The sequence below is a fragment of the Manihot esculenta genome, chromosome 13 (assembly GCF_001659605.2).
Source record: "Manihot esculenta cultivar AM560-2 chromosome 13, M.esculenta_v8, whole genome shotgun sequence".
Classification (NCBI taxonomy): Eukaryota; Viridiplantae; Streptophyta; class Magnoliopsida; order Malpighiales; family Euphorbiaceae; genus Manihot; species Manihot esculenta.
In genome coordinates this window covers 7,621,541-7,683,668 of record NC_035173.2, presented here as the reverse complement: position 1 = coordinate 7,683,668, position 62,128 = coordinate 7,621,541, and the positions used below count along the sequence as shown (strand labels likewise).

Sequence of the window (62,128 nt, the reverse complement as noted above, 5' to 3'; positions counted from 1 at the left end):
CTTCACTTTCGGCGGCCGAACCTGGCAAATGCTTCCTTGGTCTTTTCTTTTCAAAACTCAATTCTTTTTCATTTAAAACCATGAAATCAGTAAAAACCTTTTAGAAAACACATTTTACCCCTCTAGAAGCCTCTGGCATCTTCAGAATTCTAGATTCCAACGGAGATTTCGCCGGAAGGTAGGGATTCCGATGCCGGAATCTAGCCGGGGATTACAGGTATAGGGTAACAGGGCATTGGCGCTGTAATACCCGACTAGACCCCGGTATCGGAATTCCTACGTTCCGGCGGATTTTCCGTTGGAAGTCGGGATTCGAGGATGTCGGAGCTTGCCCTAAGGGTATAAGAAAGGTTTTTAAGATGTTGTTTTTTTAAGTGTTTTTATCATGTTTGCATGTTTTGAGTTAAGAAAATTGAGTTTTGAAATGAAAAGGCCAAGGGGACAAAAGCCAGGTTCGGCCGCCGAAGGTGAAGTTCGGCCGCCGAAAGTTGCATGGTTTCGCATGCACGTTAGGCCGCCGAAGGAAGAGTCGGTTGGCCACTACAAAAGCCCCTTTGCCCGAGACTTGAGTGTTAAACACTCTGTTTTTGGGTCAAAGGTAGGTTCAAGCTCTCCTTGGTGTGATTTCTCATGTTTTCCTCAAATCTTGCATGTTTTAACTTGATTTGAGCTTTGTTTTAGAGATTTGAGCAAAAGGAAGCAAAGTTGAGCACTTGGAGAGTTTGATTGAGTTTTCTCCTATCTCCAAGCTTGGATCATCAATCCTCTAGTTCTTCAAGAGGTAAGCATGGATCCTCACCTCCCCTTATGTTTAAAGCAAGTTTGAGAAGTTTTGGAGAGGTTTATGGCATGTTTTGGGGTATAAGCATGAGTTTGAGCATATGTTGCTCATATGCGTTTTGTTGTTGTTTTTGGGGCTTGAACTAGTTTTTAGGCCTCTATATGCATGAGTTATGTTATATGTTAGTTGAGAAGTGTTGGTATGCATGTTCTGGGTGTTTGATAGGAGTTTGGAGGCTGAGAGCATGAGTTGTGCTCGGATTCTGCCTTTCTGGAGAATCCAGGTTCGGCCGCCGAAGCAAGGTTCGGCCGCCGAACCCCTTGTGGAGGCAGTTTCGGCTGCCAAACCTTGCCCCCGAAAGCTAGGCTTTTGGGTGAGAAAGGGGCTTTCGGCCACCGAAAGAGGGAGTTCGGCCGCCGAAAGTGCATGAGTTTCGTCTCTGGATGAGACTTTCGGCCGCCGAAGGTGCCGCCGAACATGCATGAGTTTCGTCTCTGGAGGGAGGTTTCGGCCGCCGAACCAGCCGCCGAAAGTGCCCAGTCCAGCCTTCTTTTGCCCATTTTTCCATGCATGCCTATGATGTTTTAGAGGGGTTTTGGGGAGATAGTAGGAGTTATGTTTAAGTAAGTTTGGTCCTCATTTGAGTCCACCTGTGTAGGTACGGACCCGAGAGACCAAGGAGGCCCACAGAGTTAGAGTTACAGAGACTGCTCAGCAGTTGACAGGTTGACAGAGGTGAGTGGAACAAAACTTTATTTTAAAAGTTAAGAACTGTTTTAGCATGATTCATGCATCATTAATGCCATGTTTATGTAGGATGCTTTGCATTAGTATTCACCAAGTTGATGCATTGCATTATTCCTTGTATATGTGGATTGGACCGAGGCGATCTCAATAGCCCATAAGTCTGTCATTATTATATGTCCTGTGTGAGCTCCTTTGGGGTCGGGCATTTACCTTGGATGAGTCCTGTGAGAGCCCTTATAGGGTCGGGCACCATGAGTAGTTAGTGAAAGACCTGTGTGAGCTCCTTTGGGGGCCGGGCACTGACAGAGGGAGTTTTGGGATCATGTCCAATCCGAGATGTGAAATGTTTGTGCAGTGATGCATCATATGATAGCATGTTTTAAATGTGATTTTTATAGATTCCGCTCACTGGGCTTTAGCAGCTCATCCCTCTCCCTAACCCCATTTTTTCAGGGCCTCAGAGAAGAGAAAGAGAAAGAGATAGCAAGGGTAAAAGGCATATGTAATAGTATAGAATAGTGGACATGATAATGATGTACAGTACAAAATGATGTAATAGTAAGTTATATAGTGAGTTATAGAATTGTGCTTGGCCCTAGTGCTTGTTATCCCTTTGCATATGATCCTTTTATGTTATATATGATTGAGATAATGTTGTGATGATGATGAGCTAAGCTTGGTGCATGGTAGTCTTTCTATCTCTGTGATTTTTATAGATTCCGCTCACTGGGCTTTAGCAGCTCATCCCTCTCCCTAACCCCATTTTTTCAGGGCCTCAGAGAAGAGAAAGAGAAAGAGATAGCAAGGGTAAAAGGCATATGTAATAGTATAGAATAGTGGACATGATAATGATGTACAGTACAAAATGATGTAATAGTAAGTTATATAGTGAGTTATAGAATTGTGCTTGGCCCTAGTGCTTGTTATCCCTTTGCACATGATCCTTTTATGTTATATATGATTGAGATAATGTTGTGATGATGATGAGCTAAGCTTGGTGCATGGTAGTCTTTCTATCTCTGTAGTCACTGTATGGTACCATAGCAGGTATCACTCTTCGAGTGCATACAGACAGAGCATGCATAGTCCAGGCTTAGTGGAAGTTATACAGAAAGAAAAGATAGTCAAGCAAAGAAAGAAAAAAAAAAGAGTAAGTAACAGTTTTAAGCTTAAGTATGATCATGTATGGGATTTATCAGGGACACAGAGTTGACAGTAGGCTTACTACGGGTCCCGGCGGCCTTAAGCCGATCTGGATCCTAGTGCCGGTGATGGTCCGGTAAGCGGGCTGTTACAGGCGCGCAGCTTTCTCCTTTCAGTGTCGCGCCGACCTCACTTGTTGGAGCTCGACCAGACCAGCGACTTCCTCATCAGGTCGGCGCGTCTCTGGCAGCTCGAGCTCTTTCCACTCTTGCTCTTCTCTTTTTATTTATTTATTTATTTATTTTTTCTTTTTACAGGAAAGATTAAAATTTATACTCATAGATAAGTACTCTGATCTGAAATTTTGCTTCACCAGGTTTCAAAGAAAAAAATCAGTCGTAATAAAATCTAATAAATATTGAAATAAATTATTTGAAATACCATCAAAATATTCTTTAGCACAGTGAACTTTTCTTTTCAGCTGGGTTATCTGCTCAAACTTTCGTACGTTATGTGGATCTCAATGGGTGGATCTGAAAACTTTTGAGATAGTAAAATCTCTTTCGTTTCCCACAGACGGCGCCATTTGATAACTCTCAATCTCCCTAGGCTCCATATCCGATAGGTCTGGTTCTCCCTCGTCCCCTATTATATGGATCTGATTCCTTTTTGGGCTCTCTGATGGGTCTGTCAAATGGGTCTCTCCATGTTTTCTTTGAGGAAAGGACCTGCAAAACAAGGGAAAAGGGGGTCAGGGGTCCACCGGGGATGCCCCGGCAGAGACCCTCCGACGTTCAAGTCAGGTTTCCTGAATAAGAGTCGTGTCCTTAGACAAGAGTTGCAGAGAAAATAAAAATGGAGTCCAGGCAGGAGAAGAAAAAGAAGAAGATACCCCCTTGCAAGAGAAGACCCCCCAGTATATAGTACTTCCTGTCCTTGTCACTCAAGCCCGTACGTACGGGCGTGTCAGGCACCTGCTCCATGCGTAACGGCCATTTAATGCTCTCTAGAGCGCATGCGGGTAGGGCTGGTGAGTGATTTGGCCTACTTCCTTATGGGGCTTGTGCTCATATCTGATCCGGATCACCCTGGGTTGCCGGCCCAGGCTCGTGAAGTCGAGCCGCCTCTCGAGCGTATGATCTGATGGGCTTTGGATCTGTGGCCTTCTTTTGGACACAGCCTTATTCCTGAGCTAGGAAAGATCTGGAGGTTATCATATTTAAATTCAAAGTACGAATTTTTTCGGTAAAAAAAAAAAATTCCAAATTTCAAATCAAATATTTGAAATAATTGAAATCTAAGTTCTAAAACAAAATTACTTATTAGGTGAAAAACTCCATATATTTTCACGAATTCACGCATGATTTTAGCTCAATCTTTGATCTTGCATAATTAAGTCAAAATATTTTGAAATTGTAGCCTAAAAACTAAATTAAATGTAAAAAGATTAAAATAAACTATAGTAAGATTTATAATATAGTCCTTATATTTAAATAATTTAATTAGTTAGTTTTTATTATATAAATTGGTCTTCGATCTAAATTTTTATTTGAATAACCATTAATTTTAAATTTATATTTATTATATAAAAATAGTTTAATATTATCATTACATATATCATCTAATATTTTTTAATAAATTAGCAGTAGAGCATGTTCTAAAATATATTAATTTAACGGAGATGATTAGGTATCAAATTATATAGATTTAAGGAATTTATTAGTTCAAATTCTATTATTTATTGAGTGCATATAATTAATTTTTTTTATAATATTAGTATCTCATAATATATGTTTAAAAACTTGTTTTTATATAATTTTATATGTAATTGAAAATTTATTTTGAAAATTATTTTATTACTTTATGATTGAGATGTTAAATTTAACTTTTAGTATTTTTCAATAAATATATTATACTACATATTTATTATATATATAGGGATGGGTTGCCACTTCGGCTCACATATTCTATTCACGGGAGATTTCTCTGAATGAGTCAGCAGGCTCTAGCTAGTGTATCAAGTCCTTTGTAAATGAGGAAATTTGGTTGGCTCTGTATAATATGCAGCCATGGAAAGCATCTGGAAAGGATGGGTTCCATGTAGGATTCTATCAGTCTCAATGGTATGTGGTAGGCCTGGATATATATCAGAAGATTAGCCGTATTAAGTCCTGGATTCTAAGATGAACAGTACATTGCTTTGTCTTATTCCCAAAGTAAATCATCTGATAACCATTACTCAATTTCGTCCTAAAACCTTATGTAATGTTTGGTATAAGCTTATCAAAAAGACAATTGTGAATAGACTGCAAATCTTGTTTCTCATTCCAGAAAGAATTATCTCTGATAATATTGTTATTACATAGGAGGTCATTCACTCTATAAAGATTTAGAAAGGGATAAAAAAGTCTTGTGGCTATAAAGGTTGATATAGAAAAAGCTTATGATGGTATTAGTTGGAACTTGGGTTGCGTGATATGGACTTAAATCGAGCTTATTTTATGAAGATTGGCTGGGGGTTGATTACTAAACCACACTCTTTATGGGTTTATAAGGTAATTCGATTTAAGTACAATGTACCTAAGTCTATTTTTCCTACAGCCCACATGGCTCAAGCCTCCTTCACTTTTGGAAGAATATATACCACATATGGGAGGATATTCGTGCCAACAATATCTGGGCTTTGAGAAATGGAAAAACTATTTTATTTTGAAAAGATAAATAGATTCTTAGTCTTCCCACTCTCAGTGAAGTTGCTCCAGTGCCACCAAGAGGCTGATGTGACTGTAAGTGGAGACTAGAATTAGCATATTACCAAGCAAAGACCTAGTAAAGTTCATGAGTATTTGATTACTTTGCTGCCTCCAAGAGCTTATCAACAAGACGACTCTATCTTCTAGAATGCTTCTAGATTTGATTCATTTACCTTAAAGAGTGCTTATGCGGATATTCACTTAGGCTTACTTGTTAGTACCCAATCGAGTTGAGATAATATTTAGCATTACACTAGCCCTCAAAAGCATATGTATATTCCTTTGGCTTTTCATAGATGGTAAAATCCTTATTGGTGGGGAACGACATCATAGACATTTGAGCAACATTTCTACGTGAACTATTTACATGCAGGTTGAAGAAATCTGCTATCCATGTGCTTCGAGATTGTTATATTGCAAACTAGCTTTAGCGTAGCTTTGGCCTCCTATGGATAAGGGTAAATTTAAGGATGATAATATATTTATTTTTGTTTGGTCAAAGGTTAACATTCAATCTCAAGAATCTACTCTTTGTGGGTTGCCTTGGATGTTGGTCTTTGATGTAGCATATTAGATATTATAAAAGCGTCAAAATGATCACATTTTCAATAAGGGGAACATGAGAGTTAAGCAGCTCTTAAACTCCATGAACTCCTTTGTACTTAGTGTGTATGAAGTTGATTTGAACATGAGTTCTTCAGATGTTTTATGAGGCAAAGAGGCTATAGCTGTTATGTGGCAACTTCCGCCCACTAATTGGTGCAAGGTTAATACTTGGAGCCTTTAACTTGGCAATAGAGTATACTTACTGTGGCGGTTTACTTCGCCATCATAATGGTATTTGGTTGAGAGGGTTTGTGTAGAGAATAGTATACACGTGAATTAGCTATTTCTGTTTGTTTAGAAAGTTGTTAGTCGCTAGGTTAGGTGGCAACAGTGTATTGGTCCTTATGCTGTATATAAACATATTATCACCCTCAATAAAGTACAACTCATTTTTCTCTCATTTTCTGTTTTTTCTCTCTTCTTCTGTAAACTTTCAAACTAATATGAGAAGATACTCGATATTTTTAGTTGAATTGTGGGCTGTTTAATTTGATATAAAGCTTACTCAGGGTTGCTCACATGTCATTTTTTAGTGTGATAATAAGACTCTGGTTGAGGTACTACGGAGTTTCAAGGTCGAGGTTGGTTATAGGGCTCTTGTTTCTCTAATTTTTGGATCCTATATATCTTCAGAGAAGCAAATTATTCCGTTGATTGGCTTGCTAATTATGTGAAGAATTGCAGCTGGGGCTTTCATCTTGGCGGCTGAGTGATAGGGTTGACACTAGCTTCCTACGCTAGTTTTTCGTTTCTTTCTCATCTTTCGTAACAAATATATATATATATATAGTAAAGGATATTTTAATGCTTTTATTAAAATTAACCGTAATTTTGAAAGAAAATTATATAGAAGAACCAATTTGGCTACGTAAAGAATCATAAGATTTTAAAAATATGATGACTAAATTATAGATTTCATCAAAGTTTAAGGTGTATATTATAATATATTCTGAAGTTTTTAAATTGAATTAAATCATTGGCCTAAAATTATAACAAATTAAAAATACTGTGCTAGATTTAAAGAATTAACTAAAATGCACACAATATTTAGAGTTATTCTACCATAAAATTCATAAACCAAATGTAGCATGAAATTTTGTATAATTCAAAAATTACATAAATTTAGAATTCATCATATACCAATGAGGGTTTAACTCTTCAGGGCAATAATTATATACATATATCTTTTAAATTGAGGCACCAAAATTAAAATTTTCAGTTCAATTTGATTCCAAATACTTTTATTTTATTTTTTGCTTTAAAAGAATTAAAGCCAATCCCTATCTACAGCTGGGAGTATAACTTAGCTTTGGTTGTGCTATTTGTTTCAAGGTTTTTGTTTTAAATATACATGTAAAGGGATTGCGTTATTGCCACAACACAAACGGCAAAGCTTCCAAATGATTCATTATAACAGGTCCACCAAATTCATTATGTTGCATACATAATAGCCCTGCAAATAAAAGGCCTAGTCAGTTAAAAAGGGAAAGCCATTATTACTTAACCCTTTCCCTTCTGCCAAATAACCTCCCTAACTTGCCTTTGCACACTTGAAAGTGATGTCTACAGCCATTGAATATTAGGGAAAGTAATATATATATGTAATGTGGTTTCTATCAGTTTTTAATATTAAAAAAATGTGGTTGAATTTTGTTAATAAATAATGATAATTTTTAAATATTATTAAAAAAATAATATAATAAATAAACGATAATATTTTAATATAAATTGAATTATAAAATTTAAAATAAAAATAGTAAAACTTTAAGAGTATTTTTTATATTTTTTCTTTTAAAAATATTAAAAAATATTAATTATATTTTACTTGACGTTAAAAAATTATTACTACAAAATATGTGAAATCACAATATATTTTTTATTTTTTTTCTTAAATATATATGAAAAATTAATGAAGAGAAAACAAATATTACAAAAATATCTCCCTTAAAGATTAGAAAAAATTTAAGCAAATAAAAAAAGTGCATTTAAATATTCTAATATGTATTTCTCCCCACTTACTGTGGAATTAAAAATATAATTCTTCTTCTTTCTTTCCCTTCTTCCATAAGAAAAGGCAAGAAATCAATTTTCTTTTTCTTTTCTCTCATCTTATTCGGCTCAATCCAAACGTCGCCCGAGCTGATTAACGTAGCAATTCACGAGGGCTATTTTATGGAAAAGAAAAGAAGATTCTTGAGAAAAAAATAGTGAAAATTAATTACACATATTTCTTATGAAACATATTTACAGCACAATACAATTAGCAAAACAAGCCAACCCCTCTAAAACAACACTACTACCACTACTATTTATTTACATCACAATAAGGAGAAGAGTTGTGGATAGTAGTTTCAGGTTTAAACATCAATCACAAACCTGAACTATAGGAGCCATTGGTTCACCTGACATGTAATGCATCTGGGTCCTCCGTCTCGTCTTCATTGTTGACTTCAGAAAAGAAGGGATCCTTGAGAAGATCAGAGGCTGAAGGTCTTGCCCTTGGCTCAGCTATGCACTTCTCAATAAAAGCCTTCACTTCTGGATTTGTTACCTTGCTCAAGGATCGGGGCTTTACTCCTGTTGTCACCTTCTTGTATATCTTGGCAATACTGTCACATTCACTGTATGGCATCTCTATTGTAACCATCTCTAGCAAGCACAGTCCAAAAGAGTATATGTCCACCAACTCAGTGTAATCCTCTTCATACAACTCTGGTGCCATAAACTCTGGTGTACCTATGATTGAATGTGCTGCATGGCTCTTCCCCACTATTGTTGCAAAGCCAAGGTCACCAATTTTCACCTATATGGAGAATTTGCAGTGCTTCAACACTATAAGTCATAGAAAGTCGCAATGGAATTATCAAAATTAACTGTAAAATTATGGTACTAATTCTACTGAAAATAATTTATACACAATTTCCTTTTTTGCAGTTGCTCCTTTTATTTTTTTCTCATTTGTACACTCAGAAATTCTCTGTATGATTTTAATTGCCAATCTAGAGATTGCAACATTTGGTTTAAAGTTCAACAACCTGGATCCTAGAGTTTGAATTGAAGGACAACTCTACAGCCGGTGTGAAGCAGGGAGTAGAAATTTCATAGCAATGACAATCTCGTTAAGTAAATTGCAAGTGAACCTACAATCACATCTGATGTGATCATCTTACTAGAAGTTGGCTAGAGGGACATGCAAAATGAATATCATAATGTGATATTCTTTTCTTTCAAGGAAAAGCGGCAGTTTCAATACTCCTAAAATCAGCCTACATCCACAAACAGTGTGGTTAGTGGTCACATTACTTAAACCAGCGCTTTTTCAAATCAAAAGAAACAAACACCACATCCTTGCCACGCCTAACTATTATGTCTTTTTCTTGCTAGAAAAAGAGATATCAATCTGGATGGATCAATTTAACTAATATAAGTAAACTATCTCAACACAGTTTCAATTACCTCAATGAAATTCAAAAACATAAATTTATATGGAAGGAACAGAAAAGAAATTTAGGTATGAAAAAATCATTCATAGTCAGTAAAATAAATGTCACTTTCTAATTACCTGGCCTATGTTTCCATTGACAAAGATGTTACTGCAATTCAGATCTCTGTGAATAATGCATGGATCGTGTGTATGGAGATACTCTAACCCCTCAAGCACCTGCTTTGACCACTTCTTCAAGGCTTTCAAGGAGACATGACGATGCTTCTTCCTGTAGTTTCTTAAATTTCCAGATGTGCACACCTCAGTAATAAAATTCAGTGTAGTATTCTCCTCATCCAACCAAGCACTGTAGCACACAATGATATACTTGTTCTTTAATGATCTCAACAACTTAACCTCTGAGTGGAGCCTGTTGATGAGTACTGGATCTTCAATAAAGTTCCTCAACCGCACTTGATTCCATGCCACCTCTATACCTTCCTCTTGATCAAATCCCCGATAAACCTTCTTCACAGCACCAGCACCAAGCAGATCATCATATCGCCCAAACCTTCCAGTAGGATCAACTTCTACAAATGGTTCACCATCTCTATCCGATGTATTGGGCCTTGCAGCTGGCATCTTCAAATATCCAGATGAAGAGAAACTCTGTATGACAAGGATTGATATAATCACAGAATCTTTAGTTAAAAAAAAAAAAAAAGAGCAATCAAAATCCCGAGACAGAGTACTGACTACCAGTGCAAAAATTTTCAAATGGTTCAAATGTATTGGAAATATATATATCATAAATAAATTTCTCCTGCTATGGTCAAATATTTCATCTTATTCTGAAAAAACAAATGCAGAAACCAACAGAAAAAAAAAATTCAATTGGAAAGATTTTCACTAACATGATAACAACATAAATCAGGGGCATTGGGAAAATGATCCACAGTCGTGGCCCAAATTGGATATTTGCAATCCACGGGGTAGAAAGTGTTAATTATTTAACTTTCCACCTGATTCAAAAACTAAGTTCATTGACGGAAAGGGAAGCAACTCAAGCAAGCTAATTATGATTATGACAATAATAATCAACCGAAATCCAATATGCAATAAACAGGGTGAGACATTCAAAACTTCAAATTGATTTATATTTCCAACTCAAAACGGCACATTTCATTCTCGAATATGAAAAAGCTTAAAGTGAGCAAAACAATTGAAGCTCACTTGTAAGGTTCAGAAATCAACAAGCCTAATCTGTTCATTCTAGTTGCAAAACTAAAATATACAGTTTCAATTCAAACATAACACACAAAAAAAAAATACAGAGGAAATCTCAATTCAGGCCCTAAAAATACTTCAGCAGAAGCAAAGTTAAATAACTAGAAATTATTAAAAGAGAAGTTATAAAGAATAAGAAATAAATAAACGTCCGAAAGCAAAAAGGAAAAAAAAGGTTTCTTATTCTTTTATAAGAAGTAAAACTAATTTCTCATATTGTTGCCTTTATCTAACAGTTTCTTTCCTGTAGGAATGGAAATTCATTCATTATAAACGTTCTTTTTGCAGAAAATCAAAACTTACAAGACGTACTTCTCAAGAAACAAAAGGCAGAAGTTAAAATGAGGAAGAAGAAACAACAATCAGAATCGGTAAGATGGCTAAACAGATTTGTAAAATCAAATCCCTAATTGAAAAGCCTAACTCATCTCAAAATCGTAACAGGAGTTTCAATTATGATGATTATCTTTCTAACAGGAGAAATATAAAAACGTAAAACGCAAGGAAACACAATTATGATGATAAAATCAGAGAAATCGGATCCCTTAGTGATAATTAGGGTTACCAAGTTGAAATCTTCACGCAAGTCTGCATAAAAAGTTCATGCAGATCCTCACATCACACAACACAACACAACACAGCTCGTAGAGGCATTAGTTACCTTGAGAATTCAGGTGATCAAGTTGAGAATTTCAGAAGCACTGATTAGAGGAGGGAGAGAGAGAGAGAGAGAGAGAGAGGGAGAGGGAGGAAGGAGGGAACTGTGAAGTTGCGAGAACGAGGGAAACAAAGGATCACGGAAACGTACGAGACAGATTGTATAAGAGTTTGTGGAGAAAACGGCGCGTATTTATACCCACTTTGGTTCGCTGCGGTAAATTAGGCGGGGATTCAGTTTTTGAAAACGACGTCGATCCGCCTTGTGTTTGCTTCCTTTTTTTTCTGAGTCAGATTGCAATTGGGAGATTGATGACGCTTTCTTCGCGTTAAATTCTGTATGATAAGTAGGGCAGTTTAAAATTATTAAATAAATTTTTTTTTATCGAATTTATAATATATATAACACAAAGAAAGGAAGAAGAATATTGGAATTATTAATAATACCCTTGATAGTTTAATTTTATTATAATAAAAAATATAATTCTATAAAAGAATAAATTTGAAAATTATAAATAATTTTTTAAAAAATTATTATTTTCTTTTCTTAAAAAAATTAATCAAAGTTCATAATAAAAAAATATTACAAACGAAAAAAACAAATGTTAAAGATGATATTTGCTCTTTACGATGGAGTTTTTGCTTTTTAATGACTGCATTTTTATGAACTGTTTGCAATTTGTTCAAATTCTTCCGTTTACACATTTAGACATTTCTGAATTGGGTTTAATTTTAAATAATTATAAATTTTTGTTAGACTCTATATATTTTTGTTAGATAAATTCGTCATCGTACTACTTTAATTGCTTATATTTTGGCTAAAAAATCTATTAAGCATAATTATTTTTCTATTTGAAATAATATTTCTCTTTATTTAATGAAATTTTATTAATCTAAATAGTAATTTTGCTTTTAAAAAGAAAGAAGCATTGATAAATTTTTATCAGAAATTTAACTAAAAATAGAGACATTTATAGTTGTTTATTATGGATATTAATAAATAAAATAATATTATTTTGTTTGATATTTATAAAATTAATAAATTAACAACAAATTTACATTTTAATTAATTTAATTAATAATAATAACCTATTAATTGATTTCTAATACTATATATAATTCATATAAGTATCTATAGTTATAATTAATATATAATATGTAATATCTATAAAAGTGGAAAACAAGAGGAGAAACAATAAAATTACAAAAAAAATAGTAAAATATTTAAAAAAGTGGATAACATTATAAAAATATATTGAAATTCATATATTTTTAATTATATCTTTTAATCTTTATTTTGATTTTTTTATGGTCTACAATTTATATCTCAGAGTAATAAAAGGCCTATTTAAAATATAATTATATTTTTATATTATTAAAATAAGACTTAATTTAATTAATTGATTTTAAATATTTACTGTTTATATTATTTATAAAACGTGTATAAATTTAAAATGCACAATCTTTTCTTTTATTTAAGTTTTTATTTTAATATAACTCAATTAAAATAAAAAAAGTTCGTTAGCCTTATAAAACTGAAAATCTAAAATAATAATTTTAATATGTTGTGTAACAATTAAATATATTTTAAAAAATAAACTCCTTTTAAATTGATTTGTATTAAAATTGATTTAAAAAAGAAAAAATTATGAAAAGTTCTTTTCACCTTATAAAACAGAAAAATTAAAATAATAATTTTAACGTGTGATGTAACATTACATACTTAGAAAAATAAAAAAGCTTTTTTTTTTCTTTTAAATTGCTTTTTATAGGTATGTAATATTTAATTATTTATTAAAAATTTAGGGAAATAATTTTTTGAAAAATCTAACAATAATCAATAATTTTTTTTGTCAAAACATAATTAATAATTCAAAAGTTAGTAGTCATGTAAGTATGCATGTTTTAAGTCTCACAAAAAATGGCTTTGCTTAGGAACCGTAATTTGAAAGATTAAGTGGATAAGAATAGCTTGAAATGAGGAATTTCGTGCACTAAAGAGTTATTTACACTAAAGTTGTAATCTTTTTTTTATAGTACACAGTGAACCGACAGAGTAAATGAAAAGCATCATATTTGGTGAAATTGGCCTCAAACTTCCCAGACAGCTAGCTATACTATCACATTAACTCACCTGCACTGCCAATTCATCAAAGCTAAACTGCTCCCCTCAGTTGGGAATTTTGTTGCCAAAGCAACCCCCGTTTTATAAAATTGGTTTTTACGGTTTCTGAATCGACTATTATTTTATTGGTATTTTGATATTAAATTATTTAATTATTTCTATTATTTTGCTAGAAATTTGAGTCAACTAACCATGAATTACCAAATTAAAAACTAAAATTAAAACTGAAAAACTAGCTCTAAACTGAACTAAAATTACGTAGAACTGAATAGGAAAGTTCAATCACAGTTCCGGTTCAAAAACAAACCGGAACCGCGTCCACTATTAAAACCTAGTCAACGTAAATAAAGTTCTGCTAATGATTTGCATAATCTGGATTCTGGAGAGCATCCAGACATGATTTCCGTGTTTCAGTTGTGATACGCCTAGCTGTATTGTGAAAAAGCTGAGCAATAAGAAGCATGGAACCATGTCACATAAGTCTCTTCCAGTATAAAGAGTTCACAGCTATGCATTGGAGTCCTGATTGAACCTGTCAATCGTGTACAGAGAGTTCACAGGCCACACAAGTCACTTTCGTTAAAAAGATTTCACCTGTTACTCGTGCCAGCATCAAAACGTTGGATCTCAGTAACACTTTAAAAAGTTGTCCAGCTAAAGAGATGCTGTATGCAGCTTCTATGAATTGCCTGCATTAGGACTCCATCATGGAGTTCCCTTTCTCATCAGGACAAATTAAATGTGATGTTTGCTTAAATCACAACCACAAGGACCTAAAATATGGGGATCAATAAATGAATAATGACTCCTCCTTTCTCCCTATGACAAGGTACATGCCTACAGCTCACATTAGAAAAAGCACATGAAACCGAAACAAGAACGGAAACAATTAAGCACACACCCTCTTGACCATGCACAAGGATTTTCAGAGATTAGATCAAGTGAAGAAGCTGACTTGATCAGACTGAAACCTGTCCAATAAGAAAGTGTCATGTACTATATATGTAGATTAATGCAAAATCTGTTACTTTTGGCTAAGCTCGATAAGAACAGTAAACGAACCACAGTAACCCTCCACATAGAGAAAATAAAGGAATACTCTCAAAGCAATTGATACAGCAAAAAGAAAAGCACTTAGGTGTTTCTAAATATGAGATGCTGTAATGTACTGAAATACGACTGTATTTTTCAGTGCTAAATGGATCCCAAACCATACAAGCAAGAATCTAACCAATGCATACAAAGCTTAAAGTCCGACAATTGCACATTCAGTCTGCTTTCACTGGGTTAATGGCCTGAAAATCACCAGGAGGAATCTAAAAAGTTTATGCGTAAGATTTTTTTTCAACATTAGTTGGACTCTGATAGCAGAACATGAAATATCAGCATTATGTTTTTCACAAATTTCGACAAGAATTCAGCTGTTCACAAAAAACATCACTATTTTTTTTCCCAACTAAAGGCAGTAATTTTGTTACCCTAATTTTTGAAACCTTCAAAGATATTCAAAGCACAGGATGAGAAATTGATTAGTTAATCAAGTATATCATAAAGAATTTTGAACTTCACCCACAGAAAGAGATCATTCATCATAGTACTAGTCATCATGAAACGCACTAGAACAACTTGACATGTACAGAAGCCTCAAAGTGTTCAGACCACAGATAAAGTAAAATGAGACTTACTGATACAATATTCACTCTAGGATATTCACAAAATTGACTACCATATTATGCACAGTAGCCACCAAACTCAGAGTAGAAGGCATGCATTGGTAATCATCCAGCTTGCTTACGAAATGCAAATTTCAAAAGAACAGTTATAATCTCTTGAATCCCTCCATACATTCTGCCCGGTAAAAACTCAAAATTCAGAGTGAAGACATCAGACTAATGATACCAACACAGCCAATCTGAAATTGTAAAACTTCATCCCACAACGTCAGACTAATAATACCAACACAGCAAATCTGAAATTGTAAAAATTCATCCCACAATATATATATATATATATATATATATATATAGAGAGAGAGAGAGAGAGTTATAAACATTACATGGTTACTCATTTGAAACATTAACAATGTAAATTGTGGAAAAGGATCACAACTAAATTACACATGAATCCTTGAGACAAAAAAAGAAAAAAGCTTAGTTGATTGCTAATTATAACATAACAGGACACTACTTGCCAATATATATCCATGAAACACACAATTTCACCAAGGAGGATTAGAATCCTCTCTTACAGATGGTGACCTGGAACTCAAGCTACCGTCTCTTCCAAATCTTGAGACACTCCTACTCTTTGGAGTACCAACCCCAGGGCTTGCTCCTCTGTAACTAGCACGAAGGGATTCATCAACAGAAGATGAAGACTTAGAAATTGCATTCCTCATAAACTTCTGTGCAGCAGGAGAAAGTGTGCGCACACTTGGACTTGCACTTCCCCCTCTTGCTGGAGAAGGTAATGGTGGTTTTTGAAACATCTTTGATCTCTCCCTCAACTTTCGTGCAGCCTCCCTTGACAATGAATGAGCCTTCACATCTCTTGCAGGTGGATTTGGAATCTTAAAATGTGACCCATCACCACTACCACCAATATCAATTGGAGTGTCTTCAGGTTCCAACCTCAATGGTGTTCCCTCTATCTCTCCCCATGTGATAAACGGTGATTCATCAACTCCTGGAGCTGGTGAAGGTGTCCTAACAAAACTATATCCATTTTCTGCCTTCTTCCCTGATTCCTCGTAAAACCCGCTTGGTGTCTTCCTCAAGTCCTCCAAATCATACTTCTTTGCTTTATCAACATCTCTGTCTGACACAGGAAGAGGGGTAGCCCCCACAACTGGTGTATAAAGCACTTCAACAGTTCCATCATCTTTTGGTCTAGAATCCAACATTTTACCATGAAACCGCGTGTTAGGCCTATTGATTTCTTTTGTTAAACCCTTCAATCTAACAGAACGTTCCTCTTCAGTCAAAGGAGCCTCACCCCTGTCTGAGGGGTTATACATCAACAAATTCTTGGCGGTGTAATTCCACCCCTCCAATGTGCTCGGAGGTTGATCAGATGTTCCGTAACCATCAGTAATCCTATCCCTCTTTGCATCTTCTATCAATTTAACATCCTGTATTTCACCTTCTAACAAGTGCCCATATCTCTCCTTCCTCTTCCTATTCACTTTCTCCAGTATTTTTGAAAAACTATCATTATCCTCACTTGTGTATCTCCTAAAGAAATCGTCTAAACTCAGTGAATCATCAACGGAACTTTCATGTTCACTAGACTCTCCATTAGCAGGCAATTCTCTATTTGCAGCACTAGGAGTTTTGTTATCAAATTCATCAAAGGGAGTGAAATTATGCATAAAAGTAGAACCTGGGGTTTGCGAGCGATTTCTAGTCTGAGTACTACCATCAGGGTTGGAATTCTTTGCTCTTTTGCCACGGCGCTCGATGATCTTCAACTGGGCATCTCGTATTTGAATAGGATCGCCAGTTTTTACCGCTTCAAGCCAATCGAGCCGGTCACGGAGTTTCGAGATGTCGGGGAAGAAATCGCGTTCGATGATTTTTTCGATCGCGGCAACGTAGGTATCCTCGTCCAGAACTGTAGGTCGCTTCCTAGGGTTTACTGGTGTACGGATTGAAGATGTGTTAGAGATTTGCAGAGCATGTTGCGGACTCGTAGATGCAGATGGAGATGGGGACGAGAGATGGCGTGGTGAGTGACCTGGAGATGAAAGCATGGTGAATCGGAACTGCGATTTGGGTTTTGGATTGACGACGAGATAGAAGGAGATTTGAGAGCTGGAGTTTCTTTGGGCTAGGGTTTTGCTGCCTCCGGTGCGGCGGCGATGTGGTGGTGGTAGTTAGCGAGAGGTGCTGGTGTGTCCTCAATTTCGTTTTTTTTTTTTAGGGGTTGGTTTACGCTTTAAAGCATTTTTAAAAGTCCTTGAGGAAAGGGGAATCCGGGACCGAGACGGAGAACTGGATGCCTTGGCCACTAAGCTATAGTGCCTAGGCCTGGCGCGTTCGTTTCAAGACGGTTCGGCTAGGCTTTATGATTACTTAAATTTACTAATATTTATCTTCTTTTATATTTTTAGTCATTTTATCTTATTTTTCACAAATATTTTAGTAATTTTATTTATTTATTTAAAATAATTATTAGTGTAATAGTATTTACTTTATTAAAAAATTTTATATTTAGAAGAATTTACTTATAAAATATCAATTTTTACTATTTTTATAGTTATATTCTATTTTTTTAATAAAATAAGTATTTACAACAATGCAATATTTAATTATACATATAAAAGGTTTTATAAATTATTATTATTTATTGTTTTTTTTTTAATTGCAAGCTTAATTTTATTAAAGTTCAAAAGGGTAAAGGCACAATTTTGAAGCCTAACCCTGGCTAAAAGATTTTCAAGACTCAACAAAGTGAAATTACAAGTCCAAGGAAAATCCATCCATAAGAAGCGCAAGAAGCCTAATCATCCCTAGAGTTACAGCCACCAGCCCCCTGACTCTGCGATGACTGAAGCTGCAAAAACTCCTTGCATATCTGAGAAAACACGCTCCGACTTAAGTGGTGCATATTCTATTATAACCAAATAAATGAAATTTAATAAATGTAAATGCAATTCAGTTAACGATTAATTATTTTTAAAATTTCAGTTTTTAATTATTGATTCGATTATTTTGATCGAATAATATGTTTAATTATTATTTTATTAAAAACATAATTTATAGTGGTTATTTTATAATTTAATACTATTATTAATTCTATAATCATTATTTTATTAAAATAATTTATTTTTTATTATTTTTATGAATAAAAATTTATCATTATATATTTTTTATTTATATATTTAATTAATTAATAATTTACAATATTTTTTACTATTAAATTTAATCATTTAATTTGTTAAACTAAAATTATAACTTATTAAATACTCAAATATATAAAAATTATAATAATTAAATATAAATTAACTACCTCTTTATAATTAAATATAAATTTCATTATCCTTTTATATTTAAAGAAAATCAACCTAAATTTCTTATATAGTTTACATAATATTTTAATTTAAAAATAAAATCTTATTATTCAAATACAATAATATTTGGAGCCAATATTATCATTCTAATATTTTTAAATTATACAAATTACAATTTAATTTTTAAAATTTAATAAAACTTATGATTTTAATTCGTATATTTTTAAGTAATTATAATATTTAGAAATTAATTTATAAAAATTTAAAATTTATTCATAAATAAATAATATATTTAGGGATCAATTATAAAAATATAGGTAGTTATCAGTAAATAATTAAAATATTTATAAATCAATGTATAATAATTTTAAAATTATTTGTAAAAGTTATAATATTTAAATTAAGAGATTAAATTATAAACTTTACTAAATTTTAGCCATTAAATTAGTTTAAATTGAAAAATATAATTATAGATATTTTAACAATTCTTTTTATAGAATTAAGAGAAATTTAATTGTGAGTAACGACATGCACTAATTTAAAAGCGCACGCTAAAAAGACTGTAGCTAATTCGTACAAAATTTTAAATGTGGTGTTTTCTCAACTCTTATTAGCACGTGACTGGAGTAAATATTACATCTTATTTGCTAAATATTAAATAATTCAACGAGTTATGACTGTTTATAATAAATGAGCTAATTGAATTAGATTTTATGAACTACAACTACATGACTTATAAAATCTTTGTCAATCATATTTTATACGAATAAATTAATGCGGATAAAATAAATTATAATATTTAGAATAAACGAAATGATTTGAAAATGATTATTAAATGATTAAAAATATTTTGATCATAATTTTTATTATAAATGTGAGAATCACTATTAAAATTCTAATTCAAAAAATTCGTTCAAAAATCTATGCTTTTTAATTGCTTTTGACTATGTAACGATCCGTCATGAGATTTAAAAATATTGTTTAGAGTTTTAAAATAAATTTAAAAATTTTTTTATTAATATTTTTTATATTATTCTGTATGTCTATTTAAAATAAATATTATATTTTTATTAAATGGTTTAATCTTAATTAATAATTATATATTATTCTTTAAACCTATTTAAAATTTATTTATTGAACAATTTTACATCGCATCATAAGAGAATATAAAAGTATTTAATTGTTGCGTCATAAAAGAATATAAAAGCACTCAATCAAGTCAGAATATTTACTCTTCTTATTGAATATTCTTCATTTTTATATAATTATACTCGACCTGTTTGCACATACTATGTGTGTTGATCTCATATCTTGGTAGATCATTCTTATCAAAACTATCATATGAAATGAACTTCCTTGCTAGTGTATGGGTTGCTTAATTAGAATGGTGCTTAAAGAAGGAAAGAACAACTTCTAGCATTTGAGAAGCTATATGGATATCAAAGATTTGGTCTTCAAGAGTATAGGAGCTTATTTTTCTATGCATATTTGAATAACATGAAACTAGTTAAAGTCAATTATTTTGAAATAAAATTAAAATCGAGTGATTTTATTAAAATAAATTAATCTTTTAATTTTGTCGATGTTTTTCACTTAGAGGGACGGTTGTTGCTGTTGACAATGACAGTTTGGAAATCGAGCTACATCCGGTGATCACTCTCGCTTCCATTGGCTGTTGTTACTCTAAATATTATTATAGTTTAGAAAAATACATGATTAACAATATATTTAAAAGTAAAAAAATTAAAAAAATATAATTAACAATATAATTGCAATTGCACTAAATATTAATTTAATAACCAAATAAATTTTATTTTTATAATATGTTTTTTTAAATTTTTTTATAAAATATTTTTAATCATATTTTTAATTATTTACTTTTTAACTAAAATAATAATTAGGATAGATTTTTAAAAAAATAATTTAGAAGGTTGGATTAATTCAAAATTGAATTAATATAAGTTGATATATGTAAATTTTTAATAAACTAAAATAAGTATAATAATAATATTAAATAAGTAAATGAATTTTAATTTTAAATAAGATGAATTTTACAACTATATCCCTGACCTTTTAGATTTTTATTAATTATATTCTAAAATTTGTTAATATGGCAAATAACCTGATACTAATACTGAAAATAACGAAAAAATATATTTATATATAAAGCTCAGAATTTAATTAATAATTAAAAATAATGGTGAAATATATTTATACAAGAAGTTTAGAATTTAATTAATAATTAAATTAATATAAAATGTAATTATAAAAATTTAAAAAGATAGAATTTTCGGTAACTAAATCTAAAATATTATTATTTTCATAACAAAATATTTTTTGTAATATTAAAAATTATTTACTATTCTTAAGTTAAATAATAAAAAATATTTACTATTTTTTACTCTTAAAATTTTTATTTTAGTATTTAAAAATTAAAAATATATCTTACTAATAAAAATTTTTATTAAATAAGGATTTATGTAAACGTAAAGTTAAAGCTGATGATTTTATTTAATTAAAAAAATTAAATTAAACATATTTAAGCTCAAAAATTTAGAGGCCTAATTACATTTTTCCGCTATTCATGAATCATGATATTTGATCCGACGGGTCATATGCGAGAGTAAAATCGAGAAAAATAGATAATACGCAAACATCAGAGATAGGCAATCAGAACCTCAGATCTCCAATCAGAAACATCATAGATTCTTAACTGTTCCCTCACCACATTCAATCATTTCCCTGCTCTTCTTCCCCTCCCCTCCCCGCTCTCGCTTTCTCTCTCTATACAGTTGTTGTGTCCTTTATTTTATTCTTTTTTTTCTTGTAGCCTTGAAAGTTTCAACTTCCCTAAACGCACTAACCATCCACTCGCCGGCTAGGATCCCGAGACCGGCGTGATCTGCGGCCCTGATTCTGAGGAAAATCCAACCGGTTTCAGGTGGAAGTTTGAGCACCTGATTAATCCTCTGCTGTAAGTTTTTCTACTCGAGCTCTGAATTGAAGGCTTGGTTCCTTTTGGTGTTACTATGGATGTTGATGGTCACTTCCTTCTTTGTGGCCTACTTGATTTTAATTCTCTCTATTAAGTATGGAATTGGAGCTCTCTCAGTTAGTACATGGTGTTTGGTTGCTCAGAAAACTTGTAAGAAATGGACCAGAAATTGAATTTTTGAGCCTAGTACTAGCTTTGTTCTTACCAGAGTTGAATTACTTGATTTTATTTTTACTTTTTTTTTTTTAAAAAAAAAAAAAAGAAAGGTTGTTCGAAGAATCATGGTCCAAAAGTAATTTGATTTTCAATTATCCTTTTTCTCTTGTTCAATTTTCTTTGAACTATGCACTGTCTCCGCAGACACTTTTCTGATAGTATTTGGGAAATTTTGATGGAATTTACTTATGGAGGTTCTTGAAAAATTTCCTGAATTTTTTTAAACGGAAGAGATTTGATAGAATTTACTGCGTTGGAAGAGAAATTTGCTTGTTATAACCTTAACAATATTTCATAAACGTAAAATTTTTGGACTTTTTATTTTTAATGTTTTATCCAAAAATATTATGCATAAGAAAATTCTGAATTTGCATTATTCTGTAGGATTCTTTGTAATGTGCTTCTGTTTGTTTGGTTGGTTGGTTGGTTGGTTTTTGAGTACATCGGAAAGAATTTGTTTGGTTTGTTAAGGGTAAAGTTGGAGCAGTCATGCATTGGCTGTGCTGGATGGAATGTTCTTTTGTTAGGATGAATTGAATCATTCCTTTGGACTGAATTTCAGGATGTCAGTCTGTTTGTTGGAACTTCTATATTTAGTCATCACTGTGGAATCATCAGCATTTTAATTAGTGAATTGGCAAAAAAACTCAACAAAATCCACTAGAATTTCTTTTTCTTACATTTGAATTAAGATTGCAGTTGAATATCACCCTTTTTCTGAATGCACTGAATTGAAGTGCGCTTAAATCGTCTAACGTTCTCAAAGTATAAAACATGTGTAATTATTGTTATTATTATTATTTTCCGAATGCACTGAAGTGCGTTTAAGTCGCCTAACGCTCTCCTAAGCATAAAACATGTGTAAGTAGCAGCCCATGTTGAAAACAGGGTTAGTGATTCACTGTAATTCAAACATTCCAGTGATGATTACCAAATTGAACCGAAAATAAAAGCTTTGATTGTGAAATTGGAACAACTTGACTGACTTGAAAGACAGTAACAATTGATGCAAGTTACCGTATTTTGTCATGTTGGTATTTTTTCATTTATGCGACCATATGGTCTGATTCATTTGCTTGAAAATCCGAAGGGCTGTCATTTGCTTGGTTCAATGCGTATGATGCAGAGATTGCATCTCAATAAACGGTTGTTGCCCTCTAGAAAATTATATTTGACTATCTTTTAAAAACCTTGCAAAATTAATGAAGATTTATTTTAATTTTCCACTAGTTGAAGTTCGATAATCTATTAAACATTCTTACCTCATACGTGGTTGAATATGCCATCAATAACCCCATACTTCGTTAAAGAGTATGCCATCAATACCCCAGATTGCATGCTCAGTTGCTCTTATATTAGTTTGTTATAGCACGCTCAAGAATTTGGAATACATAATGAGCACAAACACAATATATAGAGAGGGTAAAAAAAGAGAAAGATAGAGAGAGAAAGGAAGATAAAATTATTTATGTAGCTTCGTTATAAAGTTTAGATCCATGGACAAGACAGTAAAACAATTTTTTTTTTTTTTTTTTAATACGATGAAACAAGAACAAGTTAAAATCGCTTATATCTCAAACCCTAATTTTAAAATATATACTCAAGACTTTCACAATCTGTTGAAATAGGCAAATTTATTATATTTATAATGGTTCTCAATGGAGAGTGAGGGGGCAACGCCTGAGGCATATATTAGTATAAATATGGAAAAAATTGGATGGCAAGTCTGAATTATCTTCTTCTTCTTCTTCCTTTTTCTTTTTTATTTTTTTGCGCATGACTTCTTTCATACTTTCACAGGTATAAACAACCAGCACCACGTAGCATTTATTCAGGCTTGTGGTGAATAATAGCTTCCATAAGTCCCATGGTTTCTTCAAGGGAAGGTACAGATGAATTTGCTTCTGATAAATTGCAGAAAACACAGAGCTCAGATAGTGGGAGTCACACGACACAACAGATTGATGATAATGTAATTCATACAGCGCAAGATGAAGAAGTCACAACTGTCACCCCTGACAAAACTCTGCAGGATGGTAATGCTGGAATCCATATATCGCAGTTAGAAAAAGAAGGAAGTATCTCCTCTACAATGCCAGGTAAAGTCTCACAGATCCCTGGTACTGGCTCCAGTTCCCTGCAATCTGGTCAGGCAAGTAAAACTCCGATTGTTCGCGAAAAAGTGTCAGAAGATGGATATCATTGGCGAAAATATGGGCAGAAACTTGTTAAAGGAAATGAATTCATTCGGAGCTATTACAAATGTACACATCCGAACTGTTCTGTGAAAAAGCAATTGGAACATTCACAGGACGGCCAGATTGCAGATATTATTTACTTTGGTCAACATGATCATCCAAAGTCTGAGCAAAATCTTCCACTAGCCGTTGGGTTCGTGCTGTCTGTTAAAGAGATGGCTGATGAGCCTTCATCAACTGGCACAGAAGGTAAGAGGGAAAAATAATTGATCTCTATCTCTTAATTATTGACTTATTTTAATACTTGTAACCAAAATTAAATAATAAATTGCAGAAGATCATGCGTCTCATCTACTCAAGTCAACAAGTACCTCCCAGATTTCAGCTGTTACAAAAAGTGAGAACAAAAAAGGTGAACTATCAGAATCAAATAAGATAAAAGATGAGGTTGAAAACGATGATGACCCACGCTCAAAACGACAGTATGTTAAAAAAAAATAGTTCATTTATTTATTTATTACTTTACTGATTATTTGTGAAATAACCCTTGTTTTTATCTGCCAATAAATTAAACAGGAAGAAAGGCAACCGTATTGTTGAACCTGTGGCTGTAGATAAGCCAACAAGTGAACCCCGTCTTGTTATTCAAACTTTAAGTGAGGTAGATATTGTGAATGATGGGTACCGTTGGCGCAAATATGGGCAGAAATTAGTTAAAGGCAATCCAAACCCAAGGTAATTATTAATTAATTAAGTTTAATTATCACATTCAGGGTCATTCAAGATAAATTACATGAGAAGTCCTAACAGTATTTTTCTATTAATTCCAGATGCTTTATTTATATATATTATTTTTACATAAGCGGCAAGAAGTTTGTTATCCAGTTCATTTTGATCCATATGGTTGTATATTTTCCCATTAGTCTCCTACTCAGCAGAAATAATAGCAATAGTTCTCAAGTGAAAACGCTGATGAGCATTAGGACTTCAAATATAGTTAATTTGCACTGCATTACAGCTCATCTCAGTCAAAAGAAGTTATCCTTACTTATGATCTACACTTGAATTATGTAGGAGCTACTACAGGTGCTCAAATCCTGGATGCCCCGCTAAGAAACATGTAGAGAGAGCATCTCATGACACAAAAATGGTTATAACCAGTTACGAGGGACAACATTATCACGACATGCCTCCTTCAAGGACAATAACTCATAATGCAACTAGTTTAAGCGCCTGTACTTCTAACATCAACATTGGTGAGTCGAGCATTAAATCAGGACCGAGTGATGGGGTTGCTCAAAATAGTTCAGACCCAAGTGGAAACTCGAAGGAGCAAGTGAATAGCAAGTCAAGAAGTAAATATAAAGGAAGTGAGTTAAAGGGCTCTGATATGGTCATCCATTCACGTTCAGGTGGTGATAGTAAATCAAGTGAGCTGTGGAATGAGAAGCCAAGTGTTACAGAAGGAAGTGGTGCTGTAGTTGTCAATTCCAGCTCAATTTCTGAATGTCGATCCATTGAGCAACGTGATGGTGAGTCCACAACTGAATCTAAAGTGAATTGTGCTATTTATAGTGCTCCTGCTATTGCTTCAGGTTCAGAAACTCATCCAAATGAGCAACACATACCGAATGCAGAGCCTGTTCAAAGCTAATCGAAACATATTGATATTTAGGAAATGGTCAAATGGGGAAGTGCATCCAGCTTTGTAAATTAGTTTACTACAATAAAACAAATAATCCTTCAGATGTATGGAGTCCCATTAACGTCTGGTAATATAACAAACTTCAGTATTTTAGGCAAGCTCAGTTTGTTATGCACATTATTTAAAAAATGTTTTTCACATTTTTTTAACATTTAATGCATTCAAAAACAATGAAAATATTTTTATAATTAAAGAAAAAATTAAAATATGTTTAAGACGAACGACTCTGAAAATTAAAAAATGTTTAAGAAGAACACTTTTCGAAAGTGTGAAAAATCTTATTAATGCCACTTAATTTTCTAAAATATGAATTTAATGTGTTAAATATTATAATTAATGAAGAAAAATAAGTCAATTTTTTTTAAATAATATTTTTTATCTATTATTTATTTTCCAATAAATTTGATTTTTTTAAATAAATTTCACTTTAATCTTTAAATTTTAGTGTAATTAACAATTAGTTTTTATATTTTTATAATCGAATATTTAATTTCTTATATTTTGTAACTATTTAAAGGTTTTTTCATTCATTAATTTATTTGTTCAGTGATTTAAAACTTGATCAAAAGATAAATAATGAATTTTATTCCTAAAATACTCTTATTATTTTCCTCCACCTTTAACCTCTCCTTCACCTTCTCACTCTTTCCAATTTTTCACCAGAATACTCTTTCATTAGTAGCAGAGAGATGGCTTGGTTAGGAATTAAAGTTTAATTAAAATATTTTCTGTTCTTAAAGTATTAACTTAAAAAGGGATAAAAAAGTCATTTTATATGCTACTAACAATATTTATTATCGAAGAGATTTCTAATTTAAATGAATGCAAAATATAAAAATTTAGCCATTCGATTTAAAAAATGTATAGACGGATACTCTAAAATTTAAGTTTACCTATTTTTTCTTCTGATTGGGGTTCAAAATATCTAATTGGAGGGGATTCCAAACTCTCTAGTTTGGTATCCTATCTCATCAGCTAACTCATTATGGAAGATTTGGGAATCTTTGAACCGGTTGGAAAAGGAAATTGCTCATTTGCAGGTAGGAAGGGGCAATCGGCTACTTGAATTTGGCTCCTAGATGCTTGACTGGATAGTCAAGCTGGCCAGTTTCTTTAGAAAAAGTGCAACTAGTATTATCAAGTTAGGTGTTTTTACCCTCAAGTTTGACATTAAAGCTTATCAGATTGGACCCATTTTCTAATAATAATAAAATTCTTTTATAAATGGTTTAACGCGCTCAAAATTTTTCTAGTCACCATACTGACTTGACCCAAGTCCACGGAACTCAAATTTAATCCTCGAAAAAAAAAACATTGTTGAGAGGACAACTGCAACCTCCAAAAGAATCTCTTTTATGGAACTACAAATATATATATATATATATATAAATATTTTTTTTGAAAAATTAATTTTGTGTTTTTAAAATATATCAAAATTAACACATTTATTTTTCTATTTTTAAAATTATTTAATTTCTATATTTTGAATATATCAAATTAAAGGTACCTTCATTAAAATAATATTTTTTTCAGTTTTATAAAACTAATATATGGAGAAGGTATAAGAATTAATTTTGAAAGTATTATGATCATTTCAAATATAATTAAAATAAATAAATTTGAAGAGACTTCTAATTTGACAAAGAAAAAATACAAAATTAAAACGGTTAAATTTAAAAAATAAATAAATATATGCATTAATTTTGATATAAATTGAGTAGGTAAAAGCAATTTATCTATATCTCATGAATCCAAGAGGCTTAATTTGTTAAATCTGATATTCCTATATTTTTTGGGGAAAAGCCAATCCCAGGTTTGAAAGACAATGTTAAGAGGATAAACTCCCAAATCTCAAATACATTTGTCAAGTAACCAAGTCAACGGTTGATTATTTTCAGACCAATAGAAACAGAAAATTTTCCTGCATTTCATAGGAATATGCCCACAGGATAACACTCAGGAATCCAACACCTAAGTCCCTAAGAACGTGCATATATTCTGATCATGCCAAACCACCAAACCTGGTTCTTCCAAGGCCAAGCAAAAAAAACCAAAAAGAAAATATCAAAGAAAATAGCCAACTTTCCACTTTTAAAAGAGAATTACACAGCTGAGGCCACCATCTTCCTCCTCAAATCCATCCAAAAAAAAGGGAAAAAACAATGGAAATACTAGAGGTTCTACCTCAGCTGGCCGCCCAAGTTTCAAAAAGAGAGCGGATTGGTATGCAGCAATTTTCATTTCCACGCACAAGATGCCACCAAATCTCTGTTCATCCAACCAAGATAAAGAGCCCCATCTCTCTCTTCAAGTCTATATCTATCACAATAGTTCTCTAGCAGAGTTTTGATGGTGGCATTTACCAAGGAGCTTAAAGGGTATGGCGTAAACCCTGCCATTTTGAACCTTGATCTCCACTTTCCGAGCAGCTCGTGTCGTTCCACCCTCTCAATTCCCTCGCATGCTATTATGTTAACAACATCCCTTGCCAGGCAATGCTGCTCAACATTGATCCGTTCCTTATGATCTCTTGGGAGAGTAACATCAATTGATTCAAACATTGCTGTATAATAGTTTAGTGTCTCGAGGAACCGAGGGAAGAATGGAGCAGTATTTGTGTTGGATTCTTGCTCAACAAGGGTCACAACCTTTGGAGACAGGCTCTTAACCAGCCTCAGAAGCCGGTCTCGATGATTCTGTGTGCTGACACTTTCATCAGGCATGTGATGAAGCACAAATGCGAAATTCACAGTTAGAGCCTCCCCGGGACGAACATCAAGGTTCTCTACCTGAACCTTGCAACCAGACATGGCAGTAGCATGAAATTCGAATGGCACCTTAACCATCTCAGCAAGCCTAGATAGCCTCTTCCCCACTATATCAAGTCCTCCTCCACGGGCATATGCCGATGTGGAATCATCAATACCTGTAATACGGATGTGGGGAGGCCCACCAGGTCTAGCAGCAAAGGCCTGGATTAAAGTAATCCACTGACTCCCTTGACCAATTTGGAAATCAATGATGTGAACCCTGTTTTCATCCTTCATGGCTTCTGCAATAGCACCATTTGCTGACATGTATCCAAACTTGAAATAGGGACACACCTCATAAAGAATGTGCATATAAGAGAGCAGCTCAGCGCTGGCTGGTTCGTTGCATCTCAAAGCTTTGTAGATGGAACTTCCTGAGGAGGCTAGCCGAGCAACAAGCCCCTCCAACATGTATGCACTCAATCTTTGAATTGGTTCACCAGAAACAGACACCATTTGTCTCAGTTCATCCATTAACCATTGAGCCTTTAACATATCCTTATCGGATACTGCTTGTGCACAGACAACAAGGACATGTTTTAGGTCCCTTCTAGAAATTGCCTCCATTACTTGTCTCAAGCTATCCATTTCTGGTGACTCCATGCTTGTCCCATTCCCAAAGGTGCTTTCAATGCTGTCAATAATATCAGAATCAGGACCAAACATTGCATTTTCTAATTCTTTCAACTTGTTCTGGAAGTTGTGGACATCATCAGTTATGCAGGAACTACTTATCGGAGAGCCATAATTATTGTCAGGAGAATGGTGCGTACCGGGTGGATATGACTGAGACTCTTGCTGTGACACAGGACTTCCATTGGGTGAGAAACTAATGGTTGATGGAGAGTTGTGAATTGTATAACTGCCATTTGCTGAAGATGACTCCAGGGTGCAGTATAGTTCATGTGAATTCAGAATGGATAAACTGGTTCCTTGGCTGCTGCCATTGGAACATAGCTGGTGATCCAAATTCTGGAACTGAGGCATGCAGTATGCCTCAACTTCCTGAATTGGCTGATAGTACAATCTGCTAGACATGCCTCTACTTCTGACTCTTTTTGATGCTTGCATTGAACACTCAATCAGTTTACCTGATGCCACTTTAGCGACAGGGACAACCCAGCTGATGGTCTTAGCAGGAATGCTTTTGGAAGTTAGTTAACTGATTACCAAACCACAGAATGCAGCATCTAATTAGTGTGCTTTAGTTATCCTCGCACGGACATCTACACCCTATGCTTAAAAGAAGCTTGTACAGTTTGGAATAGGTTCTTGCTGAAAAATCAGCTAAATGAGCCTCACAGCAATAATAGAACTTAATGACACTGCATCGAGCAGCTCCAAGATCATTTATCTATATTTCCGTATGAGATCCATTTGGCAGAGTGAGATAAGCCAGCATAATAATCTGCAAAAACAAGAATCAAAATAGCATGAGAGGTATATATGTATATATTTTTTGCAGCTTAAAAAAATATTGTTGCCCAAACAACAATTATCTATCACAGAAAATAGGAATGATGCATTAAGCGAATAATAAAAGACAACATATTTGATCAGGCAAAAGTTCATATGAGACCTAGAAATAGATATTTTTTTCCCCTTAACAAGGCAAGTGCAAAAATAACACATTTTAGACTCAACGAATTTGTTCCTAACCATCCTACTCATTCATCTGTTAATTTAATATGCCACAAACATTAAAAAAGAGGGATTGAGCACATAACAGTTCATTTGGATTTTTCATCAAAATAGGTTGGTTCAAAAACTACTTATCAGTTTATCCAAAAGGCTTCTAGAACAAAATCACAAACATAAAACTGAATCATTTTCTTTTTCTGTTCTCTCCAATTCCTTTTCAATATACCATGCAGCTTCATATCCTTTTTCCCTGCTATTTTACTGCTAAATTGATCAACTCCATCTACATCATCTGTCACATTCTCTTCAACCCCAGAAAAGAGGAAAAAAAAAAAAAAAAAAAAAAAAAAAAGAAGAAGAAAAAAGAAACTGGCATGCGTGCCAAGGCAAGAAACTTCAGAAGCAACCATCAAAACCCAAAAATCCAACTCCGGCCTAATCACAAAATATAATCCCCACCCACCTCCAAGATCAAGTTTCTATGCATAACATGCACACACATATATATATATATAGGAAAGGCATGTATTACCAGAAAAAGCAAAAATAGATTTTCAGTGCATCAAAACACCAACTCATCCCAAGGGAACAATTACTCGACAAAAATTGAAACCCATGGTTTTTAGAAAAACAGATTGATAGACTTTCACTTGTTCAATTAAAAACAACCACGAGACCTTTTCAGTCACAAAATGAGAGCAGATTTCAAGGCGAAACAAGACCGAACCTTGAAATTCAAATATGAACAGCAATTATTACTGACACAGAGACCCAAAAAAGAAAAAAGAAAAAAGAAAGAAAAACAAAACATTGAGAAACAATGATAAAAGAAAATCCTACCATTAACAGATCCACCACAAACCCATTCTCGCATTACTGTTAATCCATAGGAACTGATTTTCGCAAGAAAAACTTTCTCGGAAAAATCATGAACACTTGAATTCCATCCAAAACAGAGAATTTCAAGGCCAGAAACAACAAGAAAAGAATAATTTTCCTCTTTTTCCTTTTCTAAAGAATAATTTCACTATCAACATGTTGATGTTGGCATCCCACCTTGATTTGAGGAATCGTCAATTTTGTGGTATTTCACTGTCACCAGCAGAGGCTGAGAGAGAGAGAACAGAGACCGAGAAGAGAAGCAGAGGAAGAAGAATATTAGTATTATTTTCAAGGAAACAAAAATAATAATAAATTTAGAAATAGTACTTTTTGGTAAAACGACATTTCACCTCTTATTGTCTACAAATCAAGCTGTCTAATGGAATCTTTGAGCCCCAATCCAATTGACATAATTGCCCTTCTATTTAATTGTTTTATTAAACTCAATTTATTAGTAAAAAATAATTAAATAATTTAATTATTTCTATGTAATAATTTAGAAATAACGGGTAACTAATTAAATGTTTTTATTTTTGAATAATTTTAATTTTTATTCAATTTAATTAACATTCTTAAAATCAATAAGATTTTTTTTAAATAAAAATTAAAAATTAAAAAATTAAAATTAAAAATTTATTAAATTTATTCGAATAAAACTATCATTCCATTAAATCCAAAATATCAATTTCGTTATGAAGAGAACAGCAGCAAACATCAATATTTTCAAAGCATAATTGTGACAAGAAATTGAAAAAAAACACAAAAAATGTTTGGACTTCTGTTGATTTGAATTTCTAGGCCATGTTTGGCATCCATTATAATCTAAGTTTTTATTGTTCAGCTGTTAAAATAAATTGCTTATTTTATTATTTCAATAAATTTCTAAAATTAACCAAAAATAAATTAAAAGGGAAAATAAAATTGATACCCAACAGACTATAATTATTTATTATTATTGACTTATTTTTAAATTTTTGTTTTGTATTGATTTTCTGATGCCAAAATGGGATCCGCCGCTATATCACAAATTTCAATCTATAACACAATTAAATTATAAATCATATATTATTGTATATGAAAAAAAGTAAAATTTTTTAATATTTATTATTGTATATAAAAATATATATAAAAATAGTAAAGTTTGGTTGATAGCTATTAATATTATCTGGTCGTTCTTTGATAACCGTAGACCAATAGTATATTTTTTTTCTAAAATTTATTGTACTACAAAGTAATATATCAAACTATAAATTCACAAAAACATTGAGGTCCAATCCATAAAAACAATCCAACTAATCAGATTAAACTAACTCAATCCACTCGCCCCATCACACAACATCGCTCAATATTAATCTAGGCCATCAACTGTCATACACCACATTGCTAAAGCTCGGCAGACCAGGAAGATAATGAATAAAGCTATCACCACTAGATTTGGTCTTCCTAAAGTTATAAACAATAAACCTAAATTATGCAACTAAGAAATACTCTAAAAAAGAAACATACAAGAGACTTTGTCTAGTTATCAATCGATAAGTCATCAAAAGTAAATAAGAGAACTCTGCGTACCACAATTGAAATTGTCAAAATAGAGGGTTGGCACATGGCATTTTCAATCTAGGATAACCATATAGCTAATCTGGAGACTTCAACATCAATTATCACGGATCCAATCACCCTTGACGACCACCATCACAGAGTGAGCTCAAAATCCTCATACAAAACAAAACCCTTACAAATTCATACCAAAATACTCTCAACAAACATCACCTAAAAATGAAAACAAAACAAAACAGACACCTTTCACCTGAATGTAGCAAGTGCCAACATCATACCCTTGATCACGTTGCTCATTTCGCTCTCTTTCTGATAGTGTTTATGCTGATCAAAGTGATCCATGAATTAATGGGTTTGAGGTCTTATTTTCAGTTGCCTTATTCTAATTTCCTTTATAAAACATTCTTTTATTTTATCGAGCATACTTATCACCGCAATAAATTATCGAATTACGAATAGATTTTACCAATAAATTTTAATCCGTTAATAATTTTAATGATTTATTAACAGAGTTGAAAAATCTGTTGATAATTCTTAATATAAAATATTTTGTGTAAAAGTTCACTGATGAATTTGAAATTTATTAATGAATCGTTGGTATTATTATCGAATTTCAAAATGATTTAGTAATTATTATCAGATTTTAAAATTTTTTAGTAATTTATAAATATATAAAATAATTGGTGTTAAAATTTATGAACAGATTTAAAATTCATTAGTAAATCTGTTGATAATTTATTAATAAATTTCAATCTGTTAATAAATTTTAAAAAATATTTAAATTACTAACCAACTCTTGATAATTTATGAAAAATTTACTAATAAATTTAGAAATTTACTTTTAAACTTTATCATTAAATTAATAAGTACAAAAATATTGAATTTATCAAGAGATACCATCTGTTAATAAATTCATAGATAAAATTAAAATAAAATTTCACATAAAATTTATACATTCTTTTTTTAAAAATTCACATTTTTCAGTTATCTAACGAATTTTATGATAATTTTTAGAGAGAAAATTCGCTCTCTTTTTTTTCAATTTAATAATGGATTGTAAAATTATTATTAAATCCGTTAATAATTCACATCTATAAATATAATACCATCTCATCTCCCTTTATCATTCATTCATTCTATCATTTTATTTTCTTCCGTTTTCATTCTCTTTCTCACATTTCCTTTCTTTTTTTCATTACTCTATTTCATTTCACATTTTTATCTCATATTTTTTCCTCTCTGTTTTTTTAATTAATTTACGTTCATTTCTTATCCTTTCTTATCTCGCTCTTCCATCTTCTTTTATTTTCTTCATATTTTTTCCATAATTTTCCTTTCACTTTCTTAATTTTCTTCCCATTTCTCTTTTTTTTTTTCATTTTCTCAATAATTTTTATTCATATTTATTCTCTTTTTATCATTTCTCTTATCATTTTTGACTTTACTCTCATCCTTTCTTCCTTTTTATAATTTTTATTTTTCTATTATTTCTTTTTTTTCTCCTTTTTCTTTTCTCTTTTTTCTTTTTTTTATCAACTTATTTTATATTATTTACTTTTCTCTTATTTTTACTTTTTAAGTATTTCTAATAAATATTAAACATAAATTAAATTTAATAATAATAATAATATAATTTCAGATTTTATTAAACTAATAAAAAATAATATTAACAATAAAATTTATTATTTAATAAAAAATAATTATATTTTAAATTATTTAAATTTCTAATAAATTTACTAACAAAATACAATCTGTTAATAATTTATTAATCGATTTACTAACAGATTTTACATCTATTAATAAATTATTTTTCTCACTTTATTAATAGAATTTATCAGTAATAATAATGAAAATTTCATTGATATATTTGTTAATATTATTAACAAATTTAAAAACTGTTTGATAAAAATTATCAATGAATTTTTTAATAATAAATTATAATTTATTTATAAATGAATTTCTCAACCAATTTTTAAAATGTTCAAATATAAAAGTTTGAGCTTGTTATTATAAAGTGATCATTTAAGCAACTTGTTATTTTGAGCGTGCGAATTACAACTCTTTAGTTTCGATTTTGGTGTGGTTTTAATTAAAAATTAAAATTGAAATTAAATTTTTTATTTTTAATTTTTAGAAATTATATTTAAAATTAAATTTTCATATAATTAAAGATCTTATTTTAGCTGTACTTTTACTTTAATTTTAATTAAATCTTAATTATTACACATAAAATTATAATATTTTTATAATTATTTTAAATTAATATATAATTAATATTAAAATAATAATACTAACATTTAACTACTAAAAATAATATTAATATATACTATATTCAATTCTCATAAATATATTATATTATTTTATATATAATATTAATTTTATATTTTTGATTAAAAGATCTGAGTAATCAATATATAAAGGTATATCATGTTGCTCATTATATAACTAAAAACTATAAAACAATTATTATTTAATTTATCAATATTGAGAGGTATGTTTAAGGTATATGAATAATTTAATTTATGAAAATAATTAGATAATATTAAATATAAAAAGAAAAAATTACTGCAATCCAAAATTTAGCCTGGTGAAAAGTGCATTCTGTAGCCTTGAAAGGTCTAAGATTCGACTCCCCCAACCCCCTATTTAAAAAAAAAAAGAAAAAAAAAAAATTACTACATAACTTCTATAATATTGAAAAACTTATTAGTTAGTATATAAATTTTAAAAAATATATTAAAGCAGAGAATGATTTAAAAAGTCTACTAATTTATTTTTTTAATAATTTTATTATTAATTATTTTATTATTTAATTTTTATAATTTTAAAAAATTTAGTAATTAATTTTTTAAATTTTTAAAAAATTTACTAATTAATTTCTCTAAATAATTTTATCATTAATTATTTTACTATTTAATCTTTATAATTTTAAAAAATTTAGTAATTAATTTTTCAAATTTTTAAAAAATTTACTAATTAATTTCTCTATATATTTAACGGTTAAAATTAATAAAATGAGTAACTATTAAATTTTTTAAAATAATTTTAAAAAATTAATAAATAAATTTCTGAATTAATATATTTTTTCAAAATTAAAAAATTAATAAATAAATTTCTCTGTACTGTAAGAATTAATATACTTTTTAAAATTAAAAAATTAACAAATAAATTTCTCGATACTATAAGGATTAACATATTTTTGAAAAAAAAAACTAACAAATAAATTTTTTATACCATAAAAATTAAATAATTCATATACAGATAATCATTTCTCTGCACTATAAGAACTAAATAGTTCATATAAAGATAATTAAAGAGTATATATATATATATATATATATATATATATATATATATATATATATATATATATATATATATATATATAAATTAAATTCTTATTAAGATAAATTTCAAATATTTTATAAATAATTCATTTTATTTACTCTTATATATTTATAATTTTCTATTTAATATTATTTATTATTTTTTAAAATTTAAATTTATACTTTTTAAATGGAATCATATAATTTTGATAATATAATTTATAAAATTATATTAAAACTATATAAAATATAAGAGATGTTATTGTAAATATATAATAATATTATAATACCACTAAAATTATTAAAAATATATATAATTAATTTTCAATATGCTTTCGATTTTATAAATGGTAAATAAGTTTAATTCCTATGATATTATGATACAAATGGATATAATATTTTAATTCAATTTGATTCAAAATCTTAAAAAAAATATATATGCTATCAGGTTGTAAATAATTTTAAATATTAAAAAATTTTAATCTTTGTAATTTAAATATGTACATTAAATTAACCTTTAAAAATAATAAAATAATAATGATTTTAACTATATTTTTATAGTATAAAATAATATGATTTTTTTAAAAATTATGAAAATTAAATAATTATTTAAAAAATATTAAAGTTAATAACAATAAATTACAGGAATTAAAACGGAATTTATCCGATTTGTTAAGGAGAAAACAATAGTTTTTGTCAGTATTATAGTTGGCGATGGTCGTGCTGGAGGCCAATATGGTAAATTTGTGCCAAATAGTAAGAAAATAGTAAAGAAATGAAAAAGAAAGTAGGGACCCACAAAGAGAGATGAGGAGCTTACGTTAAAGGAAAGAGATGACGTGGAAAATATTCCTTCCACGTCAGCTAAAATTAGCGAATCCCTTTACTTTTTTTTTTTTATCTTTTTTATCTTCTTAAATTATAATATTTATTTATTATTTTATTATGGTTATTATTTCAATACTCCTCAAGCTTAAATACATATAATAATTAAAAAAAAATCTTATTTTAAAACTTATTTTTTAAATTATATTCCTTTTTGTTATTTTTTATTATATGAACTAAATAAATGACATATGATACATTTAAATTTTATAAATTTATGTATTACAATATATAAAATATTAGTATCGTAGTTTTAAAATATTTAGAACTATGACTGAAGTAGAATGTGAATCAAACCAAATCAGTTTTAAATCAGAAATTAATTATAATTGTGAAGCTGGTCCAACCGATGGTTCCGAGCAGTGACCAAGAGTAGATTTGCATATATGTCTCCCTGGACCTGAACTCTACGTATCCTCGTTAACTAAGAATTTACAATCAAATATTTTTTAAAAATTTTTTTAAATAGTTCAATTTTCGTATTTTACTTTATCAAATTATATATATATAACTTTAACATAATCCGATAATTAAAAAAATTAATTCGTTTTAAATAATATATATTAAAAAAGATAGAAATAAATATTTATAAGTTATCCATAATCCAGCCTTGAAGGCGAAGTTATGAGGCCAGCGTTTCATTGGGTGCCATATGGCCATTAGCCAATAAATACCTTATGCCGACCATTATCTAATCATCATCGTTGATTTTCTTCCTATCTAAAATATTTTTTTTTATTTAAAGTAAATAATTAAACCTACGTTATTAAAATTAATTAAGTAATATATTAAAATCACCGAAAATTGAGTTATTCTCAAAAACACTGTTGGATAAAAAAATTCAAAAGTAGTGTTTAGGTTTTTATTATTAAATAAATAAATTATAAAAAATTATTTTTATCTGGTTCTAATTTAGATATTTAAGAAAGATGAATATGGCTAATATGATGCGATCTGAATTGTTTGGTAATCATTAATTGATAATTAAGTAAAGTAGTGTTAGAAAGTAATAAATTAAAAATATACAAAAAAAAAAAGTTTATGTATATACCAATAATTACCTTAAATATAAAGTTAGCATGAAAAGAATGATGATTACAAGTTCACAGTGAATTTCTCCTTTCGGTTATTACTGATTATAAGTAACTTTGTTCTGCCGCATTTGCAATTTGGCTTGCATGCAGCATGCCACAACTTAATTAAGAGAAAAAATCATCGACAAGAAACAATGTAAAGCATTTATCGATGCAGCCATCTACCTAACGTCCTGAAAAAATAATGTAAAAATTTTACATATTTATATTTTAACAGAAATTTTTTTAAAAAATAAAATTAGAATTATTTGTTATTAAATTAAATTTATGAATGCACGGTGGATATTATTTATTAATTAACTATTAATTTTTATCCTTTATAAACACTCCCCACTAATAGAATTTCTAACAAAAAGACAAAGGCGCAGGTCAAGGTCAGGGTCAGGGTCAGGTGGTGTATTCCCTTTCCAAAACCCTAAAAAGACAGAACTTCCTCCGATAAATTGGGGTCCATGTGCGCATGGCAAACGCAATGAGCCTGTCAAGCCACACACTATTTTCAAAAAGGGACCCAATCTATTTACGCAGTTCCACGGAGAAACCAACCATTATGAGACCCTTTGACTTTGGCATGCAGAAACGGGGAAACATCGCTGTCGTTTTGCCTACCCTTCTGTATCAGCTTTTGGGAGATCCATGTCCATTGATTTTCGTATATGATGCAGGTTCATTTTGCACAATGTGTCCCCACAACCCCATCCTTTGTTTTCCATTTTGGGTCTCATGTGGGTCCTACTTTTTACACTTGTTTGTCTCTCTTTGGACCTCCCTTTTTGGAATCCCTTATGCTTCAATTTTTGGGCCTTTGTTTCATTCTCCCACTCATCACCGGCGTGTCTTTCGCAATTAGTGTTCCTTCTAAGTTTTGTTTCCTATTTTTAATTGAATTTTTAAAATTTATAAATCAATTAAAATTAAATTTTATATAAATATTAAAACCGTTACAAAAATTATAATCAAATAAATAAACTAAATTTAATATTCCATTTCCAAAAAAATAAAAAATTTAATATTAAAATTATTAATCAAGAAATTATAATTGATTTAGTATTATTCATTGAGTTACTATTCAATCCAGTTAAATGAGTAACTGAAATTGAATTCATAGAAAATAATTTATTTAAATAAAATAAAATTATATGAAAATGAATTTTATAATTTAATTAAATATTATATTAAAAATTATAAAAATTCATTAAAATATATACAATAAATCCAAATTACTATTTCCCTCTTTTTTTTTTGAAATTAATGGGATGATAGGATTGTTCCTATGAATGAGATAGGGATTCATTTTTGGTCCAATGAGAGGTAAAAAAACATATTAAGTGATTAGAAAAAGGAAAAGCAGAATTGGGAGAAAGAGACAACAAAGGATTTATCCTCCATACAAAGGATGGTGGTGTAGTGATTAGACATCAATAAAATCTATGTAATGTGGATTTTTTTTTTTATAAGTTGTTTGTCATTTTCACCATCTCAATTGTCACTACAAAGACTTAGCAATTATTTTAATTTAGACATCCTTTATTTTGTAAGATTCATTGTTGGGAAAATATTTTCATTCTTACTTTGATTATTATATTCAATTAGCATGCTTCATTTTTTTTCACATATTTTTTTAAGTATATTATTTCTAATGGCTAATTAATTTTAATAGTTAATTGTTATAATTAAAATTTTTAGCTGATGTCTAACTTTTTTCTTCTATTGAAAAAATAAAAAAGTTTAATTTTAAAAGAAGACATTTCCTACGCAGTTTAGGTGAAAGGCGAAAAAGACCCCTTCTGGACAGTCTAAGCAATCTGTGAGATACCACCACTCTGGAAGAGGTAGAATTCTAATCTTGTGTCAGAACCTACGGGCCAAGGGACAATCTCAGGTAGACAGTTTCTGTGGGGCGTAGGCCTCCTAAAAGGTAACGGAGGCGTGCAAAGGTTTCTTCGAGGAGGACGGAGATTGGCCCTCTAATGCAAAGGCAGAAAGGAGTTTGACTGCAAGAACCACCTGTCGAGCAAGGATGAAAGTCGGCCTTAGTGATCCGACGGTGCCGAGTGGAAGGGCCGTCGCTCAACGGATAAAAGTTATTCTAGAGATAACATGCTGATCTTCCCCAAGAGCTCACATCGATGGGAAGGTTTGGCACTTCGATGTCTGCTCTTCGCCACCTGGGGCTGTAGTATGTTCCAAGAGTTGGATTGTTCACCCATTAAAGCGGTACGTGAGTTGGGTTGTTCACCCATTAAAGCGGTACGTGAGTTGGGTTCTTCACCCATTAAAGCGGCACGTGAGTTGGGTTCAGACAGTTCGGTCCATATTCGGTATGGGCGTTAGAGCATTGAGAGGACCTTTCCCTAGTATGAGAGGATCGGGAAGGACGCACCTCTGGTGTACCAGTTATCGTGCTCACTATAAACGCTGGATAGTCAAGTGCGGAGCGGATAACTGCTGAAAGCATACAGGGACGGGTTCTCAGTCCCTGCGGGGATGGAGTGACAAAAGTTTTGAGAATTCAAAAGAAGGTTAGGTGAGATGAGCCGTTTATCATTACGATAGGTGTCAAGTGAAAGTGCAGTGATGTATGCAGCTGAGGCATCCTAACATATTGATAGACTTGAACCTTATTTCTATATGACCAGATCAATTCGATTAGGTACTTACCATCTATTTTTATTGCTCAATTCTTTGACAACATGAAAAAACCAAAAGTTCTGCCCTCCTTCTCTATCGATCCAAGGGATGGAAGGGCAATTAACAGCCCTGAGCTACTGAGGAACACTGAGCTACTGAGGAACAACGGGAGATAAGATCTTATAGAGTTCAATTTTCATTCTCAACTCATGACCAATATGAGCTCGAAGTTCCCTTTGTAACTCCTAGAACTTCTTCGTAGTGTTTTCATTCCATGCCTCATTTCATTGAGAACCTCAAAGTGGCTCTATTTCATTATATTCCAACCATATCTCAATTCTATTCATTTAATATCCCTTTTTTGGTGTCATTGACATAAGAGGTGTCATTTCTAGTCTATCTCTTTATATATGAAAAGATTGAAAAATCATCATACAATAATCCAGAAATTGCAATAGAAAAGAAAAAGGGAGGTTTGTGATGATTTTTCAATCTTTTATACCAAATAATTTAGTATCCTTATGAAGGAAGATAATCAATTTGGTAATTGTGATCGGACTCTATTATGGATTTCTGACCACATTCTTTATGGGCCTTCTTTATCTCTTCCTCGTCCGAGCTCGAGTTATAAAAAATTGGAGAAGAAGGATTGAGAGAGAAAGTAGACCTTTGTGATGTTAATTAAATAATTTTTTAATTAATTGATATTTTAAATTATTTTAATTTAATGCAATAAATACTATTTTATTTTATTTTGTACATTTATGTTAATATTTATTAATAATAATAATCACTACTATAAATTTATCATAAATATGTACCTTCCTTTTAGAATAAATTATTTTACAATAATTTAATTTAATTTTTTCATATCAATTTCTTTATTTTTAATAAAATAATTTGATTATTTTTAATTTATAAAATCATTTTAAAATAAATTAAACTTATATATGATTTTATAAAGGAAAGATTACTTTTTAGTCCCTGAGATTTAACTTAATTAATACTTCTGTCCCTCTATTTTGGCGACCCAACACTTAAGTCCCTCACTTTCTCTTCCGTCCAAATTTATAGTCCTTTCGTCCATTTAAACCGTTTGGTCAAAGAGTCAAAGGTAAGAGGTGATAATTTTGTCCAAAAATACCCATCTCTCAATATGAAATCCCTATTTTTTTTCTCATTCATATTTTCTCCAGTTACTTTTATCCAGGAAGAAGAAGAAGAAGAAGAAGAAGAAGAAGAAGAAGAAGTTGCAGAAAGGGTAGGAAGAAGAAGAAGAAGAAGAAGAAGAAAGAAGAAGAAGAAGAAGAAGAAGAAGAAAAAAGAATAAGAAGAAAGAAGAAGAAGAAGAAGAAGAAGAAGAAGAAAAAGAAGTTGCAGAAAGGGTAGGAAGAAGAAGAAGAAGAAGAAGAAGAAGAAGAAGAAGAAGAAGAAGAAGAAGAAGAAGAAGAAGAGGCATTTGGGTTTGGGTTAGTGAGGGTTAATTTTGTCAATTCACGTGTCCTAAACGGTTATTTTGGACGGAAGGACTACGAATTTGGACAGAAAAGAAAGTGAGGGACTTAAGTGTTGGGTCGCCAAAATAGAGGGACAGAAGTGTTAATTACGTTAAATCTCAGGGACTAAAAAATAATTGTAACAATCCGGAAACCGAACTGCTACCGGCGCTAGGATCCAGATTGGCTTAAGGCCGCCGGGACCCGTAGCAAGCCTACTGTGAACTCTGTGTACCTGTGAAATCTCATACATGATCATACATTTTCTGTAAACATTAAAACTTTTCTCTGTTCCAAGGCTTAACCTGTGCATACACTATCTGTACACTGTAAACCCCTGCTAGAGCTCTCGTCTTTGCTCTAGGTGGGCTAACTCATATCCTGTTAAGCCTGGGTTTTCATACATATAACATAAAACATTTACATAAAAGATCATGTATACAAAAGGATTACAACTCTGCTAATACAATACTCTTACATATACATGTCCATACTAACTATTACATAAACCTTCTCTTCATTTGTACCCTGCTGACACCTCTGGACTCTGAACCTGCAAGACTGGGGTTAAGGGAGAGGGTGAGCTATACTAGCCCAGTGAGTAGTACATATAAAACATATTATAAAACATGATCTCATGGAATGCATCACAACACAAGTAAATCACATCATTTCAGACGGACTAATTCAAAATTCCCCCACATTGCCCGGCCCGCGAAGGAGCTCCTCAGGTCTTCATTTAGCACCCTATGGTACCGTGTGCCTGGCCCTTTCAGGGCTCCTCAGGTCTTCATTTAGGGGGCTAATGAATCCAAGCTATGCCCGATCTGTACATGCACTGATTAATGCAACATCTTCGTGCTCACTAATGCAATACTGTAAACATGGCATAAATGATGTGTGAAACATGCTCAAAATGTTTGAGTTCTCATAATAATTTTCCCTTTTATAAAATTTATTTAAATTCTTTTATAGTAAAATGAATTGGTTGAAATGAAATCATAATAATAATATAATGTATCAGTTCATGTAAAAAGAAAAATCTGATTAGAATAAACTTTTAATTTAGTGAAATTAAAATTCATTCAGATGAAAAATTGTAAATTTTTATTATAATTTCATATAAAAGTTCTAAAAAAATTATTTATGATTTATTAATATATATATTGATTTCATCATTGAATATATTAGACAAGTTGATAATATTCTCTTATAAATTATAGATATTATATTATCTACTAAATAATTTTAAATTTTTTTATGGTATTTTAATAAAAGTTATTCTAAAATTAGTATTTTAATAAAATTTAGAAATTCAATTTTTATTTATTTATTTAATTGAAAAATAGTTTTAAATAAATATAATATAAAAAAAAGTATTGGTTGTCCTATATATATTTTGTTTTGAATTTAATATTTTAAATATATTTATATTACTTTCTAAATTATAATTGAATTATGTTATGAAATAAACTTTTTCTATTTCTTTCCTCTATTTTTTGTTATATTTTCATTTTATTTAATATATATTAATTTTTTTACAACTATTCAAATTAATTTTTTTATTATTAAAATAAGAAGAACAAATACTTTCAGATTTACATAAATTTTAACATTAATTAAATAATAAAATATCATTATAAATAATTTAGAATTAATAAAAAAAATTATATTTTTTTAAATTTTTACAATTGCACCACTAATTTAATTATTAATTATACTCTGCACTTAATATATTGTTCTTAATGTACTCCACTATTAGTGTCTAATGAAATTATCACATTATCGGTATTACGTCTCTAAATTTTAGAGTACAATTAATAAAAATTTATAAAATTAGGATATAATTATAATTTTTTAAAATTTAAGGTCGTTTTAGTCATTTTATTTAAAATTAAAATTTATAATATTAAAAATTTATATTATTATTATAATATATTTTTTTAATTTTATTCATAATTTAAATATATTATTTTATATTAATTCAATTTCGAATTAATCTACATCCTAAATTATTTTTTCCAAATCTACTTGAAAAATTATTATAATTTTAAAAAATATATGATGAGAAATATAGTTGAAAGTAAAAAAAAATAATTTTAAATATGATTAATAATATAATTATAATTGCACTGTATATTAATTTAATGACCAATTAAATTCTATTTTTATAATATATTTTTTTAAATGGCTTTTTTTTATAAATTTTTTTTAATAATATGTATTTTTAAATAAAATAATAATTAATAAATTTAAAAAAAATAAATTAAGATGTGAGTTAATTCAGAATTAAATTAATGTAAATTAATATACATAAATTATTGATAAAATTAAATTAAATATTATAATAATAATATTAAATATTTTAATTGTTATAAATTTTAATTCTAGATAAAATAGTTAAAAATCTTAGAATTTTTAAAAATTATAATTTCACTCTAATATTTTATATTTTTATTAATTATATTCTGAAATTTGATAATGATAATTGATAAATCTTTTCCTCTTCCTGGTCCATGATAGATCTGGTTTTCTTCTGGATCCTTTCTTGTTGGGCTCCCTGATGGGTCTCTCCATGTTCTACCTGGTGAAAGGATCTGTAAAATAAGAAAGAATGGTCAGGGGCCTACCGGGGGTGCCCCGGCAGAGGCCCTCCGACGCTCAAGTCAGATTTTATGGCTCAGAGTAGTATATTTAGGCAAGGGTTACAGAAAGAATAAAAATGGCGTCCAGGAAGGAAAAGGAAGAAGAAGAGAGCCCCCTCTGCGTGGCCTCTACCGTGATATATATATCTGTCTCTCTGCCACAATGCTAGCTGTCTTCTGTCGCCTAGCTCCGTATGTACGGATGTGTCAGGCGCCTACTCCATGCGTAACGACCATTAATTCTCCTCTGATACGTATGATTCTCCTCTGATACGCATGCGGAAGGACTTACCAGCGGGGCATCTTGGTCATTTTCCCCTTTCCGGGCTGGGTTGAATTGTAGGGCTGAAGTTGAGCCTGGTGAGGGCCTGATTACTGGGCCGAGAAGTTTGGGCCGGTTTGATTGAGGAGTCTAGGCGGAGTCCGGCCCTGTGACTGAGCGGGCTGGACCTGGCTCTTGAGGGGAATATTGAAGCCTTCGGATCATGGACTGTTTTCATTGGCCTGGCCTTTATACCGGGGTGAAGAAATCCAGCGATCATCAATTGCCCCTTTATCTCCTCAGCAGTTATTCCATGACTGGTGAGGGGATAAATCTTTAAACTCTATTCATGACCGTGTGGTCTGAGAACTGCTCCTGTCGAAAGTATCCCTTTCTTGCCTTTTTATTATTTTTGCCTGAGCGTTGGACTCTTGTGTATGTTTTTTGCCCCTGAGTATTTATGGGCTGTCTTCTTTCGAGCGTTTTGCGGGCTCTTTGTTGCTTGGACCTTTCTCTAGGTCAGCTGAGTTGGTTTAGTGTGAGCGGTCAATTCTCGAGGTCGTTGCCTCTCATGATTGCCCCTGATTCTCTGTTTGGCTTTGTATTTTGGTATGCAGTTTGCTTAGGAATCGCCTTGCCTTAATTCGGTCTGTCTTATCGAGTTTACCAGTACTGCGCTCGTTTTCTTGAGATCGGCATGATGCTTTGGTACTTTTGGCTGTTGTGTGAGATTAAAGTCTCTCTACCTGATGACTTGAGCTCCTTTGGGAGGTCGGAGTTTAGCTTTTTCATTTATGGTCCCGTGCCCCAATCTTTTATGTGAGATCAGAACTATGTTCTTTATGAGTTGTTTTTGCTTGTTGCACCGGATGATCTTGGGGATTCTGGCTATTTTTGCCCCGGGAGATCTTTGAGATCTTTGCCGGTCTTCTACCTCAGTGAGGTCTTCTGCCTCATTGAGGTCTTCTGCCTCAGTGAGGTTTTCTGCCTCTTTGAGGTCTTCTGCCTCTTTGAGGTCTTCTACCTCTTTGAGGTCTTCTGCCTCATTGAGGTCTTCTGCCTCATTGAGGTCTTCTGCCTCATTGAGGTCTTCTGCCTCATTGAGGTCTTCTGCCTCTTTGAGGTCTTCTGCCTCTTTTGAGGTCTTCTGCCTCATTGAGGTCTTCTGCCTCTTTGAGGTCTTCTGCCTCTTTGAGGTCTTCTGCCTCATTGAGGTCTTCTGCCTCATTGAGGTCTTCTGCCTCATTGAGGTCTTCTGCCTCATTGAGGTCTTCTGCCTCTTTTGAGGTCTTCTGCCTCTTTTGAGGTCTTCTGCCTCATTGAGGTCTTCTGTAATACCCGGCTAGAGTGGGGTCTGGACTTCCGGTGTTCCGATGGACTTTCCGGAGCCGGTTTCCTCTCAAAGGGTATCATGGATGTTTTTCCACATGTTTTTAGCGGTTTTTATTTAACTGAATTTTACACATTGAGTTTTGGCAAGAACTTGCATAGAGGAGAATTGCCAGGTTCGGCCGCCGAAGGTTGAGTTTCGGCCGCCGAACTTTGCATGGATTAGGAGGCACGTTCGGCTGCCGAAGGAGGTTTGGCCAGCCACTATTTAAGGGGGCCCTCAGTCGGTCAAGGGAGAAGCTTTCTGACTCCCCAGCCGCCTCAGGTGTGTCTTCTTTCCTCTCTACGTGATTTCTATGTGTTCTTTCCAATCTTTGAGAGTTTTACTCAGATTTAAGCATGTTTTGAGGATTTTACGCAAAAAGGTTGCGTTTTGACGGTGTGATGATTTGGAGAGGGTTTCCTCCCTTTCTTCACGTTAGGATCTTCCATCCTTTTGTTTACAAGAGGAGTATGGAGATTTCTTACATGTTTTCATGATTTTTGAAGGTTTTAAGGAGTTTTCATGGTTCGTTGCATGTTTTGAGTTTTTGAGGATTTTGAGGTGAGTATGTGCTATTTGATGAGTTGAGTGTGTTTTGTTGGGGTTATAGGCTAGTTTTGGACCCCTTTGTGCATATATAAGCATATGTGCAAGTTGTGGAGTGGTGTATGCATGTTGAGTAAGGTTTGGGGGACGTTGAGCATGAGGTGAGCGAGGTTCTGCCTAACTGGAGAACCCAGCTTCGGCCGCCGAAGGAGGGTTCGGCCGCCGAACGTTGTGAGGAGGTGGTTTCGGCTGCCTAAACCTGCCCCCGAAGGATTAGACTTTCGTCTCTGGAGGGGAGGTTCGGCCGCCGAAGGTAGGAGACTTTCGTCTTTGGAGTGTGGTTTGGCCCCCGAACCATGCCCCCGAAAGGGTTCGGCCGCCGAAAGTGGAGATTCGGCCGCCGAAGGTGCATGAGTTTCTTCTCTGGAGAGGACATTCGGCCGCCGAACCTGCCGCCGAAAGTGTCCTGTCCAGCCTTCTTTTGCATGCTTTATGTGTTTGATTTATGAGCTTGTAGAGGGGTTTTGGGGAGTTGTTGTAGAGTTGTTTATGCGTTGTTTAGCGTGTGTTTGGCACCTCACTCGAGTCCATTTGTGTAGGATTGGACCCGAGAGATCGAGGAGGTCATCAGCGTTAGAGCTTACAGCGTCAGTTCCGTTTCTGCTAGAAGAGCAGAGGTGAGTAGAACGAAACTTAATCTTTTTACTACAGACACAGACTGTATGAGCATAGTTCATGCATCATGGATGCTATGATTTATATTAGGGTGATTTGCATTAGAATCACGAAGTTGTTGCATTGCATTATTCAGTGATAGTGGGAATTGGACCAAGGCGACATCAATAGCCCTTAGAGGGAGTTTTGAGGTCATGTCTAATTCCAGCTGATTGGACCAAGGCGACATCAATAGCCCGTCGAGGGAGTTTTGAGGTCATGTCTAATCAAAGATGTGGAATGTTTGAGTTGTGAGGCATTCTCATATTAAATGCGTATGAATGAACTGTTTTCAGTGTTTCTACTCACTGGGCTTTAGAAGCTCATCCCTTTCCCTTAACCCCAGTTTTGCAGGTTAGCTGTGGGATGTCAGAATCCGAAGAGTAAGGCATGAAGTCATAGTGCAGGTTGTGATTATGTAATAGAATAGTGGACATGATGTAAATTAAAGAGATCCTTGTTACCGCTGTATCGATAGTCAGTTAATGTGCTGATGGATTAGTATGTGCTTTGCCTATAGTATGTTTTATCCCCAGTGTATGCTTAATCCCTTGCGTATATGCATGTATCCTGTTTTCAAAGTTTCTTGATGAGAAATGAGTCAAACCAGACTTAATACATGTTGTGTTTCGAAAACCCAGTGAATGATAACTGTGAGGGAAGATAGGGATTCATTCCTTTGACCCAAAACCAGTGCAGAGGAAAGACCAGGTGTGATTCCTGTGATCCATAGAGAGCCCTATAGAGAAGACCAGGTTTGAGTCCTGTAACTCTATGGTAGCCAAGTTACCTTATGATATGCTGACCCTTACAGAGTGGGTTCTATGACACAGCGCATAGTGCATGGAGGTTACTTGGTAGAGTATCACTGGTGTAGCCCTGAGGGCGAGTTCAGATTAGTATGTCTGAACATTTGGTTCACATGGTTGGACCTACAATACAGTGTTTAAATGTTAAGTCTGGTAGTTTTCAAGAAACGTTTTTCCGCAGTCTGTTGTTGGATCATGTATGGGATTTTATCAGGTACACGGAGTTCAGGAGAGGCTTACTACGGGTTTAGGCGGCCTTAAGCCGATCTGGATCCTAGTGCCGAGCAGTTTGGAGCTGTTACAGAGGGGTATCGGTTTCCGGACTGTTACAGATGGTATCAGAGCATAGGGCCTCTAGAGTACGGTGTGTTGAGCTAAGATGCTCAGGGATGAGAAAGATCTCACATCGGAACGAGGTTGTCTTAGAAGGCAAAGCACATTAGGGTCACTCATGTCCACATAGGATGAGTCCAGTTTGGAGGATGATATGAATGCCATGACTGCTCTGCTGTGTATGCAGGTGTCTATTTTGTGTGTTGTGTATTCATATGACCTCTATGTGATGTTTGTTTTTGATCTTCAGGAGAGCTAAGATGCGTGGTGGAGCTAGTCAATCTGTGGAATCAGATCCGTCTGAAGGATCGTTTGAGCAAAGGAGAGAAGAAATAGACCTAAGAGGAAGAGAAGTAGAGGTAGCATTAGAGATGCAGAGAAGGAGTGTAGGTATACAGGTGAATATGGATGAAGAGTGTTCAGGAGATGCTTAGACCAAGACTTCCAAACTTTCTGGTTCAGGAGAAAATGAGCCCTCCACTTGGAGTACAGCTGCCACAAGAGGCAAAAGGTGGGGGAAAACCACGAGGGAGTGGGGTAGGACAAGGAAGGGCAGGATGTGGAAGCGTTTTAGGGTAAAGCGAGATGTGAGTGCGAGCTCTGGAAGAGGAAGATCGCAATGTGAGAGGTGTGGAAAGATGCATAAGGGAGTCTGTCGTGCAGGGACTACGGCATGTTTCCAGTGCGGACAGGAAGGGCACTTCGCACGTGAGTGTCCTACTGCGCCCAGGATAGGTCAGTCCCAGCAGATGTTGGCAGGCAGAGTGGCTCAGGCTAGGAGCCAAGGAGAGGAGGCAGCCACATCAGACCCCGTGGTACCAGGTATGTTTACTTTTGTGTGGTCTGAAGTGTATAAGTATGAGAGAGAGATATGCAGCTCAAAAGGTAGCAAAGTGTAAGAGCAGAAGTGGAAGGAAACTAAGCAATAAAAGAGGACGAAAGGAATAAGAGTTGGTAAGGCAAAAGAGTAGAGGAAGCTAGCGTAGAAAAGTCAATAGAGAGACTAAGACGAGGAAGTAAGTGAAAGAGAGTAAGCATAAGAGTAAGTACGAGCAGAGAAAGAGGAAGAGTACAGAAAGAGCTTAGAGTCCGTCTGGGATTGAGAGGGAGAGGCAGAGGAAAGGGTTAGCCTTTTCTTTAGAAATTCCCGAGGGAAGTTCCATTAGCTTTCGCTTGGATCTTCACCCTGACATAGTACAGGCTAACACATTGAGCACGTGACGTGAGATACGTTCACTTAGTGCTCGGATGTGTATACAGTTTGTGTAAACCCCAGTGTTTCGCTTTCCTTGTTGCGTAGTGAGCCATTGATAGAGGGGGTTTGATGACGTCTGGGCTTAGAGTGTTTTTCTTGGGTCTGTGGCCCTAAGTGTGATCCATCTGAGACAGAGTCAGTTCAGTTCAGAGATTGGGGTGAGTAGATGCGATCCAGCTGACCTTATGATTCTAGCTTTGACTGTGTGATGTCATTCTAGGGCGGATTGGCTAACTACTCAGAGTACTACCTGTGTCCACAGAGACAAGGTAGGAGAGTGCAGTAACTCAGGATGGATCAGACTGGTAGTCCTGTGGAGGGACAGAGTATAGATGCGATATCAGTCCCGTAGGCTCCTCTTTTGCTCAGGAAAGGTTGTCAAAGGGTTCTAGCTCTTGTGAGCAAGTTCAGTAGTCAGGACAGGGAATCAGCCTCAGTGCCCGTTCCTAGGAAGTACTAGATGTTCCCAGACGAGCTGTCAGGGTTCCCTTCTGTTCAGGAGTGAGAGGGTAGCCAGGAGTGGTGTCTAGACGCGGAACCATTTCTTTCCTACCCTACAGGATGGCACCTGCAGCTTTGAGAATAGTCCGAGCAGTGTAGAAACCAGGATAGTAAAGATGAAGAGAGAAGGGCAAGGAATCAGAGTAGCGTAGAGGAAGCATGATGCGTCCTAGTACAGGTATAGTGGACCAGAGGTGGTGATCAAGAGGATCTCTGGTACACCTGTATCGCTGTTCGAGGAGAGTTTAGGCTTGTTTGCCTGTTTTTGTTCTTTTCCTTTGAGGAACATTCGGGGACGAATGTTCTTAAGGGGGGAAGAATGTAATACCCGGCTAGAGTGGGGTCTGGACTTCCGGTGTTCCGATGGACTTTCCGGAGCCGGTTTCCTCTCAAAGGGTATCATGGATGTTTTTCCACATGTTTTTAGCGGTTTTTATTTAACTGAATTTTACACATTGAGTTTTGGCAAGAACTTGCATAGAGGAGAATTGCCAGGTTCGGCCGCCGAAGGTTGAGTTTCGGCCGCCGAACTTTGCATGGATTAGGAGGCACGTTCGGCTGCCGAAGGAGGTTTGGCCAGCCACTATTTAAGGGGGCCCTCAGTCGGTCAAGGGAGAAGCTTTCCGACTCCCCAGCCGCCTCAGGTGTGTCTTCTTTCCTCTCTACGTGATTTCTATGTGTTCTTTCCAATCTTTGAGAGTTTTACTCAGATTTAAGCATGTTTTGAGGATTTTACGCAAAAAGGTTGCGTTTTGACGGTGTGATGATTTGGAGAGGGTTTCCTCGTTAGGATCTTCCATCCTTTTGTTTACAAGAGGAGTATGGAGATTTCTTACATGTTTTCATGATTTTTGAAGGTTTTACGGAGTTTTCATGGTTCGTTGCATGTTTTGAGTTTTTGAGGATTTTGAGGTGAGTATGTGCTATTTGATGAGTTGAGTGTGTTTTGTTGGGGTTATAGGCTAGTTTTGGACCCCTTTGTGCATATATAAGCATATGTGCAAGTTGTGGAGTGGTGTATGCATGTTGAGTAAGGTTTGGGGGACGTTGAGCATGAGGTGAGCGAGGTTCTGCCTAACTGGAGAACCCAGCTTCGGCCGCCGAAGGAGGGTTCGGCCGCCGAACGTTGTGAGGAGGTGGTTTCGGCTGCCTAAACCTGCCCCCGAAGGATTAGACTTTCGTCTCTGGAGGGGAGGTTCGGCCGCCGAAGGTAGGAGACTTTCGTCTCTGGAGTGTGGTTTGGCCCCCGAACCATGCCCCCGAAAGGGTTCGGCCGCCGAAAGTGGAGATTCGGCCGCCGAAGGTGCATGAGTTTCGTCTCTGGAGAGGACATTCGGCCGCCGAACCTGCCGCCGAAAGTGTCCTGTCCAGCCTTCTTTTGCATGCTTTATGTGTTTGATTTATGAGCTTGTAGAGGGGTTTTGGGGAGTTGTTGTAGAGTTGTTTATGCGTTGTTTAGCGTGTGTTTGGCACCTCACTCGAGTCCATTTGTGTAGGATTGGACCCGAGAGATCGAGGAGGTCATCAGCGTTAGAGCTTACAGCGTCAGTTCCGTTTCTGCTAGAAGAGCAGAGGTGAGTAGAACGAAACTTAATCTTTTTACTACAGACACAGACTGTATGAGCATAGTTCATGCATCATGGATGCTATGATTTATATTAGGGTGATTTGCATTAGAATCACGAAGTTGTTGCATTGCATTATTCAGTGATAGTGGGAATTGGACCAAGGCGACATCAATAGCCCTTAGAGGGAGTTTTGAGGTCATGTCTAATTCCAGCTGATTGGACCAAGGCGACATCAATAGCCCGTCGAGGGAGTTTTGAGGTCATGTCTAATCAAAGATGTGGAATGTTTGAGTTGTGAGGCATTCTCATATTAAATGCGTATGAATGAACTGTTTTCAGTGTTTCTACTCACTGGGCTTTAGAAGCTCATCCCTTTCCCTTAACCCCAGTTTTGCAGGTTAGCTGTGGGATGTCAGAATCCGAAGAGTAAGGCATGAAGTCATAGTGCAGGTTGTGATTATGTAATAGAATAGTGGACATGATGTAAATTAAAGAGATCCTTGTTACCGCTGTATCGATAGTCAGTTAATGTGCTGATGGATTAGTATGTGCTTTGCCTATAGTATGTTTTATCCCCAGTGTATGCTTAATCCCTTGCGTATATGCATGTATCCTGTTTTCAAAGTTTCTTGATGAGAAATGAGTCAAACCAGACTTAATACATGTTGTGTTTCGAAAACCCAGTGAATGATAACTGTGAGGGAAGATAGGGATTCATTCCTTTGACCCAAAACCAGTGCAGAGGAAAGACCAGGTGTGATTCCTGTTGTAACGACCCGGAAATCCGACCCGTTACCGGCGCTAGGATCCAGATCGGCTTAAGGCCGCCGGGACCCGTAGCAAGCCTACATACATCCTGTTTACCTGTTTAATCCCATACATGATCAACAAACATACATAAGAATTAAAACTTTTCTTTTTCTTCATACACCAAACTCAACCTGTGCATGCACTGTATTCATCATATACATAAACATTAATCCCTCTGTGGGGTTTCATCAAAGCCTCAAAGGCAAGATATAATCTGTGTTGAGTTGGCTCACATATACATCATAAAATAAGATCATGTACATACCAAGGGATTAACATATACTATGGTCAAGCACAAATCTATCCTCAACAACATAGTTACATAAACATAACTGTTCAAACTTTACATTACATTCTTAACATATGTCATGTCCACCTACTCTAGCTATTACATACATATGACTTGACTTCACTCTAGCTGACTTCTTGATCTCTCCTGTACCTGCAACTTTGGGGATAATGGGAGTGGGGTGAGCTAAAAGCCCAGTGAGCGGAAACTAAAAACATTTGTTTTAATTCCTCCATTTTTAGGTACATTATTATTCATTTTTATTTTTATTATCAAATAACTTTTATTTTCATTCTTTTTCTTATTCATGCTTTCATGTATGCGTCATAACACAAACATTTCACAACAAGGATGAACTTGTCACCATTTAGCCCCTATCCTTCTTACTTATACATGCCGGGGGCGTAGAGCCGTAGCAGGCACACCCGGACTTTCATAATCAGTCATAGTGCCAGGGGCGTAGAGCCGTAGCAGGCACACCTGGACTCACATAGGCTATCATGACATACAAGGGCTAATGGATCATTCAACATTCATCCACATCAACAACAAAGTATGCAATGCAACATATTCGTGAATTCTAATGCAAACAACCTAATATTGCATGGCATAATGATGCATGGGTAATGCTTTATGATTCATTCATTTATTCATTTACGTTAAAGCTTAAGGGGTTGTTCCACTCACCTGGTAACTGAAGCTTGACAACGAACTCTGAACAACTATCTCACAACCGGGGGTCTCGGTTCCTCGGGTCCGAACCTACACAGGTGGACTCAAATGAGGCACCAAACATACATGAACGTGACTCTGAAAATACTCCCCAAAAACCCCCTAAAACATCCTGAAAACATCACATGAAACATGCAAGAAATGGCTGAACAGGGCACTTTCGGCGGCAGGTTCGGCGGCCGAAAGTCCCTCTGCAGCCGAAAGTCATGCAGGTTCGGCGGCACTTTCGGCGGCCGAACCTCCCAGACAGAGACGAACCTTGAGTTTCGGGGGCAGGCTTCGGCAGCCGAAACTGCCTTCACAAGGGGGTTCGGCGGCCGAAAGTCACTTCGGCGGCCGAACCTGAGTTTCTGCCGAAGGGCAGAAACTTGGCTCCCTTGTGTCCACAGCCTCCAAAACGCCTCAAAACCTGCATAAACTTGATTCTACTCATGCATACACATCATACCAGTTCCTAGGGGTCTCATACAAACATATGCCCCAACTACAACACTTCAAACACACACCAAGCAAGCCACATTGTTCAAAAAAAACACATAAACCTAACATATGCTCAACTAACTCTAACATGCTTCTCTACCCCTTAAAACTTCATGAAACTTATTTGAAACATACATTGAGCTTAAGATCGGCTCTTACCTCTTGAAGATCGAGGAGGAGACGACTCAACTCGGAGATCCAAGCACGAGAGCTCCAGAGTTTCCAAAGCTCCAAAACTTGCCTTTAAAGCTTAAAACTTGCAATGTGGGTTTAAAACTCAAGAAAGATGGAGGAGATCTAGTGAAAGAACACAAGATTTGAGGAGAGGGAGATCGGAAGCTTGTTGTGGCCGAAAATGGGAGAAAACCTCGCCCATTTCGGCTAAGGGTCCCTTTTATAGTGGCTGGCCAGGCCACGTTCGGGGGCCGAAGGTGCCTCCGCATGCATGCAAGGTTCGGCGGCCGAACTTGGAGTTCGGCGGCCGAACCTGCATTTCCCTCACTCAAACTTTCGGGCGCCTAAAGTCCCTCCGAAAGCATGCATGTTCGGCGGCCGAACCTCAAAGTTCGGCGGCCGAACCTGGGTTTTCCTCCAAGGATTTTTTTCATGTAAAAACTCATTTAATTCTTACTTAAAACATGAAATACATGAAAACATTTCATAAAATCATAGTTTTACCCTTCTAGAGATTTCCGACATCCGAGGTCCCACCGAACGGTAGGGATTCCGATACCGGAGTCTAGCCGGGTATTACATTCTCCCCCCCTTAAGAACATTCGTCCCCGAATGTTCCTCAACTAACATACAAGGCATGGCATCAATCACAACATACCACATATCATACATGCAACACATAGAACAACTAACACTCACCTCAAAACAGATGGGGGTACTGCTGGAGCATGGACTCCCGTGTCTCCCATGTGCATTCCTCTAAGTTGTGGTGGTTCCAAAGGACCTTTACCATCGGGATTTCCTTGTTCCTCAATTTTCTGATTTGAGTGTCTAGGATCCGCACTGGCTGTTCTACATAGGTGAGATCCTCATGGATCTCCATATCAGGCTCACTAAGAACCTTGCCCGGATCTGACACGAACTTCCTCAACATGGAAACATGGAAAACCGGATGGATTCTCTCCATAGAAGCAGGCAAGTCCAGCTTGTACGACACATTCCCAATCCTTTGCAGGACTTCAAAGGGTCCAATGTACCGCGGAGCTAGCTTACCCTTTTTACCAAACCGAACCACCCCTTTCATCGGAGACACCTTGAGCAATACTAGATCCCCCTCCTGAAACTCTACCTGTTTCCTGCGGATGTCTGCATAACTTTTCTGCCTACTGGTGGCAGTCTTTATCCTTTCTCTGATCATGGGCACCACCCTGCTGGTAATCTCTACAAGCTCAGGCCCTGCTAAGGACCTCTCTCCTACCTCTTCCCAGCAAACGGGTGACCTGCACTTCCTCCCATATAAAGCTTCATATGGAGCCATCCCTATGCTAGCATGATAGCTGTTATTGTAGGCAAACTCCACCAAAGGTAGATGTTGCTTCCAAGAACCGCCAAAATCTAGCACGCACATTCTGAGCATATCTTCTACGGTCTGGATGGTCCTCTCTGACTGTCCATCGGTCTGGGGGTGGAAGGCAGTACTGAAATCTAACCTGGTACCCATAGCACTCTGCAGACTCCGCCAAAACCTGGAGGTGAACTGGGGCCCTCTATCTGACACTATAGATACCGGGACCCCATGTAGTCTGACGACTTCATCCACATAAACCTGCGCTAACTTATCCACAGAGTAGTTGCTCCTAACTGGAATGAAGTGAGCAGATTTGGTGAGTCTGTCCACAATCACCCATATGGAGTCTAGTCTGTTGGATGTTGCCGGTAACCCCACTACGAAGTCCATAGCTATGTTCTCCCATTTCCATTCTGGAATAGGTAGCGGGTTAAGCATTCCAGCCGGCTTCTGATGCTCTAGTTTCACCCTCTGACACACATCGCAGGCTGACACGAACAGTGCCACGTCCTTCTTCATAGCTGGCCACCAATACACTCTCTTCAGATCCTGGTACATCTTGGTGGCTCCAGGGTGAACACTATACCTGGTATTATGGGCTTCCCCCATAATATCTCCCTTCAGACCAATGTCATCTGGCACACATAATCTGTTCCCGTAGCGGAGGATCCCCTTATCATCAAATCTGAACTCACTATCTTTGCCTGACTGAACCGTCCTGGCAATCTTCACTAACTCTGGGTCCTCATGCTGTTTCTGAGCCACCTGCTCCAGAAACACTGGTGTTACCTTCATCTGTGCAATCAAAGCACCTGTGCCAGACAACTCCAACTGTAATCCCTCACTCATAAGTCTGTGAAACTCCTTCACCACCGGCCTCCTCTCTGCTGAAATGTGGGATAGACTGCCGAGTGATTTCCGGCTTAGGGCGTCTGCCACAACATTCGCCTTACCCGGATGGTACTGAATCTTGCAATCGTAGTCACTCAACAGCTCTACCCATCTCCTTTGCCTCAAGTTCAGTTCTCTCTGACTCAGGATGTACTGCAAGCTCTTATGATCTGTGAAGATCTCACACTTTACCCCATAAAGGTAATGCCTCCACATCTTGAGTGCAAAGATCACTGCCGCCATCTCCAGGTCATGTGTGGGGTAATTCAGCTCATGCTTCTTCAGCTGTCTAGAAGCATAAGCGATCACCCTCTCATTTTGCATTAGCACACAACCCAGTCCCACACGGGACGCATCACAATATACCGAGAAGTCATCATTACCTTTTGGCAGAGCTAACACCGGTGCTGAAGTCAACCTTCTCTTAAGCTCCTCAAAGCTTTCCTCACACTGATCGGTCCATATAAACTTCTGATTCTTCTTTGTCAATTTGGTCATAGGAGCAGCAATCTTTGAGAAGTCCTGAACGAACCTCCTGTAGTAACCTGCTAAACCCAGAAAACTTTTGATCTCGGTCACTGTGGTGGGTCTAGGCCAGTTAGCTACAGCCTCTACCTTCTTGGGGTCTACTTCAATACCCTGTTCTGACACAATGTGCCCCAAGAATGAAATGCTCCTAAGCCAAAACTCACACTTGGAGAACTTGGCATACAAGCCATGCTCTCTCAAGGTCTGCAAAACTGTCCTCAGGTGATGGGCATGCTCCTCTGCATTTCTGGAATACACTAAGATATCATCTATGAAGACAATAACGAAGTGATCCAGATACTGACTGAATACTCTATTCATGAGGTCCATGAATGCTGCAGGGGCGTTGGTCAACCCAAACGGCATCACAAGGAACTCATAGTGCCCATACCTGGTCCTGAAAGCTGTCTTCGGTACATCTTCATTCCTTATCCTCAACTGATGGTACCCTGATCTCAGATCTATTTTGGAGAAACAACCCGCTCCTGCTAGCTGGTCGAATAGATCGTCGATCCTCGGCAAAGGGTACTTGTTCTTGGTAGTGACCTTGTTCAACTGTCTGTAGTCGATACAAAGTCTAAGGGATCCATCCTTCTTCCTCACAAACAAAACCGGAGCACCCCAAGGTGAAGTACTCGGTCGGATGAAACCCTTATCTACCAGCTCTTGCAACTGTTCCTTCAGTTCTTTCAATTCAGCTGGTGCCATCCTGTAGGGAGGGATAGAGATCGGTCTGGTACCAGGCATTAACTCAATCTCGAACTCTATCTCCCTAGCAGGTGGTAACCCTGGCAGCTCGTCTGGGAAAACATCTAAGAACTCACTCACCACAGGCACTGAGGCGGGCTCTCTGACATGACTATCTAACTCCCTCACATGAGCTAGAAACCCCTGACATCCCTTCCTAAGCAACCTACGAGCCTGAAGAGCTGAGATCAGACCTCTAGGTGTACCCCTCTTGTCTCCTCTGAAGACGACCTCTGACCCATCCTGATCTCTGAATCTGACTACCTTGTCTCTACAGTCCAAGGTAGCACCATGGGTCGATAACCAATCCATCCCTAGAATGACGTCAAAATCTGTCAAATCTAGAACCACGAGGTCGGCGGAAAGGCATCTTCCCTCTATGAAAACTGGACTACATTGGCAGACTGCCTCTGCCACTGACGGGTCACACTTGGGTCCACTGACCCATAGGGGACACTCTAACCCAGAGACCATCAATCCTACCCTCTCCACGACTCTCGGAGCAATAAAAGAATGAGATGCACCCGGGTCCATTAAGGCATACACATCTGAACAACCAATGATGAGATTACCTGCTACCACGGTGTTGGATGTGTTGGCCTCCTGTTGAGTCATTGTGAAGATCCGTGCCGGAGCTGATGGACCTTCACCTCTGTATCCTGCTGATGAAGAGGCTGACCCTCTCTCTCTGCCTCTGCCACTGGCCTGTGTTGCGGCTGGAGCTACTGGCTGCACCACACTGCCGGAGGTTGTCTGCTGAGACGGTGCTGTAAAGGCTCCTCTAGGACAGTCTCGAGCCAAATGACCCGCCTGTCCGCATCTGAAACATGTGTTTGTCCCTGCCAGACATACTCCCTTGTGTGGTCTCCCACATCTCATACATGCTGTAACCTCTGCGCCAGAGCTTGAGCCACTGCCTAAACCCAGACCTGACTTGATCTTGTTCCAGAACTTATTCTTCTTAGATTTTCTGTGGCCTCTGTCCCACTTCTTACTGCCTGCAACTGCTGCACTTAGAGAAGAAGAGTCTACCCTTTCCCCACCTGGGGTCTTGGAACCAGAAGACTGTGCCACTGACTGTTTTACCTTCCCCTCAACGATAGCACTAGCCTCCATTCTCCTAGCCATATCCACTATGGCATGGAAACTCTCTCTCTCTGCTGACTGTACCAAAGAGGAATACCTGGAGTGCAGCCTCATAATATATCTCCTTGACTTCTTTTGATCTGTGTCCAAATTCAGCCCAGCATATGGCAACAACTCCAGGAACCTGTCTGTGTACTCGTCTACACTCATGTCATCAGTTTGCCTCAACTGCTCGAATTCTATCATCTTCAATTCCCTTGAACTATCAGGGAAAGCCCATCCTGCAAACTCGTTTGAAAACTCTTCCCAATTCATGTTGTCCACTCTCGGGTTCACATAGTTCTTGAACCACTCCCGTGCCTTCTTGCACTTAAGAGTGAACCCGGCCATCTGAATGGCTCTACTGTCATCAGCCCCTATCTCGTCTGTAATTGCCTTGACCCGCTCCAAATACACGAACGGATCATCACCGGTCTCAAACTGGGGAGCACCCAGCTTCATATAATCGGTCATCTTGACCTTGCTCCCTCCAGATGAGGTAGGTTTGGGTACTTGTGTTTCCGGGACAGTAGATACTGGTGGTGGTGGAGGTACAACATCCCCTGGGGTAGGGTTTGCTGTACTGGTATAGGGAGGTGGAGGTGGGTACATGGGGTACTGAGAGTATGGTGGGTAGTAAGGTGGGTATGGCATATGTGGAGGATAAGGGCTAAAACTGGGGTAATCCGATGTACCTCCCATCGAATACCCTGGATGGTGTGAATAGGGTGGGTAGTGATGTGGCTGGACATAACTCGAGGCCTGAGTGCCTCCTTCTGATTCTCCCATGCCCTCTTCCGGCATGCTCACACCGAGACTGCCATCCCTCCTCTGGTCTACTTCCATATCCTCAGACATTCCTCCCTGCACTGTTCCCCTTACTGATCTGCTTCTACCCAGATCCAAAGACCTTCTAGGGTCTCTAGCTACTCTGTCTCTGTTGGACCTACTGGACATTGCCCTAGGCAAAGCTGAAGGACGGGCATCAGTGCCCTCGTCCTGAGGTGGCACTCCAGTCAATCGTGCAGATCGACGAGTTCCTCTCATTCTATCTTCTGAAAAACAGCACATAGCATAAACAATCATTAGCATCATATGGCTCATGTGGAAACACATGAACCCTCATCACATACATAGCATCACATCATAGCATTTATGCACATGCATATCATCATGGCATATCACATCATCATATTGACAGGACTCTACATCCTATCCTAGTGGACATGATTTTCCTAGTGTGCTTGACCTTCTAGAACATATATGAGCCCGACACTCTAGGTCCGATCATATGAACCTAGGGCTCTGATACCACTCTGTAACGACCCGGAAATCCGACCCGTTACCGGCGCTAGGATCCAGATCGGCTTAAGGCCGCCGGGACCCGTAGCAAGCCTACATACATCCTGTTTACCTGTTTAATCCCATACATGATCAACAAACATACATAAGAATTAAAACTTTTCTTTTTCTTCATACACCAAACTCAACCTGTGCATGCACTGTATTCATCATATACATAAACATTAATCCCTCTGTGGGGTTTCATCAAAGCCTCAAAGGCAAGATATAATCTGTGTTGAGTTGGCTCACATATACATCATAAAATAAGATCATGTACATACCAAGGGATTAACATATACTATGGTCAAGCACAAATCTATCCTCAACAACATAGTTACATAAACATAACTGTTCAAACTTTACATTACATTCTTAACATATGTCATGTCCACCTACTCTAGCTATTACATACATATGACTTGACTTCACTCTAGCTGACTTCTTGATCTCTCTTGTACCTGCAACTTTGGGGATAATGGGAGTGGGGTGAGCTAAAAGCCCAGTGAGCGGAAACTAAAAACATTTGTTTTAATTCCTCCATTTTTAGGTACATTATTATTCATTTTTATTTTTATTATCAAATAACTTTTATTTTCATTCTTTTTCTTATTCATGCTTTCATGTATGCGTCATAACACAAACATTTCACAACAAGGATGAACTTGTCACCATTTAGCCCCTATCCTTCTTACTTATACATGCCGGGGGCGTAGAGCCGTAGCAGGCACACCCGGACTTTCATAATCAGTCATAGTGCCAGGGGCGTAGAGCCGTAGCAGGCACACCTGGACTCACATAGGCTATCATGACATACAAGGGCTAATGGATCATTCAACATTCATCCACATCAACAACAAAGTATGCAATGCAACATATTCGTGAATTCTAATGCAAACAACCTAATATTGCATGGCATAATGATGCATGGGTAATGCTTTATGATTCATTCATTTATTCATTTACGTTAAAGCTTAAGGGGTTGTTCCACTCACCTGGTAACTGAAGCTTGACAACGAACTCTGAACAACTATCTCACAACCGGGGGTCTCGGTTCCTCGGGTCCGAACCTACACAGGTGGACTCAAATGAGGCACCAAACATACATGAACGTGACTCTGAAAATACTCCCCAAAAACCCCCTAAAACATCCTGAAAACATCACATGAAACATGCAAGAAATGGCTGAACAGGGCACTTTCGGCGGCAGGTTCGGCGGCCGAAAGTCCCTCTGCAGCCGAAAGTCATGCAGGTTCGGCGGCACTTTCGGCGGCCGAACCTCCCAGACAGAGACGAACCTTGAGTTTCGGGGGCAGGCTTCGGCAGCCGAAACTGCCTTCACAAGGGGGTTCGGCGGCCGAAAGTCACTTCGGCGGCCGAACCTGAGTTTCTGCCGAAGGGCAGAAACTTGGCTCCCTTGTGTCCACAGCCTCCAAAACGCCTCAAAACCTGCATAAACTTGATTCTACTCATGCATACACATCATACCAGTTCCTAGGGGTCTCATACAAACATATGCCCCAACTACAACACTTCAAACACACACCAAGCAAGCCACATTGTTCAAAAAAAACACATAAACCTAACATATGCTCAACTAACTCTAACATGCTTCTCTACCCCTTAAAACTTCATGAAACTTATTTGAAACATACATTGAGCTTAAGATCGGCTCTTACCTCTTGAAG

At 35.2% G+C, this 62,128-nt stretch overlaps 4 protein-coding genes across 6 annotated transcripts; 1 reads left to right on the top strand and 3 right to left on the bottom strand.

Annotated features, from left to right (window-relative positions):
- Positions 1 to 8,223: 8,223 nt before the first annotated feature.
- Positions 8,224 to 11,559, bottom strand: LOC110629329 (probable serine/threonine-protein kinase WNK11). 2 transcript variants are annotated; one of them, XM_021776241.2, is made up of 3 exons: positions 11,403 to 11,559; positions 9,593 to 10,123; positions 8,224 to 8,833 (listed from the first exon to the last, which is right to left on the bottom strand). In XM_021776241.2, the coding sequence occupies exons 2-3, from the start codon at positions 10,094 to 10,096 to the stop codon at positions 8,429 to 8,431; spliced, it is 909 nt and encodes a 302-aa protein (XP_021631933.1). In that variant the 5' UTR covers positions 10,097 to 10,123; positions 11,403 to 11,559; the 3' UTR covers positions 8,224 to 8,428. The 2 variants fall into 2 exon arrangements, with proteins under 2 accessions (XP_021631933.1, XP_043805208.1); XM_043949273.1 differs by lacking the exon at positions 11,403 to 11,559 and adding an exon at positions 11,307 to 11,324.
- A 4,007-nt stretch (positions 11,560 to 15,566) lies between these two features.
- On the bottom strand, positions 15,567 to 17,552 carry LOC110630197 (splicing factor ESS-2 homolog). The gene has a single exon (XM_021777560.2). It carries the CDS (start codon positions 17,272 to 17,274, stop codon positions 15,742 to 15,744), a length of 1,533 nt encoding a protein of 510 aa, XP_021633252.1. The 5' UTR covers positions 17,275 to 17,552; the 3' UTR covers positions 15,567 to 15,741.
- Positions 17,553 to 21,212: 3,660 nt separating this feature from the next.
- Positions 21,213 to 25,746, top strand: LOC110630562 (WRKY transcription factor 1). Its single transcript, XM_021778099.2, has 5 exons — positions 21,213 to 21,508; positions 23,546 to 24,192; positions 24,278 to 24,425; positions 24,520 to 24,678; positions 25,018 to 25,746. The coding sequence occupies exons 2-5, from the start codon at positions 23,613 to 23,615 to the stop codon at positions 25,595 to 25,597; spliced, it is 1,467 nt and encodes a 488-aa protein (XP_021633791.1). The 5' UTR covers positions 21,213 to 21,508; positions 23,546 to 23,612; the 3' UTR covers positions 25,598 to 25,746.
- Positions 25,747 to 27,553: 1,807 nt separating this feature from the next.
- LOC110630531 (scarecrow-like protein 21) lies at positions 27,554 to 31,309 on the bottom strand. 2 transcript variants are annotated; one of them, XM_043949869.1, is made up of 2 exons: positions 31,156 to 31,309; positions 27,554 to 29,866 (listed from the first exon to the last, which is right to left on the bottom strand). In XM_043949869.1, exon 2 carries the CDS (start codon positions 29,527 to 29,529, stop codon positions 27,886 to 27,888), a length of 1,644 nt encoding a protein of 547 aa, XP_043805804.1. In that variant the 5' UTR covers positions 29,530 to 29,866; positions 31,156 to 31,309; the 3' UTR covers positions 27,554 to 27,885. The 2 variants fall into 2 exon arrangements, with proteins under 2 accessions (XP_043805804.1, XP_043805803.1); XM_043949868.1 differs by having other exon boundaries at positions 30,940 to 31,275.
- Between the last annotated feature and the right edge of the window lie 30,819 nt (positions 31,310 to 62,128).

Excerpts from the sequence above, each read along its gene's own strand:
- LOC110630197 (XM_021777560.2), bottom strand. The coding sequence starts at position 17,274 with ATGCTTTCATCTCCAGGTCACTCACCACGCCATCTCTCGTCCCCATCT.
- LOC110630531 (XM_043949869.1), bottom strand. The coding sequence starts at position 29,529 with ATGCAAGCATCAAAAAGAGTCAGAAGTAGAGGCATGTCTAGCAGATTG.
- LOC110629329 (XM_021776241.2), bottom strand. The coding sequence starts at position 10,096 with ATGCCAGCTGCAAGGCCCAATACATCGGATAGAGATGGTGAACCATTT. Across the intron at positions 8,834-9,592 it reads TCAATGGAAACATAGGCCAG|GTGAAAATTGGTGACCTTGG; the intron begins GTAATTAGAAAG and ends TTCTCCATATAG.
- LOC110630562 (XM_021778099.2), top strand. The coding sequence starts at position 23,613 with ATGGTTTCTTCAAGGGAAGGTACAGATGAATTTGCTTCTGATAAATTG. Across the intron at positions 24,193-24,277 it reads TTCATCAACTGGCACAGAAG|AAGATCATGCGTCTCATCTA; the intron begins GTAAGAGGGAAA and ends AATAAATTGCAG. Across the intron at positions 24,426-24,519 it reads GACCCACGCTCAAAACGACA|GAAGAAAGGCAACCGTATTG; the intron begins GTATGTTAAAAA and ends TAAATTAAACAG.